The 53339-nt window shown below is 39.5% G+C and overlaps 1 protein-coding gene across 7 annotated transcripts; it reads left to right on the plus strand.

Moving 5' to 3' along the window:
• The first annotated feature begins 7041 nt into the window (after positions 1-7041).
• Fbxw2 (F-box and WD repeat domain containing 2) lies at positions 7042-38989 on the plus strand. 7 transcript variants are annotated; one of them, XM_087182829.1, is made up of 9 exons: positions 7042-7141; positions 7243-7351; positions 12014-12523; positions 14419-14514; positions 20829-21023; positions 23087-23220; positions 26421-26507; positions 27281-27450; positions 33801-38989. In XM_087182829.1, exons 3-9 carry the CDS (start codon positions 12034-12036, stop codon positions 34087-34089), a joined length of 1461 nt encoding a protein of 486 aa, XP_087038955.1. In that variant the 5' UTR covers positions 7042-7141; positions 7243-7351; positions 12014-12033; the 3' UTR covers positions 34090-38989. The 7 variants fall into 7 exon arrangements, with proteins under 7 accessions (XP_087038955.1, XP_087038960.1, XP_087038956.1 ...); XM_087182834.1 differs by having other exon boundaries at positions 7043-7141; positions 12106-12523; XM_087182830.1 differs by lacking the exon at positions 14419-14514 and having other exon boundaries at positions 7045-7141.
• Positions 38990-53339: the final 14350 nt, after the last annotated feature.

The raw sequence follows: 53339 nt of genomic DNA on the forward strand, positions 1-53339 counted from the left end.
CACTTTCAGTTTCTCATACTAGAGAAACTATTCGGTATTTACACGTATGTATCCTATTTATTTCACTTAAGAGTATGGCCTCAACATGCATCCATTTAGCTATAAATGACTCTAGTTTCTGATTCTTTATGGCTGAATAGTACTCCATTTTATTTAAAAAAAAAAAACACATCTCTTTATCCAGTTTCCAATTGATGGGCACTTGGGCTCTTTCCAAACTTTAGCTATTACAAACTGTGCTGCTATAAACATGAGTGCACATATATCGCTGTGGTACGATTCTTTTAATTCTTTGGGGAAGTTACCCAGTAGGGGAATAGCTGGGTCAAAAGGAACCTCTAGTCCTAGTTCTTTGAGGTATATCCACACAGATTTCCACAGTGGTTGTGAAGGACCCTAGTTAGCAAGACAGACTCCATATTGCTGCTTGACCCACCTGCCTGCCCTTTAGATGAACTCAGTAGGAGGAAGCTTAAAAACCTCCTCCCCTTAGAAAGTCTCTTTAGAAATAACAATTAATCAACTATTGTTTTACAAATGTTCTAACAGCAGGACGTTCTGCTTCTGTACCTTTTGCTTGCTTTGCTAGTTCTATCCCATAGGGGGCCCTAGAAACTGTTGGCCTCAAAGGTGTATGAAACATGTTTGTCTCCCCCCAGTCGGGGCTCGAGTCTGATGCTCTGCTTGGGTCCAGGCTGGTAATAAACTCCTGTGTGGATTTAATATTGGTCTCTGGTTGGTTCTCTCTCACTGGGTGTAACAGTTGCACCAGTCTGCACTCCCACCAACAATGAAGAAGGGTTCCTTTCTCTCCACACCCCCACCAGCATTTATTATTGGTTGATTTCTTGATAGCAGCCATTCTTCCTGGGGTCAGGTGGAATCTCAGTGTTGTTTTCATCTGCATCTCTCGAATGACCGGTGATGTTGAACATTTTTTCATATATTTATTTGCTGTTTTTACTTCTTTGTCTGAGAAATGTCTGTTCATTTTGGATGCCCAGTTTTGAATTGGGTCTTTGAATTTGGGGGGTCTGATTTTTTTCAGTTCTTTATATATTCTAGATGGCAGACCTTTGTCTGAGGTAAAGCTGCTAAAAATTTCTTCCCATATTGTAGGTTGTCTCTTAGCTCTATTTGTAGTTTCTCTTGCAGTGCAGAAGCTTTTTAATATGATAAGATCCCAGCTGTTGATTCTTTGTGCTAGCTCCCATGCTACTGAAGATTTGTTCATAAAGTCTTTTCCTATGCCAATATCATTGAGAGTTCTACCTAACTTACCTTCCAGCAAGTTTAGTGTTTCTGCTTTAACATTGAGATCTTCAATCCACTTCAATCTTAGTTTAGTGCATGGTGATAGATATGGGTCTAGTTTTAATCTTTGGCAGGTTGAAATCCAGTTTTTCCAACAGCATTTATTAAATAGGCTATCTTTCCTCCAATGAGGGTGGTTGACTCCTTTGTCAAAGATGAGGTGGCTGAGTGTGTCTGGAGTTGTTTCTGCATCTTCTCATCTATTCCACTGATCTTCGGGTCTGTTTCTTTGCCAGTACCATGCTGTTTTTATCACAGTAGCTTTGTAGTATAGTTTCAAGTTGGGGATTGTGGTACCCCCAGCCATGTCTCTGTTGCCTAGAATTGCTTTTGCTATTCTAGGTCTCTTATGGTTCCAAATGAATTTTTGGATTGTCTTCTCTAGTTCTGTGGAGTATATTGTTGGAATTTCAATCGGTATTGCATTAAATCTATATAGTAGTTTTGGAAGTATGGCCATTTTCACTATATTTATTCTTCCTACCCAGGAACAAGGGATATCTTTCCATTTTCTTATATCCTCTTTGATCTCCTTCTTCAGAGTGCTGTAGTTTTCAGTGTAGAGGTCTTTTATTTCCTTTGTTAGGTTGATTCCTAGATATTTCATTTTTTTAGATGCTATTGTAAAAGGAATTATTTCCCAAATTTCTCTCTCAATGGGTCTGCTATTTACATATAGGAAGGCTATTGTTTTTTGAGTGTTCACCTTGTATCCAGCTAGTCTACTGAATCTGTCAATTAGGTCTAGAAGACTTTTGACCCAGTTTTTTGGGTCTTCTATGTAAAGTATCATATCATCAGCAAATAATGACAGTTTCACTTCTTCCTTTCCTATCTTTATTCCTTTTATTTCTTTCTCTTTTCTAATTGCTATGGCTAATGTTTCCAGAACAATATTGAACAAGAGTGGTGATAGTGGGTATCCTTGTCTTGTTCCTGATTTTAGCATGAAAGTTTTCAGTTTTTGACCTTTTAGTATGATGTTGGCTGTTGGTTTTTCATAGATAGCCTTAATCAGGTTGAGATAAAGACCTTCTATTCCCATTTTCTGTAGCGTTAATACACTATATTACCAGAGTCAAAGACAACAACCATATGATCATCTCAATAGATGCAGAAAAGGCATTTGACAAAATCCAGCACCCATTCATGGTATTTTGCACTTTTTTATAGTTATAAATTTTCCTCCTAGATCTTTTCTGGCCTCAAACTTTCAGTTTGGTTTCTCTTTTTTTGAGACATTCATACAATGCCACCCTTGGAGCAGCTCCATCTGGGAGACAGTCAAACAATATTATCCTTGGAGGAATTCCATCTGGAATTTTCAGTTTGATTTATCATACTTCTGCTCTATTGGGGTTGAGACCATTTGCAGCAGAGATAATACTTGCTTAGTTTTCTTTCTTGCCTTTCCTTTCATAGAGGTATTCTATGTATCTATCTCTTGTTAAGTGTCTTATAATGTCACCAGTCACTCTTTGGCTTAGAAGACTACAATTGTTCATTAGATGGATCCCTGGAGGTCCCCCAAAGTGGATATACCATGAGGTACAGAAAAAGAATTTTCAAGAAATGTCAGTGAAAGGTGCAAAGAAGTTTATTAAACCAAATTTGAATAGTACATGCTCAAAAAGAATAAAGTGTGTGGCCTTGAGAGAGGAGCATTATAGCCAGGGTTTGGGGGTTTTATGTGGCCTTGGGGTGTCCTTAAGATGGGCAAGCTAGGATGTGTATTCCTACTATCAGGTTACCCTATGGGGAGCTATGTTGGAATGCAAACTGTTTACATGTGTTTCAAGCTGACATATGTCCCCTGCTTTCAGTGGTGGGAGGGTAATTTATAGGTGACAAGCATGATTCCAAGTTTATTGTGTCTTTAAGACCATTAGGAAATCAATCTCTCCCTCTCTCTCTCTCTCTCTTTTTCCTTTCCACCCCTCCCTTCCTTTTTGCATTTCCTGGAAAGGAATAAGGCTTAAAATTTTTGTGTCTTGAAGTTGCAGTTTTTTAAAAAGTGCAATTTAAAAATTATGATTTTTTTCTGCCTTTTATTATCTTTATTTTTTTCTATCCTACCTCTCGATAGCTTCCTGTTGCCTACCAAATCAAATTTGCTCTCTTGAAATCTGACTTTGAGGACTCTCTACTGGTTTCTTCTCACACAGTTTTTATTTATTTCCTATGTTTCAAATACCCTACATGGAGCTAGGATTCTTGGAACCTTAGCTGTGTTTTACCACTAACTGGACATATGTCTGTCTTATTGTCTACACTGTGTGTTATGACTATATAATTGTAAGACCGCTGTCCTTACCAAAAGCTCCGAGGAGCTGACGGTAGTGAGGGACACCCAGAGTGAGGCACACCCAGGGATCCCAGCTGTAAGACCAAGGGCCTTACCAAATGCTCCGAGGAGCTGACTGCAGAGAAGAACACCTGGGAAGGGACACACTGGATGTAAGACCTAGGGCCTTACCAAACGCTCCAAGGAGCTGACTATAGTGAAGTACACCCAGGGATCCCAGCGGTGCCTCCAGAATGCAAGGCCAAGGGCCTTACCAAATGCTCCAAGGAGCTGAAGTGGAGCACACCCGAGGATCCCAGTGGTGCCTTCAGAATGTAAGACCAAGGCCTTACCAAAGGCTCCAAGGAGCTAGCTATAGCGAGGACCATCCGGGAAGGAACACACAGGCCATGTTGGAAAACAGACCTTTATTAGTCTGGCCAGACGGCACTCCCGAAGCGAAATAGCTCAGAGAGGCACCTGGCTCAGAGTCCGAGGTTATTTTATAGGGGGTTAAGGGGGTGTTTAACATGTGGATTCACAGAAAAAAAAAAAAAAAGAACAAAGGTTAGTGGCTCATTGTCACATGCTGATGTTCATCAGACATCCTGACTGACAGTTAGGACCACCCTGTTTACAGATTGTCCTATAGATACTGGGCCCCGGGACATTTGGATTTAGGGCAAACAGATGGCTGAGTAACCTCGCCCTATTACTGATTGTCCATTGTCCCGAGGCAAACACACTCCAACCATCAAATTTACAACAGAATCTAGGGGAGTAATTAACTTTTAAATCACACAGTCCCACACTGGAGAAGTTGGAAAGTAAAACAGACCTTAGTCTGGCCAGACGGCACTCCCAAAGCAAAGTAGTTTAGAGAGGCAATCAGCCCAGAGTCCGAGGCTCTTCTTATAGGGGGTTGCAGGGAAGTTAACAAGCGAAATTTACAGAAGAGGGAACAAAGGTTAGTGGTCTTACATTTGTATGTTAATTAGCCTGACCTGTACTGATGGTCAGGAGATGTTTTGTAGATTGTTCTATAGATAGTGGTGTCGGGAACATCAGTTTTCGAACAAAGAGTTGAATAATTATGGCTGATACAGATCTTATCTAGTGTCCAGGAACTAACAAGCATCTTTATCTATTTACTCACATTCAATCACAGTTGGGGCTAGGGGAGTTTTATGATTACAGTTATGGAGTCCCACATAATTGGACTATTCGGTCCAATATGGTAGCCATTAACCACATGCAGTTCTGTAAATTTACATTAAAACTGTGGGACTGCTTAACCTTTGTTCCTTTTCTCCAGCCCCATTGTGATTTAAATGTGAGTTAATGGATAAAGATGCTTGTTAGTTTTGAGACACTAGATAAAAATCTGTAACAGACCTAAAGTCCCAAAGTAAACTACTCAACTCCTTGATTGCCCGGAACTGATGTTCCTGACACCACAAGCTATAGTACAAGCTACAAATGTCTGCTGACCATCAATACGTGACAGTCGACCACTAACCTTTGTCCCCTTTTCTTTAATACTATATGTTAACTTCCCCCTAAACCCCCTATAAGAACAGCCTCGGACTCCGAGCCAGTTGCCTCTCTAAGCTATTTTGCTTTGGGAGTGCCGTCTGGCCAGACTAATAAAGGTCTGTTTTATTTTCCAACTTGTCTGGTGTGTTCCTTCCCGGGTGTTCTTCGCTGCAGTCAGCTCCTCGGAGCGTTTGGTAAGGCCCTTGGTCTTACAAAATTAAAATTAAAGCTTTAGCTCCTCAGTTATATTAGACATTTTTCAAGTGTTCAATAGCTACAAGAGGATAGTGACCATGTTAACAGCACCAAGAGAGAATGTTTCCATCACTGCTGAGGACCCTAATGGATAGTGCTGTATAAACACATGCGAATGCAGATTATGGGCCCTTACAAACATACAAGGATACTTGTGCTTTCAAGTTGGTTTGGGCCAGGCATGGTGGCACATGCCTGTAATCCCAGCACTGGGAAGGCTGAAGCAGGAGGATTGCTGCGAGTTTGAGGCCAGCCTAGGCTACACAGTGAGTTCAAGACCAGCTTGAACTACAGGGTGAGACCTTGTCTCAAAAACCAACCAACCAAACGAACAAAAAAGTCAAGTTGGTTTGGGTTGAGATCCTATGATAGCCAGTTACTATGACCTTAGGCAAGATACTTAAACGTCTTTGGACCCGTTTTCTCATCTCTATAGGGCTAAAAATAGTAACTACGTTGTAATACTGTTGTGGGAACTGAGAGGATACTTAGAAAAAGTGTTTCACAATGTGTAGCACTTTGTGCAGTAGTCTTTTGCTGGGAGCAATGCTACATAATTCTAGGGAAAAATCATTTGAGTAGGCCTACTTCTCCTGCCTACAGCCCAGCTAGGACATTCCAGACATAATTGCATTTTTGGCCTCTGGTAACAACTGAGACCTCAGTGATCCCGGGATGCTGTAATCTCCAGGACAAGACCACACCTGCGGGACCCGCCAGGGAGGAACCAAATCTTCATCTGCATAGTTCCTGATTGTTCTTAGATTTCCACGGCCCCCCAGCCTTTTGTTACACCTTGTTTATCCCAATGTGAAGTACTGAACTCTCTATTTCGCTTGTTACTTTTGTTTCCCCATGTACTGAATAAAAGGTGCTGCAAGCTAGGGGGGCTTTGTCTTTGCTGCCCAGAGCAGCACTGATCAGACGCAAAGCTCAGCTTCTTCTCAGTCTCATTTGTCTACCTTTCCTGTAATTCGCCGTGTGCTGCCGTGGCTCGCAGGAGACTAGGACTTACTGCAGAAGTTCTGGTAATGTCCCCTTCCCGTTCCCTACAATCTTTGACAGTAAAAGACTTGCATGCCTCAGTTTTCAATCAAGACAGTGGTGTGTGTGCAATAGTTATCCCAATGAGGAAAATAAAGTGTCAGAGGTGAAGTACTGTAAACATATCTCCTATGTAGTATAGTCAAATTACCTGACTGCAGCCCACTATGCTTCATTTCTCTTCTTAACACTTGTTAAGACTTGCCGTATATCTTGTTTATTGTCTTCCTCCTTCCACAGACGTAGGCCCCAGGTAGTCAGGAAATTTTGTTTTGTTCCCTAAACCACCTCCTAGAACAATGCTTGGGATATAATACGTGTTCAGGGCATCGTTTGAATTTGCCCCTATCTCAACTTCTCTAGCTATAGCTCCCTCTTCTGAGAAGTGGGAGTAAGAAAAACTGCCGCTGAGCTAGTGCAAGATAAAACTGGGTGAGGTGTACAAGCACCCTGGGAAAATAAAAAAATATGGCACTGAAGAACGCTTTGGTGAGGTTCCAGCCGTAGTAAATTTAGCAAGGGTCACAAGACGCCGACTTTTTCTACCCTCCCCCTTTCCTTCCCACCTGCCCCTCGGGGTGGGCGCCGGAAGTGCAGCCGCTTCCGCCGGGAGCCGCGGGGCGGTGGGACGCGCGGAGATGACGCAGGCAGCACCGGAAGCCGCTCCCCTGTGTGGCTGCGGACCCTGAGCGGCGGCCGCAGGTCCAGGTTTGTATGTTAGGCGGTGGCCTCCGGGAATTGGGGGGCTGGGGGGCGTCCGTGCCTCTGCTGACCCATGCTTCAGCCTGTTTGTTCTTCTCTCCCTGCAGGCGCCATGGCTGCAGAGGGGACCCGGCCGCTGCGAGGCTGTGGCGGCCCAAGAGCCCCTAGTCGGTGTGAGCCCGGCGCGAGATCCCGGGCCCCGGGGCGCTCGCTCAGGTCAGTGCCCCGCGGAACACGGCTCCGGGAGCAGGGTGCCTGGGAACGACGAACGGGCTAAGGGATCTGGAGTATGTTTTAGAGAAAGGAAAATTAGGTCTTGGAGTTCCTGTCACCTTGTTCCTCCCTCCTGGTGCCTGTTTTCTTAACTGTGGAATGAGTTAACAATGATGTCCCCGAGCTACGAGGAGTGTAAAAAGGTGGTGAAGCCCTGAGAGGTGGTTTATGAAGTACAAAGCGTTGTAATAATGTGAGGGAGCGCGCCATAATTGTGGGTATGCCATGGAAACAGGTGTGTATGTGAGGTGCGGTTTGAAAATAAGAACAAGGATAACTATTAATCCTAAATAATACCAATTAGCATTTATTGTAGGCTTACGAGTGCCGAGTAGTATGCTAAACGCTTTGTGTGTATTCTAAGTCTTTCAAATCCCTTGTAAGTAATGCTGTTTGTACCTACATTTTACAAGGAAGCTGGCCTTGAGATAGATGAAGTGGTTTGGCCAAGGTCACCCAGCAACAAGTGGAGTTGCAGAGCTGGTATTTTATAAACATTTACATTTTAAAACTTTTAAGAGTCTACTTTAAAACTAACGGCTTTTAATAGGTACTTGATCCACAGAGCTTTAAATTTAAAATGGTATGCAATTAAAAGGTATCTTATCCCTTTTTCTCAGCTCTCCAATTCTCTCTGGGAGCTCCCAGTGCTGTAAGTTTCTTACCCAATATATTTTATGCATATGTAAGCTTACAGGTCTACATACTTTTTTTTTTGGTACTGGGGATTGAACTCAGGTCCTTGCACTTGCGAGGCAGGTGGCGGAACCACTGAGCTAAATCCCTGGCCCTCTACATACATTTTTTAGAGCCTGTGTACATGATAACTGGTTGTGCTTATTGGGGAAAGGTGGGAGATGACACTCCTTTCTAGCAATAACAGATGTTTGGCTTTCATTCTTTATTAGGCCAGAACCTGGTGGAGTAGCTTGGGAAACACATTCATAGTTTCCCCTGGAATGCCTTGTCTCTACTGAGACCTGGGGATGTAGGTTTTGTTTTGCTTTGGGAGGGTGAGGACTGGGCAAGATGTTGAACATGCTGTTGCCTATGCATTTCTGGAAAAGCCACTCCACTTCTTGGGCTATAAATTTCCTTGTTAGTACTGATGTGTTCCGTGGACTTGTGAAGATTAAATGAGCCAATGTTTATGGGCAGTATTGTAGTCTTTAAAACCGGGATAAATGTGAAAGTTGCATAAAGGAACATAGGGAGTCAGTGTTAGAACCAGAGACCAAGCCCAGGCACTCATCTCTTAATTTGGGAATCTTTTCATACCACACATACCCTTTGTGATTGTTAATGTCAAAGACAGTAGAACAAGCTTAGTGTTTAGTTTTCAGGTGGGGGTAAAAAGGAGCAAGACAGCACAGGATGTGGGGTGGGTAGAGAGAAAAGAACTCTTAGCAATGATAGCCTCAAGCCGTGAACTGTCCTTAATTTAAAAAACACTCAGTAAATTTAGTTCTTGAGTTTTTCTTCCAGGTATTAAGAAAAACTAATAATTGCAAGCACAAGGTCCTGAGTTCGATCCCCGGTACCAAAAAAGAAAAACTAATAAGATGATAAGGTTGAAAGGGATGTTAGTGGTCATGTTCATTCCAGCTTCAGTGCCACAATGAAATTAATAGAAAATGTTTTTTGAGTTATCCTGAACTGGCTTCACACGTCCCTGCTTTATTTCTGATTCTCGCCCTCAGAAATAGAAGTTAGTTGAACATTCCCACGATAATTTAGGAAGTGGCTAAATAAGTAAAAAAATTTGGGTCTAAAGTGTTTTCACTTATCCCACACACTGCCTCTTATCCAAGTATCCAGCTTATTTACAGTAATGGGAAGCTTACTACTTTGGAGGTGGCAAGTCCATTTTTGGAAAGCTTTGATGATTTAAAAGCTCCTCCTGTTGAATTGAAGTTGTACTTCCTGTGTTTTCCCTCTGGGGACCTTGTACTAATGCACTCTATAAGAGTTCAGTTTAAACCTGTGACCTTAAGAAAGTCCCCTCCAGAGTTAATTGATTGTTTGAGAAAAGTAAAAATTGGTGTTTTTAAATAATACATTTTGCAGAGTTAATGAGACTTGTTTTATTTATTATTTATTTTTAAACCCACCCACCCACCCAACCCCCGCCCCATACTGGAAATTGAGCTCAGGTCCTTGCCTTTGCGTGGAGGCGTGGCACCTCTGAGCTACATCCCTGGCCCTCTTATTTTTTAATGCCTTTTTCAGCTGGTTGTGGTTTTTTTTGGGGGGGGGTTACCGGGGATTGAACTTGGGTCCTTGCGCTTGCGCAGCAGGTGGTATAACCACTGAGCTAAATCTCCCGCCCTGCTTGTGGTGTTGCATAACTGAGTTACTTGAGAAGCTGAGGCAGGAGGCTCACAAGTTTGAGGCCAGCCTGAGTAACTTAATGAGACTGGCAAAAAATGAAATGAATGAGCTGGGGATATAGTTCAGTGTTAGAGCACCCCTGGGCTCAATACCCAGTACTCAGGGGAAAAATGTTTTTCATGACAATCAGAGGTGAAGAATTAGAAAACAGCCTCCTATAAGGAGTTGACCTTCTTACAGGGCAATCTGTAATGTACAAGCTGGAGGAAAATTTTAGAGTAAGAATATATAAATCTCAAATGATTAGCCTTTTGAAAGGTGCTTACTGGAAAGCTTGTGGGCAAATTAATTTGGCTTGTTTAGAGTATCTTTTAGCTATGTATTAATGATGAGAGCATGATAATATTTTAGTGGGCACTGTAAATTTGCCTTGTGATCATTTAAATAACTTGGCTCAGGGGCCAGGGATTTAGCTCTGTGGTTCCGGCGCCTGCCTCGCAAGTGTGAGGTCCCAAGTTTGATCCTTGGTACCCCCCAAAAAAACAAAACAAAACTTGGCTCATATGAATGTAAGCATTTCAATAACAGATGTATGTCATAGTGTATGTGCAGGTGTAATGGAGGAAGTCCTTCCATACTTTTCACTGTAAAAAAAATTCAGAAGTGTTTTTTTTTCTGGTACTGGGCATTGAATTCAGGACTCTGTGCATGCTAGGCTCTGCCACTGACCTACATTACAACTTACACATTCTTTTTGATTGACTGATACTGTTTTAGTCATTGTGACATTGTCTGGATGCCTACAGAATAGAATTTTCATATGAATGATTATTCTTAAAAGTAGATAATCTTAGGTACTCAAGAAGCTGAGGCAAGAAGATCACAAGTTTCAGCCCAGCTGGGACAATTTAAAAAGACCCTGTCTCAAAAAAAAAGGGAGAAGGCCGGGGATTTAGCTCAGTGGTGGTGCCACCTGCCTCAAAAGTGCAAGGTCTGAGTTCGATCCCCGGTACCAAAAAAAGGGGGTGGGGGTGGGGGGAGAGGCTGATGATCTAACTAAAGTGGTGGAGTGCTCCTGGTTTCAATCACTAGTGCCAAAAAAAGAAGAAAGAGAGCTTTTCCAGGAAATGTTACAGAGGATTGCCAAGATACAGAGAAAGGAGGGAGCTTGTTATCTTGTGATAAGGTGATAAAACTTTGTATGAGCTCATTACTTTTTGGCTGCCAAGTAAATCTTTTCATATAAATTAATTTATCCTCTTTGACCTGTAGTTTCCTCATCTATAAAGTGAAGATGATACCTTTTTTTGGTGTTTTGTATGGATCAGGATTATTATGTTTTGTTTTGTTTTGAGAAGGAGTCTTTTCTGTTGCCCAGGCTGGCGTCAAACTCATGATCTTCCTGCCTCAGCCTCACAAATAGTAGGATTACAAGCATGTGTCACCACAGCCTGCAGCATCAGGATTAGTAATTTGCTTTATTTGTGCAGCCTTCCAGGACCCTCATGGCTCTCTGGAGCACATGGTTAAGAGGTGACATTAGCTCGTGACGCTTATAAAAACAGACTTTGTAAGGCCTTTATTAATTCATGTTATAACAAGCAGTACCATAAAGGAGGTGGAAGAACCAGAATACCTGAGACACATGACTTATAACACCTGCTCATTTTCCCTCTTCAGATGTTTTTGCCCAAACATCTGTTACAAAAGCAAGTAGTCAGTTCTGTGTTTTTTTGTGACAGCTCAGGTTGTACCTAACACAATAACTCATGTCTCAGGTTGCTGCTCCAGATACTTGCTTTTTGGTTTTCACATGCTGGTGCTTGCTTTTGTGATTTTAATGCCCAAAGAAAGTGTACTAAGGAATTCACCAAGAAAGTAGTTTTATAATCGTTTTAATAGGAGAAGGTGTATTATAGAATACAGTTTCATCATGAATAAATGACTGAGTACTTTGTAAATCTTTTACTGTGACAGTGTATGTAGCATATACTAGACTTCAAAAGGAACAAGTTGCACATGCCAGTCTTACTCTGATTTAGATTTCAGAGATGGTGATTTGTTAAAGTATGTTTTCTCAAATGTATTTACTTTTGTGTGCATGGAAATGGTTCAGATAATTGTATAGTGTATTAACTGTAAAGTTGTAATGTAGCAACTAAGCATAAAGTTGTAATGCTGAATTTTTTACACTAATTTTTAATACTTCATTTGTTAGTCTTGCTTGAACAGTCTTTTTGAGCAGAACTAATACAATATTTTGATGTGCCACAGGTAAATTTTTCCATAACCTTATGGAGAGAAAGGACTTTGAGACATGGCTTGATAACATTTCTGTTACATTTCTTTCTCTGACGGACTTGCAGAAAAATGAAACTCTGGATCACCTGATTAGTCTGAGTGGGGCAGTCCAGCTCAGGCATCTCTCCAATAACCTAGAGACTCTCCTCAAGCGGGACTTCCTCAAACTCCTTCCCCTGGAGCTCAGTTTTTATTTGTTAAAATGGCTCGATCCTCAGACTTTACTCACATGCTGCCTCGTCTCTAAACAGTGGAATAAGGTGATAAGTGCCTGTACAGAGGTGTGGCAGACTGCCTGTAAAAATTTGGGCTGGCAGATAGATGATTCTGTTCAGGACGCTTTGCACTGGAAGAAGGTTTATTTGAAGGCTATTTTGAGGATGAAGCAACTGGAGGACCATGAAGCCTTTGAGACCTCATCATTAATTGGACACAGTGCCAGAGTGTATGCACTTTACTACAAAGATGGACTTCTCTGTACAGGTAAGAGATGCTGGAACTGGCTTTTGTTTTTTGTGTTGTGCTTTTTTGAGACAGTGTCTCACTGTGTAGTTCAGGCTGGCCTTAAACTCGCTATGTAGTCTAGAATGGCTTCAAACTCTTGGTTAGTTGTCCTGCCTCAGCTTCCTGTGTGCTGAGGTTACAGGTATGTGCCATGTGTTGGCTAGTTTTTGTTTTTCTTCACTTGCTTTCTTCCTTTCTTTTTATGGTAGGGAATAATCTTAAAAACACAAAACTATTCAGGTTTGAGAATGGCAAGTGTTGATTATATTAAGAGATCTATAATATCCTCCACTTGAAAAGATTTCCCCATGTCCCTTATCCTCATCTTTCCTTCTAGAGAAGACAAACACTTTTATGAGATTTTATGAGAAAAACACTTCAGACATTCTTTTAGGCATGATATAAATCAGAAAGCTGCAGATTACTTTTTAATTTATTTTTGTTTTTGTTTATGTCTTAGGCAGTACTGGGGATTGAACCCAGGGCCTTCATGATGAGCCACATCACCAGACCTTTTTATTATTTTTTTTCTTTTTAGTTTTGAGACAGATTCTTACTGAGTGCCCAGGCTAGGCTTGAACTTTCTGTTCTTTTTTTTTCTCAGCCTCCCAGAATGCTGGGACAATAGGCATATAGCCACCATCTGGCTTTATCAGTGATTGTTTTTGGGGAAAAAAAGTTTTTAAAAAAGGTACCTGCAACCCTAGCAAATTCTTAGATCATTTTGTGTGAATTACTTAACCTGTTTATTTTTCTGTAAAACATGTAAAAGGATGTATTCCTTCCTTTATCTAAAATTCTGTGATTCTAAGAATTGGAAGTTGAGAATGAGGACATGGAAATGAAGACACTTGATTTTTAAATTAGTTAAATGATTTTATGTAAATATATAATCATTAAAATTAAATGTGTTGTTATTGTTGAGTAAAATGGATATGTTTCTATAGGCAGTTGCAATCCATCACACATTTTAGGCAACACTTTCTGATAGGCAGCATAAATAATTCTCAGGCAGTGTTTACAATTGCTCTAGGCAGTTCTTAACAGTCTATTTGCTTACATCATAAATAAAGATTCTTAGTGTTCTTTTTTCACCTGAGGAAACTTGGTAACATTTGTGTATTGACTTTATATAGTTGTAACTTTTATAAGTATAAACTGTATCTTTGTGTAAAAGAATATGATATCGTCACCTATTTCCATTAGTGCATTTTCAGATTTTTTTTTTCTCTCTTTTTCTTTTCTTTTTTTTTTGGCACCGGGCATTAAACTCAGGACCTTACACTCAGGCGGCAGAACCACTGAGCTAAATTCTGTGGCTTTTTTTTCCTCTTTTTTATAAATATCTTTTTGCTTTACTTTTTTTCTCTTGAATTATTTGGGCCAAAAGCTAAAAAGTAGAGTTATCAGATCGAGAAGTTTGAATGATTTTTTTATACCTCTGCTTAGTGTCCTTTGTAGTTATACTAAATTTATACCGTTCCCACAGCAGCGTTATATAACTTGTTTCTGCTTTAGTTTTATTAGAATCTTGATTGATTGATTGATTGATTGATTGATTGTTTGAGGTACTGAGGGTTGAACTCAGAGCTTCTTGCCTGGTAGTAAATTTTAATGTTTTTAATAGTTAAGAGGTGTATAATTGCTGAAGATTGTTTTAAAATTGCACTTCTTTATTAAAGATGTGTATTTTCCCACATGATATTACCTAAAATGCCAGGTAGTTTGTCAGTTTGTTAAAATTAGACATTTGATTTAAGGCATTTAGTTTGTCATCCTGAGTTATTTTATGCTTACATTATTTTCCCTATCTCATCTGCTGGATTATTTGAACAAAATCATTCATTCTTCTGTACTTTGATGTACTTTCCCAGTTGTGATGATGGCTTTTCCATGTCCTTTTTGCCTCGTGATGTGTTGCAGACATTTTTTAAAGATGCAGTATTACCTTGGAGCTCATTCCCACTTAGGTAAATATTGGCCGTTGACTCATTGTTTTCACAACCGTTTACTATAGCTCTTTAAAAATATTTCCTGTCATCATACTTTACTTTTGAAATGTAATAAAACCTTAATTACATGGAGGAGAAGTAAATGGGTAACAGTTATTGAATTCTCTAACTACAGTACTCAGAAAGTTAAAATCTATAATTAGTGGACCCAACCCTACATTTTAAAAAGAATAATTATTTAATTAATTGGGATTGACCTCAGGGCTTTGTGCAGCCTAGACGGGTGTTCAGCCACTGAGCTACATCTCTAGCACCCTAACCCTGCAGTTGAAGATTAGTCTCTAAGTGGATCTATATATTATGTTATTTTAAATCTGATTAGGTTAGCAGATTGAAAATTATGCAGTGGCGAGCTGGTCAGACATCCACACCCAGAGCAGTGCACCATGCTGGAGACTTAAAGCCTGCTGCTTGCGGTATCCCCATGTGCTGGCAATGCTTACGTCATTGCAAAATAAATGATATAAAAAGAAAAAGAAAAGTATGCAGTGGCTGTTGAAAATGACCCAAAGTATTAATTTTTTTCAACAACAGCATCCGTGGGATGAGAAGTACTTATTACAGAATTGTTTTGTGTCATCTGATTGAATTCAAGAACTTGAATTTTCAGTAGAGTTGAATTGTGAAATCCTAAATTTGGCAGTAAGCTTGCGGTGACTCAGATTAGCACCTTGAGCTAGTAATAAGAATGTCACCAATGAGATTGATGGATAATATAATGGTGTAGATTGAGGTAGTTATATTTCTGTTCCACAGTTTAATTTTGAAATGGTCAGAAGGAACCTAGTGTGCTTTGTGCTGTTTAGTAGATATTTATTTATGAAATGTCTACTATTAGAAGACAGTATGAGAGCATATATGGAAGAATTAGAGCAGTTCTTCCAAGAATATATCCACTGGAATCAGGAAGGTGATCTGACTTAGGTAAAAATCTCCATATGGATGGACTCTGGCATATTAGAGAATACCTGCCTTTAGAGTGTAGACTTCGTTGTAGTGAATTATTACCACATATGATTTAGGCTTGGAGTGGCCAAATCTCACTTTTCAAGAGAAGCCTCAAATCTAGATTTATGTGAAATAGTGGGATTTTTTTCAGTATTGATATTTAAGCACTATTCAGATTTTAAAAATGTGATTGGGTCATATGCAGCTGCTAGAGTATGACCTTTGGCCTATAGTTGAATAAGAAAAACAAGAGCTATAACAGTTAAAGTGACCTAGTTGAAATGTATGGGAAAAAATGATACAGTTCTTCAGAGGGAAGAATAATTTCTTGTATTTGGAAAAATTGCACAGTGTTTATATTGGGGCCTGACGAATGGGTAGATTTTAGAGAGATGAGATACACAGTAAGGATTTCCCAGTAGGCAGGTCAGCATTTGCAGAGGCATGGAAGTGCTAAACATTGGAGCATGTAGGAGGAGAATAAAATTCATTTTAGTTAGACTTTTTGACTGTAAATAGGGCCTTTTATACTAGTTGCTTAGACTCTAATCTGAAGAAATAGGTTTGGGCTATATTATGAAGAACATTGAAGGGTGGGAACATGAGTTTAGACCGCTTTCTAGAAGTAAAAAAGCTATAAAAGATTTCTGAGCAGAAAAGCCAGGGTTAGAGCTTTCTGCTCCAGGTGGACCAGTGTTACTGATTTCTGTCAGACTCAAGTCCTCTTTTACATTTTATAATATGTTAGAAAGAAATTATGCCTAAAGACTGATCCAGAGGAGAAATAAGAGGACTGTAATTTAAAAGAACACATTTAAACATGTAATGCTTAATTATGACTATGCTGAAAGACTGAAGTAAACATATGTTTACATCTGTGTACTGTCATCATGAATGTAAGTTATAAGTGCACGCTGTTTTTGTTTGATTTTTTTTTTTTTTGGTACCGGGGATCAAATTCCAGTCCTTGCTGCTTGCACAGCAGCCGGTGAAACCACTGAGCTAAATCCCTGGCCGCATGCTGTTTTTGTGTCATAGAGTAAATGATACGGTTTCACTTGGTGAAAGACTTCCAAAGTTCCCAGCAAAACAGAGTACATTATTCCTGAATTTATCAGACATTTGTACTGATAGAAAATTCAGTAAGTAGTTAAATGTACTTTGCAAAACAGATTCTAGGCTTAAAGAACTAAAAATAAGCTTCTCTTATAAATATCTGGGGCCAATGAGACTAGAAAAATGAAAGAATGAATTTTAGAGGACAGATGCAGTTCACCTTGGAGATGAACCAAATTCATTTGCTCATTGTACCTTGGGTTGCGAGTAACTTGGTCCCTGAGTGTTCCACAAGATGAGCAAACATTTCTTAAGAAATTTAACGTGATAAATGAGTGATGTCTTGCAATATGAATAGTATGTCATGCTGAATGTCACATGATCACAACTGGTCTCTCTCTCTCTCTGCTTTGCTAAACAAGTTCTTTGGATTACGGATGGGGTGAATTAGACTCGCAAACCAAGGTTTTATTTTTATATGCAAGTGGAGATTTCTAGTGTTTGGAATTGCAGAGTCAGAGTTTTGAAGAGTACTCGGGTCTAGAGAGAAAGATACTACAGAGATAGTTTGCTGCATTTGGGTTTACAGTTCCTTTTTCTGCCTCTCTGTTACGTGCCCATCCTGTGGGTTTTTTTTTTTATATATATATCAAAGTAATGTTTTCAGAATTGAGAAGGGATTTTTTCTTTCTTGCAATCTAATAGTCCTCTTTCTAGTAGTCTTTAGTCTTCTTTCTGTGCTAAGCTTCTTCATTGATTACTTTTGTTGGGTCAGTGCAGCAAATGGGATCAGAGGCCTGAAATACAGCCAGAAAGAGAAAACAGTGACTTCTGTAGGATTACCAGGTAGGAGTTAGACTTGTACCACTATAAAATGAAACTCATTTCAACCTTTTTTTTTTTTTTTTTTTTGGTACCGGGGATCGAACTCCGGTCCTTGCGCTTGTGCAGTGGGCAGCAAAACCATTGAGCTAAATCCCTGGCCCAGCCTTTTTTTATATATATATATTTCTTTAGGGTTTAAAGGCAAACTGTAGTAAAACATATATAATAAAATTTATCATTTTAACCATTTTTAACTGTACAATTCGATGCCATTAGTACCTTCACAGGGTTGTACAACCATTGGCATCATTTCATCTCTAGAACTTTTTTGCATCTAAATATTAAACCATCCATCTACCCTCAACCCCCAACCCCCAGCCCCCAGCCTGTGGCAACCATCATATTTTCTATGAATTTAACTCTTCTGGGAACCTCATCTAAGGCTTATTTCACTTAGCATATTGTCTTCAAGGTATCTTCATGTTGTAGCATGTGGCAGAGTTTCATTCTTTTTTAAGGCTAAGTAATGCTCTGTTGTATGTATGGACTGCATTTTGTTTATCCTCTTTAATTTAGTCTTCTTGCCCTTAGTTTTGTTTCTCCAAACCAGTTTCCATGATACAGCCATAATTGTCTTTTAGAAATGCACCTGAGGTTATAAACATCTTCCTGACCCATTTATCCAGCTCAGCTTTGTCTCATTTCCCAGTCAGACTGAAAACATAATGTCTATGTCTTCCGCAATGCATTGTGTCTTATAATGTAAATAGTTCTGATTTTTTATGATGGTTCAAAAAACTTTTTTATGGACTGTCCCCAATGCCTGTTTGCACATACTTATGTAATACAGAGATACGCAGTAGGTACATCAGTAGTTGTATACCTGGGATTGCAAACAATGGACTATGGGCCATATCCTGCAGAAAACAGCAATGGCAACAGAGTCTCTGGCTTGCAAAGCCTCATATATTTACATCTGGTTTTTTACAGAAGAGATTTTATTAACCTATGGTATATACTTAAAAAAATTTTTTTGGACCTGGTTAACTTATTCATATTTTAAATTGAACTAGTTAAAACTTGGAATTTTTTTAAGACGTGAAATCCCTTCTTCAAACATTCCAAATCCTGGGTTGAAAACAAAGAGTATAGTTGAGGAGCTAGTAATGCCAGCTCCTGAGGCATGTTTCTAGAACATAGCATGTGGAGGAACACAATCATCTCTTCACTGGAGCTTCATCTGACTCTCTTCATCCCCTTCTTCTATTTGCTATGCATTTTGTGCTACTCACCACTGAGTTCAATGAAATTGTTGCTTGTTTGAACTTCTTGGCTTCCCAAATAGACTTAAGTACCATGAGAGCAGGAGCCCTGCCAGGACAGGACTTCTATTAGTGTATGTTGAATGAGTGAGACCCCTGTTGAATTTGACACTAAATCAAGACCAAGCTCATATAGGATCTAAAATGATTTCTTTTCCTTTTCTAGTTCCTTAATATAGTTACAAAATACCCAAGATGAAGGACCTAAAAAACCCATCTATCCAGATGTGCTGTCCAGCACAGTAGTCACTAGCCCCGTATCACTTTTGAGCTGTGGTTAGTCCAAGTTGAGATATGAAATGTGAGGTACCAGACTTCAAAGACTTCTGGTGTAAAAATATAGAACATGACACTCATTAATAACTTTCTGTATTGATTATATGTTGAAGTTAATATTTTTGACATATTGAGTTAAATAAAACATTGAATTATTTTCATGGATTTCTTTTTACTTTTTTTTTACTTTTTAAAATATTAGAACATTTAAAATTACACATGTTCACATAGTATTTCTGTAGGATAGTGCTGTTCTAGAGTGTTGGTTCTCAGAATATGGCTGATGATTGAGAATCACCTGACAAACTTTAAAGATTATTAGACTCTACCTCAGATATTCTGAACTAGAATCTCTGAAATAGAGCCTTGCTTGTGTTTTTTTTTTCTTTATATATAGCATTATTCACTGTACCACTGAGCCACACCTCCAAACTCCTCCTTATTTTTTTATAAAACTTCCCTGGATGATTTTAAAGTCTCATGTGCTCATTGAAAACCTGGTCCTACCCCTCATTTTTATAGAGAGGAAAACTGAGTCCTGATTAACAAAGTGACAACAAATAGTTTTCATTTCACCGTGCCCACATAGTATGCCCAAGTCAAAGTCATGTTGTTTTTTTCCTAGGTGACTTTTTTTTCATTGTCTGAAACAGTGGTTCCTTTTTTTTTTTTTTTTTTTTGTGGTACTAGGGATCGAACTCAGGACCTTGCACTTGCAAAGCAGGCGCGGTGCCCCTGAACTAAATCCCTGACCCAGTGGTTCTTGACTAAAGATGCAATTGTAGTTGGCTTTAATTAGTCATTTCAACTTTTTGAAAACTAGTTATTTGATACTTTTCTGATCATAGTGTATATATTTAATGTCATCTCTCAAATGTCTTTTTGTTGAGTCTTCACAGGTAATTGTGAGATTCAGGTTAATTATGATTTTAAACTGATTTAAAGCAAAGTCTTGAATTGTCACCACGATTAATAGAACATTTTCTTCAGAGACAGAAATAAAATTACTTTTTTCTACAGAATTTTAAGGAACTTTATAAGTTCTTTGTATAGTTGCTATGAATGTCTGGGCATAATTTATCTCTGGTTTTCTTTGAGGTTCCTTCATGTATTTCAAGATGGCTTAAAAAATTAATAGCTTTTGCAGAAGTTTGTTCATAATTTGAAGTTTATCTTCTTTTTTTTAATGTATGTATGTGTGGTTGGGTACTGAGGATTGAACTGAGCTCCATCCCCAGATGTGCAACCCCCCCCCCCCAATTTTTAAATTTGATTCAGCATCTCACTATGTTGCCCAGATGGGCCTTGAACTTGTGATCCTCCTACTTCATCATCCCTCAGTGCTGGGATTACAGGCATGGACCACCATGCCTGGCTTGAAGGCTTATTTTTGACTTACCTTAAAGTGAACTATGTTCCAGCATACAGCTTTACTAGTCAGCATCCTTTATATATTCTGGACTCACGGGTAGAGAACAAGCATGCAAGTGTAAACATGCAGTTATAGGTAATAGCCACCCATTTCAAGTTCAGATGGGAGAGCTTCTAAATAACCAAAGATTTATGGAATTTTTCAAGTGGAAGTGCCAACTATGTTTTAGTCTATTACCATTTTATAGCCTGGAAAATTAAGGCAAAAGAACTAAACCAAAAAGCTTGAAGTCTGTCCCAGTGTATCTCATACCATTTTGGCCACTGAACACATCATGTTACACTATACTTTGCTTTTCTGTCTTGAAGTGAGAGTGCTAAAGGTGACCATGAAGTCTTCTTTGAGAATAGCATGGTTTGGATTTCACTTTTCTTTCTTCAGGATGACTATTAACCTCTGCTTTTCTCTTGAAGGGTCAGATGACTTGTCTGCAAAGCTGTGGGATGTGAGCACAGGGCAGTGCATTTATGGCATCCAGACCCACACTTGCGCAGCGGTGAAGTTTGATGAACAGAAGCTTGTGACAGGCTCCTTTGACAACACTGTGGCCTGCTGGGAATGGAGTTCCGGAGCCAGAACCCAGCACTTCCGGGGGCACACGGGGGCGGGTGGGTTGCCCTTTTTCAAGGATTTTAACAATTATTTAGTCTCATCATTTAAAACCAGGAGCCAAATATACCACACCTTTTCTTTTTCATGTTTTTAAAATTATTGTTCCATTTTCTCTTGTTTCTCAGTTGCTGCAGTTACTTCCCTTTACTCTAGTTACTGTTATTTGGAATATTTTGTACAATTTTGCTTTTCCTGCTGCATTAAAAAATTATGTGTACCCTTATGCTAGAAGAGGTAGTTCTCCCTTGCCTGTTTCATTTACATCCTGTTGGTCACCTGATTCTGTATTTCCAAATTGAATTAAGTCCTATGCTTATAAATTCCAAGGATTTTATTTGTAGATTTAGGGCTAACAATCCTTTGGAGTAAAGGTAGTTCACAACTTTTGTGTTTTCTCAAGATTGTAGTCTTCTGGAACATAGTTAACATGATTGAAACAAGCAACCACTGAGAGATAAAAGAAAAATATACCTGAATATTTTCTAATCAATATACAGCACCTTATTTTGCAGAAAACTGGTCTATTAAATATAGCCTTGAGACTCAAGCCTCTCCCTTTACTGTATTTTGGAGCTGTGTATAGAAATTGTATCGAGCTATTTCCCAGCCTCTTGTGCATCAGCTCCGCTCCCCCTTACTTGTTTTCATTTATAAAGGCACTGTTTTAGCCTTTGGGAATCACAAGCTAGTCTCTTAAGCGACATATTTATGGAAAGCCTTCTGGGACTCCCTGAAAAGGTGGGGCCCCTCTGGTAGTTTCCCCATGATCTGTATTACTGTCACAACATTAATCATATTAGTAAATATGATAGCCTTATTTTCTTACCAGAGCATAGCCTCCATACAACAGGAATCCTGCCTGTCTTGTTCACCCTATGTCCTGGGTTCCCTGCACTCTTACCTGGTGTGGAGTAATTCTTTACAGTAAACCTGTTTTGCTGGTAAAAGCACCCCCGCACCCTCCTGTTTTGTTTATCCTCCTGTACATTTTTCTTCTTTCTTTGCTATCTGCTACCACTTATTTTAGAAATTAACATTTGGTGGTATATGATTTAGTATGGAACTTATATATTAAGCCCGTATTGATATTCTACAATGTCAAGATACACCATAACTTTAGATGATTTTATTTCTGACCAGCTTTGAGAGCCCTGTTCTAAAAGGTGTTCTACTTGCTGTTTCCTGGACATTGCTGTGGCTTTTCTTAACTCCATGTCTTTGCTGTTCCCTCTACCTGCAATATTCTTTTTCTTTTCTTGATAAACTCTACTCATCCTTCAGGGCCCATCTCCAAAATCGCCTCTTCCCTGAAGTCCTCCCTGATAGCCCTGGGCAGAGTTAGTCATTCTCCTTCGTGTTTCCCTAGCAAGAGGTAAACTTTTAATTTTTTCTGGACTTCCGCCTCTATTCCATACATAGAATTTCTTAAAGGAAGGACCAATGTCTTCATCTCTGGGTCTCCAGTGTTCCGTGGCAGATAATTAAAAACAAATACTGGGTACTTGCTCTACTGTCTGCACTGATGTAGGTGTTGAGCATACAGCTGGGAAGAAATTCAGACACTGTTTTGAGTGAATGGCTTAGTCTGACCTTTGAGGTCCTTGGTTTTTCCTCTGTGTTGGCTTTTCTTGAGTCTGGGAAGTGTTTTGCAGCTTGTGTTCTTTACATTTTTGTCTTATTATCATTGCAAATCTGAGTAGGGACATGTGTGTTCTCTCTTCTTGAATAAGCTAGGTGAATTTTGAGAAGTGTTAGGCAGTCCTAAGAAGGAATGGCATTACCTTCATCACTGGTTTTGCCTCACTCTGAAGCTGGCACAAATAAAAAATTGCATTGTTTCTGGGACTTTCTAACCTTAAAATAATAAGCTATAATCGTAATAAGAATTTTGAAATTGTTTTTAATCATAAAATTTCTGGTTGAGATGTGCCATTCTTATAGTAAGTCTGGTTAGGAGATTTTTTTTAGTAGCTAAGGAGAATAAACATTTTTGAGTGTTTATTATGAAAAGTCCCTTGATAGAGGTATGTTTTAACTTTGTTTATGTTATATGTACTAGTGTTTAGCGTGGACTACAATGATGAACTGGATATCTTGGTGAGTGGCTCTGCAGACTTCACTGTGAAAGTATGGGCTTTATCTGCTGGGACATGCCTGAACACACTAACTGGACACACGGAATGGGTCACCAAGGTAGGAAGACTTAGAAGAAATCTTCTTTATGTCAGGCTTTTCATTGATGGGCAATTGACTATGGTAGACACTGCTAAGTGGTAGATGAGTCATAAATGGGAATAGGTGTAGTCATGAAGAATGATAGTGCACAACAGTGACCTATTTATTGAAGGCATTCAGTAAATAATTTAACAAATGATTGGTGTATATATATGGAAAGATACAGTAAATAGGTTACATACAGAAATGTAGGTAGAATGTGATGCTACTTTCTAGATGTGTTTATACACCAATATTTCTGGTGGGATTAGGGGTGCTTTATTTCCCCTTTAGAATGAGCATGTTTCTCTTTTCATTAGAGTAGCAGTTTCCGTTTTGAAAAACTAATTGCTTACCAGGAGTGAGGCAGGTGCTAGAGGTGTGGCACAGCAGCAGAGAATTTGCCTAGTATGTGCAAGGCCTTAGGTTCAATCCTCAGCACTGCATAACCACCCTCAGCCCCAAATGGGGCAAAGAAACATGTATGAATTCTTTTATAAAGTATGTGGTGTTATCTAGTTTTCAAAGCAAGATTGGTATGAGGATCAAATGCAATATTGAAAATGGGTATGACATGCAGAAGCACTTTTCTTGAGCTTGTAGCACCATTCTGTAAAGGACTGAAGACACTGGAATGAGCTATATACCATAGACCCAGACCTTACCCTTGTGGATAGTAGTTTAGTAGGAGAAACATTTATTAAGCAGTAATTTCACAAATGCTATATAGTTACAAATTGTGTTAAGTTCTGTGATGGAAAGTACAGTGTTCTTTCAGAGAGTTTAGGAAGGTAACTTACATAATTAAGTTCAGGAAAAAACATGGAACCACTGAGCTAAATCCCCGGCTAGGAAAAAACATTGTAACAAAACAAAACATGAATATTAGGAGGTGGGAAGAGAAGCAGAAAGAATATTTCATAGATTGTAATATATATATAGACCCAGGGATGGGAAAGAACTTCGAACATTTGGTGACCAGAAGAAGGCCAGTGAAGCTCTCCTATAGTTGGGAGAGATGGAGAATATATGATTTACTAAGGCATAGTGAGGATGGGGACCTCAGTTGTACTAGGAAGCATCTGGAAGTTCTGATCAAGGGTCTGATATACTTATGTTTTAAGAAACCTTATGTTTCTTACGATTTAAGAAATTTGACATGAGTTATGTTTTAAGTTAGGTAAGGAATAGATGTATTAGTGTGAAGTACAGGTAGTAGACACAGAATGACCAATTAGGCTTAGTGTAATCAGGAGGTGTGCATGACTTGGGCTTAACTTGGGTGGCAGTGAAGAAAGAAAGGGGTTTATCTTTAGGATAAAGCCACCTAAATTTGTTCATACATTGTGGGAAACAAAGTAGTAGAATGAATTATAGATGACTGGTAGATTTTAGATCTAAATTAGTAGGAGCTAAGGGGAGAACGGTTTGTGAGATCAATAATTATGTATTGAGCAGCTTAAGTTTTTTTTTACACCAAAGTTGTATAAAGCAACTTGGTGTTATGCATAGAATAGTACTTGGGGCAATAACACCTATGTTTTTTTTAAAATTTATATATATATTTATTGGTTCATTTTAGGTATAAAATACATTTACATTTATCATTGGGTGTTTGTACCAGAACATGATGCATCTTAGTTCTTATTTTTTCTCCCATTACCTGTGTGCCCTTCACCCCCTCCACCCTTCCCTATTTACACAGAGTTTGATTACATTTTTTTTTCTCATAGTTTTTCCTTTCCCTTCTTTCCTTTCCCCTTCCCCTCCCACCATCCCCAAACCCTTGGACCTTTTATTTCAAATTATCAATTATTCATTTTAATCATTTTCATCCTTATTTACACTTTCAATTTCTCACACTAGAGAAACTATTCGGTATTTACACATGTGTGTCCTATTTATTTCACTTAAGAGTATGCCCTCAATATGCATCCATTTAGCTATAAATGTCTCTAGTTTTGAACAAATTACTCCTCCCTTCAGGACCTGAGTTTTATCATCTGCTAAATTCCTGTGAGTGTTAAATGAGATACTGGGATGCACCCAGAAAGATACTTGATACTTATTAGTGTATCTGTCAGTTTCAGTAGAATCTGCAATGCAGGCTTCTGAATGAATGAACCTTGTTGCCTCCCAGCTCAGCTGTTTTACTTTAAAACTTAGCTAGAGCCAGACATGTGACACACACCTGCAATCTCTGCTGTTGGAGAAGTTGAGACCGGAGGATCACTAGTTCAAGGGCAGCCTGGGCAACTTCCAAGAGCCTGTCTCAAAAAAATAAAAGGACTAGCGATGTAGCTCAGTGGTAGAGTGCTTGCCTACTTTGTGCCAAGCCCTGGTTCAATCTCCAGTGTTGGGAAAAAAAAAAAATGAACAAAAACAAACTAGAGCTCAGCATTTATAGATTATCCTAAGTGTTAGTGGAATGTTAACTTCTATTACATTACTATTATTTACATAGTTTTATTTCATCTTCATTTTTTTAATTTGTTTTTTATTTCATCTTCATTTAACTGACCTGAAATAATAGGTGCCTTGCCTCCTATTTTCAAGATGAAGAAAGTGAAAAACAGGCTAGAGAAGACTGGGGGTGTAGCTTAGCAGTAGAGCACTTGCTTAGTTTTTTTTTGTTTGTTTGTTTTTTGCGCTTGTGCAGCAGGCGGTGAAACCACTGAGCTAAATCCTTGGCCCTAGCACTTGCTTAGTTAGCATGCCTGGGGCCCTCAGTGTGAGTAATTCCCAGCACTTAAAAAAAGAAGAGATGAGATGATCTAACCTAGTGTTGCAAAGGCAGGTTCTGGTCCCAGGACTAGTGCTTTTTCCTCTAAAAATGAGCATGTTTATGAAAACAGATCACTTGCATATACTTCTGTCTCTGTAGACTCTTTTCTGTTTCTTACATTTTCTATTATGTCACATTATGTAATTTTAAAAATTAGTCCTAATGTTTGCTTCCAGACTAAAGATGAAATGCTGCCAACATGGAACACTTTTAGATACTGTCAATGACAGAGAATCTGGTTTTGGTAAAATTCCTACTAGCAGTTAACTTGGTAATGGAGTTTTAACTCAGTTCTAGCATACCATGTCATATCAGGTTCATTTTCATATTTTAATTTTAAAAAATGAAATAAGCAGTATAAGTGCAGCATTAATACTGATGTTTATATTTGCAGGTGGTTTTGCAGAAGTGCAAAGTCAGATCTCTCTTGCACAGCCCTGGAGACTACATCCTCTTAAGTGCAGACAAATATGAGATCAAGGTGAGTTTTTTTCCTCCAGTGATTTGTTTCAACAACAACAAAAAACAGTCTGACAAATATAAAATAATTAAAGTGATATTACTCCAAGTCATCGTATACCCATTGGAAAGGGAGATGATGCATTAGTTCTGTATGCCATGTAATTTGTAACTCCAATTGCTAAGTGAAAAAGAAATCCACAAACATTTTATTTGTCACTACTTCTACTCTTTGGGGGGGGGGGGCAGATCGAACTCAGGACCTTGCACTTGAACTTGCAAGGCAGGCGCAGTGCCACTGAGCTAAATCCTTGTCCCTTTCTACTCTTTTCTTAAGACAGCTACCTACTTTCCTCACTTCCTAGATCTAAGCTATGAAAACAGTCATTTGATGTAATGATTTGCAAAGAATTTGCAAGATACTTATTATACATTCTTAATACTTTTTTTTTTTTTCTGGTACCCGGGATCGAACTTGGGTCCTTGTGCTTGCGCAGCAGGCAGCGAAACCACTGAGCTAAATCCCTGGCCCTACTTATTACATCTTTTTAACCATCTGTGTGGTAGACAGTATCTTCATAACAGGAATAGAAATTCAGAGAGGCTAAATATTTTATATAAGATTACACAGATGAATCAGGTCTTAAATCTATGACTCTAGACTGTAAAACCTGAATCTTTGCAGAATTATTTCACTTTGTATCTTATAGCAGCAAATGCAAACCACATTGTTTAAGGACAATTTTTCTGTAGTGGTGTGATCTCATATCTTTCCTAATTTTCTTCTTCCTGTAGATTTGGCCAATTGGGAGAGAAATCAACTGCAAGTGCTTAAAGACATTGTCTGTCTCTGAGGATAGAAGTATCTGCCTACAGCCAAGACTTCATTTTGATGGCAAATACATTGTCTGTAGTTCAGCACTTGGTCTCTACCAGTGGGACTTTGCCAGTTATGATATTCTCAGGTGATGTTTCCTGGACCTCATGTTTTACCTTTGAAAGTCTGCTGCAGTTCAATATTAAAGATAAGAGTATTTGAATATGCCTTAAATGTCTTACTTTAGGAAATATTTACTGTAACAGTTATAGACATATATACACACACACACAAACTGAATATGACACACAGGTAAAATGTTTCGAGGCAGTAGGTAAATTGAAAAAGGGTTGTATGGTGAAACTTAAAGATCTAGGTTATTTTTTTTTTAATGCAGTTCCCGAGGATTGAACACAGCCTTGTGCATGTTAGTCAAGTGCCCTAACTACTAAGCTATATCCTCAACCCTTTGCCCTTTTTATTTTTTATTTTAAGACAGGGTTTCTGTAAGTTGCTCCCATGTCAACCTCCTGAGTAGCTGGGACTAAATTCTATTTCCTCCCCTACTCTTGAGTCATGAACTACTTCCCCTTACAAGATTTAGCATGCTTTTCGGAAAAATGAGGGACTCAGATGAGATCCTCTAGGTCTTCTAATATTTTAAGTTTTACTTTATAGTTTATTGAAATTCTGCCCTGTTTTACAAGTCTGGCCTACCTTCATGGGGTCTAGAGATCATGTGGCCTTTTATTGACGAGTACAAAGAAGTACCTAGAGAAAGTATAACTTGCAGGGTTTCTCTCCAAAGAAACAAATAGAGGTTCTTGGACAAATAATTTTGTGATTCATTGCATACTATAGATCAGCTTGAATATTAGCAGTGTCTGTTAGCATATTTGAGGCTGATGGAAGCCAGTGCTATGTGATAAATGAGAGAATTTATTATATTGATAGACTTAGGTTTAAGACCCAGTGCCATCTATAATGGGCTCTATAATTTTGTGTAAATTTCTCAACTCCCTTTTGCCTCAGTTTCCCCATCTATGAATGAGTATTAAGGGTGGTGAGAGCCTAGAACAAGACCTGGCAGATCTTTACTTGTAAGAACTCTGAGAAACCTTACAGTAAGAAACCTCTTAGAATTTGTTTAACTTCCTGTATTTCACACCTATGGTGTACATTCCTGTTAACAATTCAGACTTAGTGTTACATAACATGGTTCAGAAATGCTGACCAGAGGTAGCAGAGGAAACTCAACGTTCTTTGTTTTTATGCATGACTGTTTAAGGTCTGCTGGTGTGGAATCTAGTAACACTAGCCAACAGGACTTTGGCATGCCCCATCTTACTGTACACAAAGTTACCACCTCATTTCTTTGAGTCTGACCAGTGTTTTGACCAATAAGATTTCAGAGCTATGAGAATCATTTCTAGAAATAGCTAATAATTGTGCTTTAAGAAAACAAGATTGAAATATCCTGAAAAACGTTAGCCTAAGCTTTTCATTTTGTAGATTGGAAAACTGAAGCTAAGACATGGTAAGGGCAACATTTCATGTCTTCCCTTAGTCCAACATTCGTCCATCCATGACTGGATCATCCAATAGCCTTGTAATTAATGCACCAGGAAGCCAGGGGCACCATAAAAGTAAGAAAGAAAGTTTTGGAAGAACATGATACTTTGCAAAGAAAAAATTAAAGCAATCATTATGGGAAGATCACATCTTTTAGTGGAATATTGCTTTTACTTTGGATTAAAATTTAAGGAGGAGTGTACAAAGTAAGATAGAATAGAGGTATCATAATTGTTTAGTGCTTAGAGTCTCTAAAGGTTTTAATTTGCTCCTGGATTTATTTTCCTCATGTATACTTTGTACTTAGAATGGCATTTAGAGAGTCTAGAGTCCCACATGAAAGTTCTGTTGGTTTTTAGTGTTTGGATATACTAGCTTTAAATAATGAATCAGCAAGATTGTTTGATGGTGGGAAGTACTAGGTTCAGAGTTTTCTTTGAGTTTTGTTTTATCGCTGGCTTTTCCCTTCCAAAGACAAATAGACCTCTTTTGAAACACTAGTATAAATCTTTTGGCCTCATAGGCTAGACCTGGTAGGGCCACTTAAACTTTGAAGCTAATTCAAAAGAAGCAAAGCACAAATGACAGAATCTTGCTCAGTAAGTCTGAGATGTGATGCAATCTCTTGAGCTTGGTTATCTCAGTGCAGCAGGCAAGGTTACTTAGGGCCAAGAGCCCAGTTTCCCAGCAGGAATGCCTGTTTACAGTTTTAAAGTGATCAAAGTAAAAGGCTGGCAAGCCTGTCAGGATTTGCAGTTTGTTTCTGCACCATATTTGTGTTTCTGTCTTTGGAATCATCTTTATTATTCTTAAGCTCTATCCCCAGAGCTATCCAGTTTTCAGTTGTACCCTGCTTTACATTGATAACTGAGAAATTACCAGACTTTCTAGCTGTTTTTCCCAGCTTCTTTTGGATCTCTTTAGTAGGAATTTATATTTGCATTCATTGCACCACTGCATTATTCTTTAGCAGACATTTATTGAACACCTGTCTGTGTGTCAGGCATTGTCATGCATACTAGGAGATAACAGAAATACTTATCAGACTCATAGAGATTCTTTTTTTTTTTTTTTTGGTACCAGGGATCGAGCTCAGGACCTTGCACCTGAGAGGCAGGCGCAGTCCCACTGAGCTAAATCCCCAGCCCTAGACTCATGGAAATTACTAATAAGTGAAAGGAAATATTGATACTTAGTAGCTAATTACAAGGGTTGGTGATAGCTTACTGGTGGACCACTTGGCTAGCTTGGGGGAAGCCCTAGATTCAGTTCCCAGGACAGTAAAATGACAGTAATAAAAAAACAGGCAACCAAAAATCTTGATTACATACAAATTTTTTAATGTTTGTAATAAAAGGAACATAATACAGGGTACTTTCTTGAGGAAGAGATCTTTGAGTTGAGCTCTATATATAAGTGCCAGGGAGTAGTTGTGTAGTGCGGTGTGTTGCAGACTGAGAGACTGGTCCGTTTGAAGAATTCACCAATGTGGCTGGAGATGGGAAGACAGTAGAGAGCCATCAATATATTTAAAAGTTTAAACAAAGTGGTAACAGGATCAGATTTTAGTGTGAGGGTTACTAATTAAAAGGGACTAAGAGTAGATGAGGACAGACCAAAAGAAAGCTGTTAGCAATAGTGTAGGCCAAGGTGATATCTTGGACCAGGACTATGATAACTAGAGAGTGTGATGAATACATCAGAGAAGAACTTAGAAGGTAAAATCAGTAGAATTTGGTGATTGAATCTGTGATTTGAGTAAGGAGAGTTAGGTGGGTGCCATGTGTGCTAACTTTAGTTAAGTGCATGAGTGAGGAAATAGGCAGTGGTGGCAAACTTAAAGCATCTGTGCTGCAGTGTGCTATTATCATTGCAAGCTCTAAAAGTTTCACCATCACTGAAATAGGGAAACAAGTTTGTCTAATAAATTCAGCTTTGGAGAGATTATATATAAGGAACTTTGCCTTATTTACTCCTTAGTCCTGTTCCCAACAGGATTACATGCCAGTCATAGACCCTAATAAACAACATGTTATCTCAGTCCTCACAATGCAGTGAGGTAAAGCTATTGTCTCCATTACACTAGTGAATAAACTGAGGTTAAGAGTAAAAAGTCTTGACATAGTCACACAGCTAATATAATGGAGACCTAGCATTTGAGCTCAGATCTGCCTGTTGAATCTATAAACTTTACAAGGGTTTTCAATAAATGTTTGCTGAGTGAATGAACATGAGTCATAATAATGGAAAATGGAGAGTGAGTTACTGATTGTAACTCATCTGGAACACCTTTTCCCTTTTACTTGTCGTTAATCCCAACTTTCCCTGGAATCAGGCTCCATCCCGTAGACATGTTCATAAAGGATTGCACCATAGAGCGTGGTCAGTGCTGATTGTGGATGAATGCTGTTCTTGAACATATCCATGCAAATGGTTTCCTCTTTTAGCAGCAGTTTCTTTTCGATCTAGGAGGGTGAGCTCATTCTTTGATCTATTTTGCAAGCAAAAGACCAGCACTTACCTGTTTTATTTTCATAGATATTCTTAGTATTGCCCCATAGTATCCTTAGTATCACAGAATTTCTTTTACATAGATTATCAGTTCCAATGTGTGATCAAAAAATATGGTGAATGTTTAAATTTTAAAATATTTTTTACAGTAAGCTGGGCATGGGGGTATACACCAGTAATCTGAGCACTCTGGGAGGCTAAGATAGGGGCATCACAAACTTGAGCGAAGCCTGGGGAACTTAGTGAGAGACAGGGGAACCCTGTCTCAAAAAAGGGTTGTGAATGTAGCTCAGTACAAAGGCCCCAGGCCCAGTACTGCAAAAGAAGACACATTGGTATTAATCCCCCTCAAAATGCTCTCCCTCACTTTTAGTTATTCCAGTGTTCTTGCAGTTTTGGGAAGCAGTTCTGGAAAGCAGTTCTGGAAGTCCTCTTTCATGTCTTTAGTTGTATTGTTGAGTCTCCCTTGATTTCTTGAATTTAAAACATTTACCTTTCATGGTCATTTTGACTTTGTGAAAGACACAGAAGTCACATGGTGCCAGATATGGTAAATAAGGTGGATGGTGGTGCACTATAATGTCTTGATGAGCCTGCCTTTCCATTGATTGATTGCACTTGGCAGCAGCATTCATCAAAACCTTGCCCATGTGGAAAATTTGTAAAATTTAGAATTTAGAAATTTAGTATTCCCTGACTGTGGAATGCTCAGTTCCATTTCTTCTTCAGGAAAAAAAATACATAAAAGCAAAATATTCTTCCAGATCTACCTGATAGAAAATAATAATTTGATTACCTTGATATTCCCACTTTGTCCATTGTAGTGTTTGTGCTGAGCACGTTCTTACATTCTCAGACAGTCATATGTTATGTCTTCCTTGTTCTTAGGGACAAATATTGTTTACTCATCTCTGCTGAGGGACCAGTCATCACTCGGCATATCTGCCACTCAAAACACACCTATTCAGTTGAAATCCAATCATTTGTGCTCTGATACATTCATTCAGGAATTGTATATCTTGAGTGGAGATGCTTTCTTCCTTCTGGAAAGCAGCTGAATTTGGAGAAAAGAGCATAGATTCAGGAGTCAGATCTGGGCTCAAATGCTAGGTCTCCATTACATTAGCTATGGCAAGACTTTACTCCTAACCTCAGTTTATTCACTAGAGATAATACCTTTACCTCACTGCAATGTGAGGACTGAGATAACATGTTGTTCATTAGGGTCAATGCCTGGCAAGTAGTAAATGCTAGATAAATTTCTTCTTGCTAACATTAGATTGAAATCTGCTTCTTCGTAACTTTCCCTTTGATCTTAGTTCTGTCTTCTACAGCTTGTTATGTCTAGCCTCTCTCTTACACATCCTCCACTGTTGAGAAGTAATGATAGGAAGTTTCTCTGGCTCTGCCGCTCTTCTCCCCTTCTCAGTTAATATCCTTCACCTGTTCCTTACTTAAGCCAGATACCAGAGCACCCTGTTCTCATTGACTTCGTGGATATACACTAGTTTGGTAGCGTTCTTGTTAACACATAAACTAAACTTTCTCTTCCTGGAGCCAGTCATGTTGTATGAGCAGTATTTGTATACCTCTTGTCTTACAGCTTTTACTAGTGCTTCCAAAAAGACATCACATTTTCTAGTCAACCTTGTGCTTCACTAAAGATCAGACAACAAAAACAAATTTTTTTTCTTTTTCATCTGTTCTGCTGTTTACATATATTTCTCCTATTTTGTGCCTTTGTCATTGATGTTTTTGAAAATTGCCAACCTGTGAAAGTTGGGGGCACTGTCCCAACTCCTGCGGTTTTTTTCTCCAAAAGTCTTATGAACCTGTTATTGTTAAATGTTTCTGAATTATTTTGGAAACTATATATTTCCAGCCTCTACTATTTTTAGAGAGAAACCCATTTGTCGGGTGCCTGTTGAGTAGAGTAGCACTTCAGTCACTTAACTTTAGGTTTGTTCTGGCCTTTAGGATGTTTTGGTCTTCTAGGATCTGATACGTAAGTCTTCTGGGTGATAGGAGCTGACTCTTGCATTCTAGTTCTAACTGGTAACTGACAAATTGTGAATCCTTAGCCAAAGTGTTTACACTGCCTGGGCTTCAGTTTTTCACCTTAAGAATAAGAATGCTAAAGATGATCTAGAAGATCCTTCCTAGCCTGGATGGATGTTTTATAGTTTTATAAACTTTACACACTACCCCTTGCCTGCATGCCAGACTAAAAGCCCCCTCCCCATTAGTGGGCTGGGCTTTGTCTTCATATTTTCATTTTTAGCAAAAACTTTCATTTAACTGTAACTTTGTTTGAATAGTATGGTGGTTTTAAGTGTCCCTAGAAATGATTACAGTATCATCAACAGAAGCACAGTTGACTTCTGCTTCATGATCCCTTCACTCTCATCCTTGTAGGGTCATCAAGACTCCTGAGATAGCAAACTTGGCTTTGCTTGGCTTTGGAGATGTCTTTGCCCTGCTGTTTGACAACCGCTACCTGTACATCATGGACTTGCGGACAGAGAGCCTGATTAGCCGCTGGCCTTTGCCAGAGTACCGGAAATCAAAGAGGGGCTCGAGCTTCCTGGCAGGCGAAGCTTCCTGGCTGAATGGACTGGATGGGCACAATGACACAGGCTTGGTCTTTGCCACCAGCATGCCTGACCACAGTATTCACCTGGTGTTGTGGAAGGAGCATGGCTGACACCTTGAGCCACCACCACTGACTGACTTTGGGTGCCAGGGCTGCAGGTTTTGGGTGCAACCTCTCTGGCAGCCGACTGCATGAACCAAAGTTCTCACCTAATGGTATCATCACGCAGTGCACAATCATTTATCTATGTTTGCCAGGGGCCAGGGCTTGGGGTGGGGGAGGGCTTGTTTTATTGACATACAGCGCAGCATGCTAATGGGGTACACCATTGACTTCATTTGTACTTAGTTGTGTTGGTCAGTGTAAGAGGATGCATTTTGGGTTCATCTTCCTTGAGTGGAATATTGGTTTTAAGTAAAGTTAAATGTTTCGTCTGCTAATTGGTTGCCTATGAAATCACGATCAATCTGTTATTAAAGCTTTTTACCATAGCTTTTTTTTGTTTGAAGTTGAAGCAAAGGTGCTATGATGTTGTTCCAGCAACTTCTTTCACATGGGGCTTAGCTTTTGTAAGAGCCAGTGTTACAAAGACCACCGAGTCCTGTGACATTCATGAACTTTCCACCAAATAGCAGTTCTACAGAAAGTCCATCTTTCAGTGCAAATCTAATTCTATAAATTGATTGTTTGCAACTCTTTCTAAACCCTAGTTCTTGGCAGAGTCTGATTGGCATGATTAAAATGTAAGGGAGTTGTATAGTTTGTTTCTGTGAGGAGAAACCTTCCTCCCCACCATACCCCCTAGCTGGGTTACAGCACAGAGGTGATGCGAAGTAGTACAAGGAGCCCTGGGCTGAAAGATTGGTGACTGGTATTTCCTAGGAACCTGCGAGCTCAGGTATATCATTTCTCTTGGCCCCACTGTCCTTGTTTGTGCAGCCAGGTGTACAGCTGAGATTCTTTACTGTATCCACTGACGTGTACAAAGTTGATAGTGTAATTTTGTCTGATTCTGATTGTTTCTTCAAGTTGCAGGTAATATTTAAATGAATCTCTGATATAAAGTTGTTATCTATAAGGAAATCATTTACATAAAAAGGACAAATAAAATGAGAATGTAGACCATGTAGATTCCACTTAGAAAACAAGTAATTGGTGGAAGAGGTGCTGGTAGGAGTTAGGCTTCTGTAGGGAGGTAGTGTGCTAACTGGAAAGGAAAAATATGCAATTCTGACTTCCTCATTTGCCCCCAACTTGGTCTGTGACATCAGGCAAGTTAGCTTTCTCTCACTTTCTTCATTTTTAAAATGAAGGAATTGTTCTGGATTAGGATTTGCAAACTCAAATCCCCTAGGGAGTCATGCAGGAAACGTAAACAAATGGAACATGTTGGGTGGGACTGTGTAGAACCTTGGAAAATGCACCTAAGAGAGACGATCCTCAGCTCTGGCTGTTTTATCATTAGCAGAAACAGGCTCAGTGTTGACAGGCGTGATTGTTCTCAGGGGTAGGTAGAAATCCAGATTTTTATTTGATATCCCCTGCTTTTTAAAATATTGACCGCTGGTGGGGATTATTTAAGATAAGATGGGCTAAAAAATATCTACAGTCTGTCAATTTGTGTCTCCCACCCTCTTCAAAGTTACATGATTCCATCTGTAGTTTAGCAGTGGAAATGTTTTAACATAATTGTCACAAATGACGGAGAAAGCAGGAAGAGTAGCAGTAGAAGCTGTTTTCTTTGTGTTAGGGAGGGGGAAAAGGGGTGGCTTATTTTATGGTAGACCCAGCAAGAAAGTGGTATGAAGATGGACTTGAGAGTTGGGACCTCAGTGAAGCCTCTGCCTAGGCACACAGCTTATTCCTTCTGCTTGCTGCCTCTGACACAAAGCGTATCGTTTCACAGATGGGTGAAGGGTTGCTGGCAGAGGTAAGAATGATGTGAGCTCTAATGTGCAGACACAGCTCTTCCACAATCTGCATAATTAGCATTGAGCAGGACTGTGGACCTTAGAATCAGTGGTTGATTTCAGAGGCAGGTTTAGTTAATAATCATGTTGAGATTCCAAGGGGATTAGGTGAAAAAATAGTATCTTCCTCTGCCTGCCAAGTTCCTGCTGGCTGGCACCACCAGTTTTACATACACGACTGTCCATTGGGCAGCTTGTTCCGCTGGTGGTAGACGTGGTACAGTCATGCGTGGGACAGTCATACATGTACCATGGATGGTTCCATCTCACATTGAATTCTGTGCATGAGCTCTGCTTTGTCCTTCCAGAAATGGAACCAGAATGCAGCTGAAATCTTTTTTTTTGGTACTGAGGATCGAACTTGGGACCTTGCACTTTCGAGGCAGGCGGCGGAACCACTGAGCTAAATCCCTGGCCCACAGCTGGAATCTTTTTAAAGAGCCTTTGGAATCTTCTTAGGGAATGATGAGGGTAAATGATTTGCATTTTCAATTAGCTGGTTAAATACTTGAGATTACTGATTTAATGATCATCTCTACCCTGCATCTCACTTTCCGATATATCTAATAGCTTCAAAGGGCAAGTCAGAGTTGTCATTTGTGGGAACAGTTTTTTAAAAAAACCAACTTAAAACCTAGGTCCCTTTTTAGTTTTCAGTGGTGAATATGGAAGTTAGCAAGATGATGCTGCTGGATTTTGACAGGAGGACTCGAGGCAGTGGTGGGAGTATTAACTTCAGTTCCTCCCCACAGATAACGTTTATTTTACCTGTTGTTTAATTGTTTTATAGGTGCTGGATTTATTCACAGTTGATTTTTTTTAAAAATAGAAAGCTAGCTCTTCCTTTTTACAAAATAAAGCACAGGACCAGGCAGGAGCATAAGCAAAGCTATAGTTCCTTAGGCTCCTTTCGCTGAGTTTGGGGCTGTTTTGTACAGCACCGAATTTCACTTCTTTTTTGTTTTCCCAGTACCGGGGATCAAACTCAGGACCTTGTGCTTGCAAGGCAGGTGCAGCATCACTGAGCCAAATCCCTGCCCCGAGTTTCACTTCTTTAGCACAAAGGCAGGGAAGGGGGGATCAGGTATGAGGTTTTTGGTAAACTTTATTCCCAACCCCTTGAAAGACAGTTTCCTTCAGCTCCCTTATTGGAAGTAATAAGCATTGCCATATCTGGCCCTAACCTGACAGTGTAGATCTGTCAGAGACCGAGGAAGGCAAGCCCCTCTGCAGGAAGGTACATGTATTTGCATAGCGTTTCACAAGTGGAACACGGGGGAGTATTACTTTTAAAATCTAAGGTTTGGGTCTGGGGATTTAGCTCAGAGGATCTGCCACCTGCCTTGCAAGAGCAAGGTCCTGAGTTCGATTCCTGGTACCAAGAAAAGAAAATCTAAGGTTTAGACTTCATTTTTCATAGTTTAAAATTTATTCCACCATAGCCATTGAAAATGCTTGGTAAGGAATGAGTGAGCACTGTGTAATCATTTTGTTATTTGTTAACAGGAGAATGTTTACTACTATGCATCTGTAAAACAGGGAGAGAAGAAAATAGAAGCAGTATTATTTTAGACATACTATTTTAACCTAAAGATGGTGGAGCCTGGCTTTGCAACATTGCTTTGGCTGAACCCAGCCAGCTCCTTTAAATGTGATAATGTGTCTTGGTTTCTTGAGGGCCCAGAGATGAATCTCCTCATTCACTGTCACTCTTACAGCTTCCTGTGGTTCCTTTTCTGGGGCTCGGTGCACAAACCACTTTCCTTTCTCTAGGGAAGCAAGCAGAATCCCATCAAGTCTCATCACTATTCCCAGATGTCACCAGGGTAGGCCTCACTGATCCCTTCCCTTTCATGCACAGAGCTGTCAGGATAGGGGAGGAGCCCTTTAGGTCGGCTAGACACAGCTTTTCTACCTGATTATGCTGGTGCTTTTACTATGATGATTAAGACAAGACACTTGAGAATCGTGCGCTTCTCAGGTGAGTGATGAAAACAACAGAATAGTCGCCTTGTAGGGTTTCTTTGGTCAGTGCTGACAGTTGAACTCAGAGCCTTCAGACTGAGCTAGCTATACATATCATACCACCACCCCCTTTTTGTTTAATTTTGAGACAGGGTCTCGCTAAGTTGCCTAGGCTGGGTTTGAACTTGCAGTCCTTCTGCCTCAGCCTCCCAGAGTGCTGTAGTCCCTGGATTACAGGCCTGTGCCTTCATGCACAGCCTCTTAAGTTATGCTTCTTGTAAAATGCCCACTAACCATCTTTGGCAGTGTTTCTGACCAGAGGTTCCTTATGCCCGCTCTACAAAAGTAAAATCTTTCAGAATAAATCCTTCAGTGAATTCCTGGATTATCTTTGCACCTCTCCCTGATGATCATGCTCAGCACAAAAAGACATTTTGCTGTTTGTGTATGTGTTGTCTTCCCTAGAACAGTTCAGTTGCCTCAAGTTAGTATTTCAGTCCTGACCAATGTAAACCCACGTAATTATCCATCCCACACATACTCCAGCTACTTTTACTCTTCACAAATGTACCCAAATAAATATGTTTCTGTATATTCAAGCCTGGCAAATGAATTCAGGTGACAAAACCTCATAATTACTTGGTGTTCTTACACTTAATGAACAGTCCTATTTCACTAACTTGGACTTAGGACTCTTGATGAGCATGCTCAGGTTGAAAAAAGGCTGGTCTCACCAATCCAACATCCAGCAACATGGTAAAATTCACAAACTCGTGTCTCAATAACTTGATGTATGTTGTGATCTAGAGGGAATGAGATGAAGTTTATATTTGAACTGTGGTAGGGGGTGGGGGGTGGGGGGATTTGCGTAAGCTAATAGTGGAGTGATTGTCGAACAAGATGACTACAAGATGAGGTTATTTTCATGTGTCCTAGAACCGTTCTTTTACCCATGAGTGATTGTGCTAATTATAAAAAATACATGAAAGCAGGTTCCTTCAGAGAGGTAACATTTGGTTAGCCAAGCCCAAGTTGTTTGTACTTGAAAGTAATAAAGTTACATTTCCTTAAAAATACACTGTGTAGTTAAAGACTTTCTTGCTTCCCCCACCCCAGCTGGTTCAGGGGCCTTTCAAAGTATGTTTTGGCCTGGGAATGTAGCTCAGTATAAAGTGCTGGCTTAATATGAATAAGGCCAGGGGTTCCACCTCCAACACACAAAATTTTATGTATTTTTAGAAATGGAGCTGCCCTGCCTGTGTTCTAAAGTGGCTCTGCTAGTTTACTTTTTCCTGCATGTTCTCAACAGTGTAACAAAATGCAAGGGAGGAATTGTTGTGACCTTCATGAATAGATGCAAATGCAAGGAAAAGTGCCAGTTTACAGGTTTCAGACCTCGGGATTGTCTTCCACCCTTCTGTCCTCATGTTTCAGTGTGGGGTTTTTGTTGGTTGGTTGGTTGGTTGGTTTGTTGCTGGAGATTGAGCCCAGGGCCTTCAAACTGAACTGCATCCCCCACCCTATGTATGTATGTATGTATGTATGTATATATGTATGTGTGCAATTTTGAGACAGGGTCTTGTTAAGTTGTCCAGGCTGAGTTTGAACTCGCAGTCTTCCTGCCTCAGTCTCCCAGAGTGCTGGAATTACAGGCTTGTACCACTTCTCATTTGCTTAATATGGCTCTGTAACTGATCTCCCAACCGCACTGTTATAGGTCAGACTCATTTCTGTACTTAGCAAATGGTGTGGATGAAGCCCTGATTTTCAGCCTCCAGATCTGTAATTTTCCTACCTCATTTTCCTTCCCATTCTCTCCCTGTGTCAAGTCACTTAAGAATGGAGCTCCTGTCTTCCCCTTCCCCACTCCTGTGTGCCCCTTACAGTTAGTTGTGTTTATGAGTACTTGGCTCTTGTTACTCACAGGCTGTGTCTGGATTTCTTACCTAACCCGAAGCCTCAGCTCATTTCTTCCAGGAAACAATTCTTGCTATCTTTCCTTCCCTGCCCTTGCTTGTACTTTGGATGTTGTTCTTCCTTCCTCATGGAAAGTCTTCCATGTTCCCTCTCGTGTTCCCTCCCACCAGTCCTAGGGCCAGGCTTTAGGTTCCTGTTGATCTCCCACTATTTCTCAAGTCTGCTGACCACCATCTTCCACTCAGCCTGAGCATGCGGTTTTGTCTGTGGTAGTTAGTTGTGCAGTGCATTTGACAATAAAACACATAAGTACCTTTTGAGGTTGACATACTAAGTTTCACCCTTGATGCATACATGTTTTCTTTTTTTTTTTTTGGTACCGGGGATCGATCTCAGGTCCTTGCACTTGCACAGCAGGGAGCGAAACCACTGAGCTAAATCCCCGGCCCCCAATCCATACATGTTTTCAAAATTCAAGTCAATATCTTGTCTCCCCAGCAACACTAAGATTATGTGTAGGGAACTGTCTGTTCAGTAAATTCTTGATAGTTTCATAAATTCCGTAGATTATTTTAAGGACTGTGTGAGGTAAAAGAAAAAACAACTTAAGAGAACATTGGAACATTGAAAATTCAGAATAAAATGTCACAAGTGAAATAAAAGACCAGTCAGTTCCACAGTTTCTCTTCGATTTCTCTATTCTGCATCTTGTGAGGAACCAAAGTGTACTGAGTACAGTTGGGCAGAATACTTGATGACCACATTGTGATTTAGACATGAGCAGTCCCTTGCCAGGGGGATGTTCCTGTCCTTTGCATTATATTATCTATTCTCTTTGTGATAAAGATTGTTAAAAATTTATGGAGAAAACTATCTGGAGTTCCTCTATCAGTATGATTTTTAATATGCTTTTCTGATCCTTGTGCACATTTGTATTTTGCTTTTTTTGGTACTGGGGATCGAACTTGGGACCTTGTGCTTTCCAGGCAGGTGGTGGGACCACTGAGCTAAATCCCTGGCCCCTTGTGCACATTTGTATAGATTTATATGACTGCAAATCATGGCTTGGTAGTGTGCTATCAGAAATGTGCTGTAATGTCTTTATAACTGACATAATACATTGCAATATTTCTTCATTGTTGTAATTTACTAGACCATTCCTGTTTGTGTAATTAGGTAATTTCTAGTTTTGCTTTTTAGATAATGCTACAGAACTCTAGATTTTCTTAGAATAATTTTTCAGTAGATTTATTGAAAAAAGCAAAGGAAAAAAATCTAAATATTTTTCTGTTACAGATACAGGGGAGTACATAAAAATAGTTTTACTGAATAACTGCAAAGTGAACACCTCTCTACTCATTCCCCAAGTCAAGAAAGAACATTTCTGGCACCCCAGAAGTGTTTGGGTTTAAGAAGAACATTCTATGGCCTTTGCTTTATATTTAGCATGTGACTTTACAAGGGGACTAAATTGGTTTACGTTATCACAATGATGGGTTGGTGCATTTTTCAAAACATCAGTTTGGAGTGGTTATTGTAAATATGTCTGTCAATCTAATGAGTATTACAGGGTTAGTCCAAGGTTGCTTTAACTGACATTTCTTTAACATGTGAAGACATTTTCATGTATGTTTATTTGTATTTCGTTTGATCTGTGCATCTTTGACCCATTTATATTACATTTTCAAACACTCGTGAAAACATTTTATTACATTTTCATGTACTTGTGAGATGAATTATAAAACTTCACTAATCTAGATGTCAATTTAGAAATAATAATTCAACCCAAGGCATACATGAAAGCTTATTACATGAAAACATCTGAGGGCTGGGGATTTAGTTCAGTGTCACCGCGCCTGCCTTCCAAATGGAAGGTCCTGAGCTCAATCACCAATACTGGGGGTGGGAGAGGCCTTGGAAAAACGACTGTATCAAGTGACCTATCAATGGTATTTACATACCATTAATTACTGTTATATGCTGCAAATTATGCATTGTCTCCTAGAGCGGGTATAGTGAAACCTAATACTAAAGAAAAGAGCGAGTCAACAATGCTGGATAGATAGTAATTTTTTTTTTTTTTTGCTACCAGGAATAGAACTAGGGACCTTGCAAGACAGGCAGCAGCAGCACCACTGAGCTAAATCCCCAGCCCACCAATATTTTAATTTAACTTTTTTCTTATGTATCACAGGTGATCAGTAATATTGAAAGGAAAACATCAGCAATCATAAAAATTTTTTTCCCAAGATTAACTATAATGTGTATTGAAGTTCAAAATGAGGAATTAATCCAGAAAGCAACCAAGTGCAGATTCCCAGCATTTAGTAATCCTAGTGTTTTATGTATTGACTCATTAATGCAGAGTCATTAATGCGTGCTTTTCTATCAGGCTTCCCAAGTTCAGAGAGGAGATTTTTCAGGATAGCTCACATTCCTGAGTTTGTTAGTTCAGTAAATTCAGCCATGTAAGGCAACTCTTGAGCTAGTTGATCATTCAGGCTTTAAGGGCACAAGGCTTGATTCTATTTGAGGGGATCGGAAAAACACCAGAAATGAACACAATGTCTCTGTGTTAGAAGAGTCAGAGAGGTAGAATAAGGTTTGTTTTGCTTTTTAAAATGCCCTCTTTACCCCTACTAGACTATATCTGGAGAACAAAGCTCTGTGTGCTCATACTGTCTGGTCTGGTACAAAATAAACCGGAAGTGGAAATGCACAGATGGGCCGGGAGGGGATGGGCCTTGGGCGAGTTCCCATTGGTTTCCTTAATCCAGTGTTCTCAGGTGTGGCTCCTTGACAGCACATCCACCTCAGTTGGAAGCTTGTTAGAAATGCAAATTATGGCCAGGCCAAGTGAATCAAACTTTGGGGCTGGAGCTCCACAGGTGGTGAGACACCCACTAAGAACGCAAATCGCTGCTATTATCTAGCCTGTTCTGCCACCTAGTGGAATTTGGGGGAGTAGCATCTGGTAATGAGTTGGAGCAAGATTCTGTTGCTGCTGAATACCAAGGACTTTCTTGCAATTAAGGTTACAGCCCCTTCAGAATGTGTTCTAGTACTACACCCACCTGGTTTATTTCCAGTTATCGTAGGGCATGTCACATCCAGACATCACCAAGCAGTCTGAGTAAAACCAGTTCTTGCTGTTTTAGAAATGCCTTTAATTTTATGTTGGAATTATACATTGGAATAATACACTATTAAATAATGCTAGTGAAGGATAACCACATAGGGAAATCCAAAAACATAAGTGGAAAAGTATTACAAATAGCATACAGATGATTCAGATTAAATGGTATAAAACATGCATAAAAACAAAACGAAGTACCTCATTAAGGTCATAGTTGCTATCTCTCAAGAATGAGACAGTTAAAGATTTTTCTATATGGTCTTTTTTTTTTTAAGTTTCCTATAGTGAGAATGAGTTATTTTAAAGAATAAAAATTATTTTAGTATCAAATCCTTCTCTCAAGAAATACTTATTAGGTCCCTACTCTACCCAGGTATTATGCTAGGGCCTAAAGATTTGAAGATGAAATTGTGTGTGATCTTTGCCTCAGGGAGCTCCTGGTTTCCAGGGTGGAACACACACGCACAAGACCCAGGGAGTAAAATCAAGGCGGCACAAGGAAGAGAGCAATCCTGCTCAGCTGTGATAACCAACGCTTCACCTCCACGAGGCTCCTAAGGTAATTAGAATTCTGGATACCTACATTGCTAGTTTGTCAGCTGGCTGTGGGTTGCTAACACACTGAGATATATGGTTGGTGGGACTATATCATTTATGGGGGTATCTTAAACAGTAATACAGAATCATCCAAGACTATTAGAATTTGAAGACAAAAAAATCATTTGAAAAAAAGAAAAAAACCATTGAAATTCCACCCCAAAGGAGCAAGTTAGTGGTGGTTCAGCATAGTTTTTCCATCTCCGAATCCCCATGTAAAAAACAGTAACTACATAGCAAAATGAAAAACTGAGGGAAAACTGACAACAAAACTAAGAGACAAGGCAACCCCATGAACCCAAAATACAAGTGGGTGGGATAAAGCGCCTACTGCTCCAGAAACATTGGGAGTGGGGGAAGAAGGCAGGAACAGGAATAGTACATAATGGCCCTGAGGATGGGAGAACCCAAAGTAGACAACAGGTGGTTACTGAGGAGTTGAGTGGCCAATCTGAAAGCATCACCTGAAGCTAGGTCCTATCTTCCTCACCAGTGGATGGTGTGAAGGCCCTAGGCTAAGGAAAGGGCTAGATCAGTGCAGTCTTTATGAGCTCTTGAGATTGACCTGCTCTCTTCTAGGATAGGGTACCACACTAGAGAGAACTCCTGGGACTAAAATAAAAACTAGAGGGCAGGGACATGAGAGGAAAGAAAGAGTTGGCCCAGAGGTATTTGGCATTTGCTTGTCCAAAATGTGGTAGAGTGGAATTTTACTGAGCACCCAGTATGTGCCAGATAGGCTGTAGGAGTCTTCGAATGTTGTGTCCTCATTAATGTTTGAAGAGCTGAGGCTTAGAGCATTAAACCTGCTCCATACCTGCTCCATAACATGGCTAGTTCATGACAGAGCAGAGCAAACACAAGTCTGCCAGACCCTAAAGCCAGAGCTTTTCTCATCCATCATTGCACTACCCCATAAGGGAGATTTATTGAAGCTGTGGGATTTGAGCATGATGACATTTTTTTTTCAGCACCCAGGTGAAACTGCTAGGTTGGTGTGGACTGGATCAGAGAGGGGAAGGTGCCCCTTGGAGATCTAGGACCTTCAGAACAAGATGGAGCTGTGGGGAACAGTACTGCATGCATGGCACATCTTGGAGACAGCTCAGTCCCAGCCTTCTTTTCTCTGGGTGCTGGGGCTCTCTGGCAGTCTCCCCAGCCCCATTAGCCTCTCCAGGCTGCCTCTATACTGTTAGTGGAGGGGTAGATGAAGACAATGTCTCCCTGGAGTCTGTGCCTTCTCAATGCTCCCGAGACTTAGCCTCTAGGCACAGTTCTCCTCCACGCACTCTGGGGTGGATCTCTTTAGTAATCACCTCTTTTGGTGCCCTGTGATGTCTCCACAGGCACTCACCCAGCTTGCTGCTCACACTGTGAAGGATGACACTTTATACCTGCCTCCTGTATGAGAATGCTAACTGTGATTAAATACCACCCGATTACTGCAGATTGGCTAGAGGTCTACTCCTACCAACAATGAAAGATGATAAATAGATGGCTAAGAACATAAAGATGCGTGATATCATTAGTCATCAAGGAAACACAAATGTAAACCACAAGATGGCACTACACATCCAATAGAACTTCTAGAATTAAAAAGCCTAATCACACTCAGTCTTGGCAAGACTGTGGAGCAACTGCAGCTCTCAGTTGCAACTAGTGGAAATTCTGAATGGTTTAACCACTTTGGAAAAATAAGGGCAGTTTCTTAAAAAGTTTTAGCAATATCGATTATTCATTCTAATCATTGGTACATTTTAGGTATACAATATAATGACATGTCCAAAGGGGTAGGGGTAGTGGGAGGGGCAGGGGAAAGGAAAGAAGGGAAAGGAAAAAGGATGAGAAATGGAAAAAATGGAAATAGTATTTGTAAATGGGGAAGGGTGGAAGGGGTGAAGGGAGGGCTAGGAATGGGGAAAAAATAAGAACCAAGATGCATTATGTAAAGATACAATTCCCAATGAGAAATATAATTGTGTTGTATACCTAAAATGTACCAATAAAAGAATTGAAAAAAAAAAGTTTTAGCAAGCATCTACCATATGACCCAGCCATTCCATTCCTTTTTTACCCAAAAGAAATAGAAACACACATCCATAAAAAGACTTGAACATAGATATTTATAACAGTTTTATTTACAATAGGCCCCAAACTGGAAATATTCCAGGTGTGTATTAGCAGATATATGGATAAACAAATTGCAGTATATCTGTACAATAGAATACTACTCAGCAATAAAAAAGAAAAGTTCTCAATAGATACAATACCAGGAATGAACTTAAAAATTATGCTGAGTGAAATAAACCAGATAAAACAAGGCAAATTATATATGTACACACATATATATCCCCATATATTATATTATTAATATATATTACACATTATTACTATATTACATGTTATTACATATTACATATTATTAATATAATATTGCATATTAATATGTATCACATTAATGTATTACCCATTACACATTATTACATGTTATTAAAATAATACATTACATATTATTAATTTATTACATATTATTAATATAATATGTAATATATATTATTTACCCCTAGCAATGGAAAGCTATTCAGTGGTTATCTGGGATGGAGGTGGAGGAAAGGACAGGTTACATGGATGCCATGGTCTGAATGTTTGTATTCGCCCCAAATCCACATGTTGAAATCCCAAGCCCCCAGGTGATAGGATTAGGAGATGGGCTGTGGGAGGCGATTAGGTCACAAGGCCGGAGCCCTTTGTGCATCATAAAAGTGACTTCACGTCTCTGAAAAAGCTGGCTCTTATATAGAACTTGACCTTGGACTTCCAGCTTCCAGAACCATGAGAAATAAAATTTCTGCTGTTTATAAAGCACCCTTTCTAAACTGTGCTGTTATTACAGCCTGAAATGATCTAAGACAAAAGGTCAAGAAGAATCTTCAGAGGTGATGGAAGTGTTCATTATCTTGATTGTAGTGGTGGTTTGTTTCACATAGTGATGCTATGTTGAAGCGCATTAAAATGAGTGCTTCACATGATGCACTTTATCACATGTTCATTATACTTCATTAAAGAGGTAAAAATGATTTCTTGTTTTTGCTTTGTATTTTTAAATTCCTTTTTTTCCTGAGTTTAATTTCTTCCTTTTTGAAAAGAGGCTCACATGATTGGCTCAGTTGAATGCATATTTATCATGCATATTCTTGGCTGGTCTATTCCAGGAGTTTGGCTTCAGATAGTAGATGTTTGTTGTCTTTTTGCTGTGTTGTCCTCCTCAGGAGGCTAATTAGTTTGGTCTGTGAGCTCATGTTCCCCTGGGACATTGGTTGCTCTATATAGTAGTGTTTAGGGGGACACTGAGGACCAGGTTCTGGTCTGTGCTCTTCCCACTGGACTTAAGGAGAGGAGGAGATAAACCCCAAGTCACAAAAATCCAAGATCCACAGACTTGCTTTTTTAAAACACTTTTTTGTTTGTTTGTTTTTGAGATAGGGTCTTGCTAAGTTGCCCAGGCTGGCCTTGATCTTGTGATTCTCCTGCCTTAGCCTCTGAAGTAGCTGAGATTACACGGATGAGCCACCATATCTGGCCACAGAATTCCTTTTGATCCTTCTGGTTTAATACCACCTTTCTAGATGGGATTCAACCTCTGGTCAGGGATTTACCTTTCAAATGCTTGGGAAGAGGCAGCATGGGGAGGAAGGAGGCAGTCTCCCTGGGTGGGATCTCTATTTCCACTCTGTTTTCTCCCAGAAAAAGGAGCTTTTTGCTTCCTGGTTGGCTGATCCACAGGTTCTGGCTTGACTGCTGGTTTCTAAAAAAAAGAGGTTGCCAGTGATGACTTGAGACAACACCTGAGTGAGGCAGTCGCCAACCTCCCAGGCTTTCCTCCAGCCTGTCTTCTCTCTGTCTCTTCCATTAGCCTTCACCCAAACCTCAGCACCTCCCACCACTCCAGGACACACATCAATTCCAGATTGACTGCTGTCTCCCCAGAGGCTTCTTATACTATGTTTGGTGAATTCTTCAACTTCATCCCTCCATTTCACTTAAATAATTTCTCCAGAACTTTAGGGGTTTAGGGGAGACACCCAGTATTAGTTTCTATCCGTAGAGCCCTAATTATTTATTTTATGTTTTGGACCCATATAGTATTCTTTGAAAAGATGGTCTAGATCTGAAAATCAAGTTCTCAATTTTTTTTTTTTTTTTTGTACCGGGGACCGAACTCAGGTCCTTGCGCTTGCGCAGCAGGTGGCGAAACCACTGAGCTAAATCCCTCATCCTAGAGTTCTCAATATTTTAAGAGAACTAAAGACAATAAGAATTAAAGAAAAGTGGAAAATAGCTTACTGATTCAAAATCCAGGGGGGAAAAACCCTTTAAACATATTTTGACAAGTACTTTAGAGTGATATCCATTTTGAGTTAGCATTTAGTAAATTTGTAAGTGGCTGACATTACCCTGTATTGAGTGATGGGAAAATTGAAATATGAGCAATTCTAAATAAGTTAAAATGTTACCTTCCTCAATCCCACTGGCTTCCAGGCTGTATTCTGAGTATATTAAGATTTTTTTTCCTGCTTCAGGGTCTTTGTAATTACTGTTCCGTTTGCCTGAAACATACCTCTCCCAAATCTTCACAGTTTTTCTCCTTGTTAGTACTCAGGAATATTCATCTTTCTAGAGATTTCCATGCCCACTTTGTCCAAAACCTCTATTCATCACCAATAACAATCACTCTCCAACTCTTTACTTGCTTTGTTTATTGTCATAGCACACATATCCTTATAAGATTATATATCTAGGGGTTTACTTGTTTATTGTCTTTTTCCCATAAGAGACTGGGGTCTCCTACCTTTGTTCCACAGGTATAGATCCCCAAAACTTCAAATGACATAATACTTAATACAAAGTAGGCTGTGTGTAAATAATTGTCAAATAAATGAAAACTCCTCTGTGCATTGCTGCTTCTATCAGTTATCCATTGCCATGTTATAATCCACTCTGAAACTTAGTTGCTTAAAACAGTGGTTTATTATTTCTCATAGTTCATGGGTTGATGGGGTTGGCTGGGGTCACCTGGGCTCAACTAGGCAGCTGCAGTTCTGGAGGCAGGTCTTGGGGGGCATGGTCCAAGATGGCCTCTTCCAGGTTTCTGGGGCCTCCAGCAGGACAGTTGGGCCTCCATATGTCATTTCAACCTAGACTTATGTACCCAATGGGAGAATCTCCCAAGTGACCAGAGGTAGAGGCAGCAAGGTCTCAAGGTCTAGACTCCAGACCTTCGGAAGGCACTGTAACATGTTCTCTTGCTCAAAGCAAGTCAGGACTCAAGCCCAGAATCAAGGGGTGGGTTAACAAATTTCCATGGCTTAATAGGAAAAGCTGCAAAATATGCCAGCCCTACTTTTTAATCTCCACATTGTAAAAGCACCTTTCCTAGTTTGTAAATTGAAGAGTTACAGGTAGCTCAGTGCCTCGTGCCTAGCAGGCCTTCACTCTTAGTCTAGAATATAAGTGAATATCATCAATGATTCCACTTCCTTCAACTGTGTTCTGCTTTTCTAAACATCCTGGCTTATGTTGTCCCCTAGTGGGAACAGAGCTGGGCACAGTTCTTTTCTTGAGATTGAACTGTAGGATTCCAGGTCTCAGATTAAGGCAGTGGTTCCTAACCAGATATGAAAAATGGAGGATTCTTGGGTTACATCCTAGTAAATGCAGGAAGTCTAAATAGCTTCATTGCATCCTAGGCCTTAGGCTTTGAGATGAGTGGGTGCTACTGAGTGAGGCTACAGTATTGAGAACAGAAACCTAGGTTAAGAGCAGTGAAATGTTCATTAAAAAAAGCTCTGCCATTTTCTATCTATATCACCTTGGGACATCCACTTAATATCGCTGATTCTCAGTTCTCTTATCTGTGAAATGGAATTAGTGATGCCTATCTTTCTATATGGTTGTGAGATTAGAAATAGTGTTTTGTTACAGTGATTGAAGTTAAACCCTAGCCCAGTGTGGTGGTGCATACCTATAATCCCAGCACTTCAGAGGATGAGGCAGTACTATCTGTGAGTTCAAGGCCAGCCTGGGCTACCTAGTGAGTTCAAGGCCAGCCTGGACTACATAGCAAGACCCTGTCTCAAACCACCCCCCCAAAAAACGTTGGACCCTAACTCAGGAAGTGGGAGTTAATATTATTTGTTGTAGGACATAGACAAAGGCCAATGAAAATGTATAGTGTATAGTAGGTATTCAACAAATATTAGAAGAATTTAGATACTGCAAGTACCATAAGAGCAAGAATTATGTCTCTCACCATTGGTTTCAGGGATCTAGGGTGACAAACATGGCATGTAGTAGGTTCTCAACAAATATTTTTTGAATGAAAGAAGTACTTAGATCCTATCTCTACCAACATGAATGTTTGTTTTCCCAGTGAATATTTCCTTATCAATACTGGTTGTACCAGAAATTTGGGGTGTGTGTTTTAAGTTATTTTGTTTTCAACTATCTAAGGATTTGCCAGCACTCTGTTTTGTATATACCTCAATACTGACGAAGCTGCCAGGAATCAAGTTGTTTGTAGAAAAGTTATTTTTAGTATGACAGGGTGATATGAATACAGGCTTCAAGACAGATGACCTCAGTTCAAATCCCAGTTTTGACTAGTTGTGTTACCTCGGTGATTCACTCACTGTCTCTGGGGTTCCCTTTCCCCATTTGGAACATGAGGGGCTGGTTGCTAAGGACCTACCCTGCTCTAATGTGGTAGAAATTCAATGCTTTAAATAAACTCTCTTATAAAAGTAATATATGCCTTTGTAAAGAAAGTTGAAAAATACGAAAAAGAACGAATAAAGAAGTAAAAATCACTGGTAATACCACTCCCCCAGAACCACTGTTGACCTCTTGATGAATACTGTATTCTTCTAGTACTTTTATGTGTTTGGATAGTTTTTGCCAAAAGATTAGAATGAAAACATATATTCTTTTTTTTTTTGGTACCGGGGATCGAGCTTGGGACCTTGTGCTTGCAAGGCAGGTGCCAGAACCACTGAGCTAAATCCCTGGCCCCATATATTCTATTTTGCAAGGTGCTTTTCTCACTTAAAATATTATCAGAGTTTTCATGGCACTAATGTTCTTCAAGAGTGTAGTGCCAGTAGCTGCGTAACAGTCCAGCATACGGATAGATGAATCATTATTTACTTAATCCTCTGTTGTTGGATATTTAGGTTGTTTCCAGTTTTTAGCATTATAAACAAGACTTTGATGAATAAACTTTTATACAAGTTGGTATCCGCATCTCTAATTTTCCTGAGGTTAAGTTTGTAAAACTTTTGAAATATATCACCAGCTGCACTCCAGAAAAAATTCTACAAATGTACACTTTCATTAGTAACATTTGAGAGTGGCCATTTCTCCATTTTCTCCCCAGTGTTTAGGACTGTGTTTAAAAAAAATCATTTCCTCAGCATCATACTGTTGGCAGAATGTAAAACTGCATATACACTGTTTTTACACCTTTATAAGTAAATGTAATATGTACATATCAAGTGGGAGGTACCACAGAAAAGAGTCAGTAGTTAGATAAGATTGTGATATGATTCTTTCATGGTGTAATTTTTTAAATTAAAACAAATCTCTGTAGCATATGGTTACTTGTTTCCTCAAATCCTTCCTTTTTTTTTGGTACTGGGAATCAAACTCGGGACCTTGTATTTGTGAGGCAGGAGGTGGAACCACTGAGCTGAATCCCTGGCCGCTCCTCAAACCCTTCCTCTGTCTCTTCATGGGCATACTTGCCCAGTGAGGGACTACCTTTCCTAACCTTCCTTGAGCTGGATATGGCCATGTGATTCAGAGTGGACACGAAGGATAGAAAAAGAGGTAATGTGGACATTTTCTGGATCATCTCCAAACTTAAGCTCCTTTTCTTAGATGCTAGTTCTTTCTTCTTTCCCAGGAGTAGCAACCCAGCTTTAATTAAGCAAATGATTACCCGCAGGAGATGGCAGAGTAATGAGGAAACTGTGCCTGTTTATAGCATAGCCATCTCACCAACATAGCCTGGCTGTTTGATTTTGGAAGAGAGAAATAAATTTTGATCATGTTTGGCCCAATATATTTTGGACTCTCTGTTATAGCACTGTAACTGTGACTCTAACTAATACAACATCAAGCTTTCCCTCTCAGACTGGGAACATTTTGGTGATCATCTCATGGGTGTGAAGTTGAATGGAGGCTGGTAGCAGAGCATCTGAACGCCACTGTGTCCTTTACAGAACACTGGAAAATGTTAGTCTTATATGTTCCTTCATACAGATTTTTAATTTAACAAAAATCATATATTAGTATATACTGTAGAACTATAACATTACAATTTATGCAGAATACAACAAAATTATTATATAAAAATCACAGCTATAACTGGAGACTGGATAAAGAAAATGTGGTTTTTTTATAAAGTGGAGTACTACCCAGCCATAAAAAATGAGAAATTAGAGACATTTATAGCTAAGTGGATGCACATTGAGGGAATACTCTTAAGTGAAATAAATAGGACACACATGTGTAAATACCAAATAGTTTCTCTGGTGTGAGAAACTGAAAGTGTAAATAAGGACTAACTGTATAATAGGTCATGTGAAATAGGGAGAAAAGGGGCAAAGGGGAAGGAAGTGGGAGGGCTAGGGGAAAGGATAGAAGGGAATGGGATTAATGTGAGAAAATGGAAAAATAGGAACAAAATCTTTGTAAACAGGGAGGACTGGAGTGGTTGAAGGGAGGGCTGGGCAAGGGTGAAAAATAAGAACCAAGAGAGACTATGTAAAGGTGCAAATTTCCAATGATGAATGTCATTATGTTGTATACCTAAAATGTACCAATGATTAGAATGAATAATTGATAATGTAAAATAGGAAGAAAAGGTCCAAAGGGGTAGGGGTAGTGGGAGGGGCAGGGGAAAGGAAAGAAGGGAAAGGAAAAAATGATGAGAAATGGAAAAAATGGAAATAAAGTCTTTGTAAATGGGGAAGGGTGGAGGGCGTGAAGGGAGGGCTAGGAATGGGGAAAAAATAAGAACCAAGATGCATTATGTAAAGGTACAATTCCCAATGAGAAATGTAATTGTGTTGTATACCTACAATGTACCAATAAAAGAATTTAATACAAAAAAATCACAGCTATAAACATACAAAAAAATAAGCTATCAACCAACATACTCCATTGGGGCTGAATTTCTCCCATGGTACTTTGAAGACTACATATTCATCATTGGTTTTGTTACATCGTGTGTGCTTAATGGCAATGATTGAAAAATACATGATTATAGGAAGCATGTTTTTTAAGAAAGGTTCACATGATTGGTTCAGTTAAATGTGTTCACAATTGCTACAGTTGAATGTCCTTGCAGCCAGTCCTCTGGAAAGTACAGTATCAGGCAACACTCTGAGAAGTCAGCCTTTGCCCCAGATCCTGAGGAAAGGCAAGACTCCATCATGGCACACAGGAAGTTTAGAGGGCATCCATCACAACAGGTCACCCGTTACCTTCACAGCCCTTGAGACAACCTGGGTCCGTGATTCTCATCACTGTCAGCCCAGCTGTGAAACCCCTCCTAAGACCTAAAGAGTGGAACCTCCAAAGCCTGGGGATCTGCAACTTCATATCCCTTTCATCACCTGGGAGAAGAACCCTCCTTCCTCTGGTGAGCAGCCTCCTTCCTGGTATCCTCAGTAGATGCAGGGTTGCAATGGTTCCCAGGCTGCTCCTCCTGGGTA

The sequence above is a fragment of the Heterocephalus glaber genome, unplaced genomic scaffold, assembly GCF_053883595.1.
Source record: "Heterocephalus glaber isolate CG9 unplaced genomic scaffold, H.glaber_assembly_v1.0 deba00001479, whole genome shotgun sequence".
Lineage (NCBI taxonomy): Eukaryota > Metazoa > Chordata > Mammalia > Rodentia > Bathyergidae > Heterocephalus > Heterocephalus glaber.

Excerpts from the sequence above, each read along its gene's own strand:
- Fbxw2 (XM_087182828.1), top strand. Across the intron at positions 23,221-26,420 it reads ACACGGAATGGGTCACCAAG|GTGGTTTTGCAGAAGTGCAA; the intron begins GTAGGAAGACTT and ends TTATATTTGCAG. Across the intron at positions 26,508-27,280 it reads CAGACAAATATGAGATCAAG|ATTTGGCCAATTGGGAGAGA; the intron begins GTGAGTTTTTTT and ends TTCTTCCTGTAG.